The sequence below is a fragment of the Mixophyes fleayi genome, chromosome 1, assembly GCF_038048845.1.
Source record: "Mixophyes fleayi isolate aMixFle1 chromosome 1, aMixFle1.hap1, whole genome shotgun sequence".
Taxonomy (NCBI): domain Eukaryota; kingdom Metazoa; phylum Chordata; class Amphibia; order Anura; family Limnodynastidae; genus Mixophyes; species Mixophyes fleayi.
The window spans coordinates 196,706,809-196,778,897 of NC_134402.1; the positions used below are offsets into that span (position 1 = coordinate 196,706,809).

The following is a 72,089-nucleotide window of genomic DNA, read 5'->3' on the forward strand; positions in this document are numbered from 1 at the left end:
CTGCCTGTGACCTTTTGACCCGGACCGTTTGATCACCCCTATTTGGATTCGCCCTTTGCACTGCGCTACCTGAACGTTATCGACCCGGCTTGTCTCACCATTCTTCTGGATATGCTTGTGTACCTCTTACTACCAGAACGTTACCGACCCGGCCTGTCTGACACCTCTTGTATCTCGCTGTTGACTTGTGGAAGGACCGCGACCTGCGTGTCCCTGCAGCGGAGTCCATACTTCTTTGCGGGGGTTCCTGGTGAATACCAGGGGCACGTTAGATTCCGCACCTTCCTCTGAGTTGCGCCAACAATAGCAGGTACGCAATATAGTTGTGACAGCAACAGCAGGTGAATTACTGGTACAGCGGCAGTTTAGTAGAAATGATTACATTGAAGAACTTAGCTGATACGTTGGATGGTAACTCAGAGCAACAGCAGGTGAATTACTGGTACAGCGACAGTTCAGTAGAAACGATAACAATGAAGAACTTAGCTGATCCGTTAGATGGTAACTCAGAGCAGCAGGTGTAGAGAGTTTCTAATGAGGCTGGAGATCCGGCAAAGAAGCGCTGAAGTCAGGGCAGTTAGGCCGAACAAGAAGCACAGAACACAGCTGCAGTGGACAGGTATAGTTGAAGTACCAGGGGAGAAACCACAGCTGACTTGGAACAGCATGCACAGCAGATAAAGGTAAGTCACAGGCAGGAAGCCGAATCCTGATGAGAGTGAGTAACTCGAAGAACAGGCATCAGACAGCAGGAACTGGAAGGTTTAAATAGCGCTCCAAAGTGCCAGGACCAATAGGAACGGATAGGAGGTCATAAGAGAGAGTGTGTCACTCACCGGAGTGTGAGTGCCTCCACTCTGGTACGTGGTTCTCCATCTTTCCCGCTCATACCTGTGTGGAACCGCGGCTGTCCGCCATCCTGGGCATGCGCAGGTCCCTTTAACAACTACACCTGACCACTAATGTGATTGATGGATCAATCACCCCTCCCTACTTAAGGCACCTGCAGCCTTAGGTAGTGGCCTGATCTTGAAGTCTCACTCCCAGTGAACTTCTATAGGTGTGTGCAGTTTCCAAACTGCTTCCAGCTCTACTCCTGTGTGCAGTTTTCAAACTGCTTCAAGCTCTACTCCTGTGTGCAGTTTCCAAGCTGCTTCCAGCTCTACTCGTGCTTCAGCTTCCACGCTGCTCCCTGCTCAACTCAGCGGCGGTTCCCATACCGCTACAACGCTTCACTTCTCAGCCGAGTCCGGATCTACACAACTGGGTATGCACTACTGACTATTGACTTGCCTATTGTTCGCATACCAGTTGTATCCATTGTTGTTTGCTGCACAGAGTACAAGTACCCATATAGACTGTGTTACTGCATTGCTTCATTTAGGACAAGCTTTCACTCAAGCTACGATATCTCCTCACGCTACTACTTAGCGTTATTGTGCATATCTGCTGTGACCAGCTTCTCCTCACTGCAAGGCATCTACTCCATACAGACTATTCATTGTGCCTTCCATCTCTGCCTCACAAGACATTGCTCTACTCGCGCTGTTTCCATACAGCCACAGTTTGCCTTTCAACTTCACTCTCCTGCACCTGGACAAGTCCTCATTCCTTCTCACAGCAGTGGTACAACTTGCTGCACGCAGACCACTGACTTCCCTGCTACCTACCCGCACCTGGAAAAGTCCTCCTATCACAGCGGTGGTACAACTTGCTATACGCAGACCACTGACTCTCCTATTACCTACCTACACCTGGACCAGACTCCTCACCATAGCGGTGGTACAACTTGCTGAACGCAGACCACCGACTACCCTGCTACATACCTGCACCAGTACTATTCTTCCCATCACTACAGTGGTACAACTTGCTGTACGCAGACCACTGACTCCTCCTCTACCTACCATCACCTATCCACGTCCACTCCTCGTGTCTACATTATCTTCAGCCTCCAGTTTACTGCTCCAAGTCGCTGACTTTCCTCTAACCATAGCTGCAAGTCGCTGACTTCCTCAGACTATCTCTACTCTCCTGCTGTTGTGTCGCTCCAATCATTCATCTGCCTGCTTTGAGGTGCGTGCCATAACCCCGCCTCTCTAGCAGAGTTCCATCTGGTGAAACTCGGGTAAGCAACTCCTAGTGCCCGTGATAGAGTGATGGTTGACACATGCACAGGCTGACTAACCAGATAGATACTGGAATGTAAAACACTGAGTTCAAGATACCATGGTCACCGATTATGAGATAGAGGTAACAAAGCCGGAACCTGTCCATGGGGCCGGTGTGTGACAAATCCACATATGAAAGCTAAAAAAACCTAAGTGTCGAAAAAAAAAAACCAAAAAGACAATCAATTTGAAGTCCAATTATTATTATTAGAATATTTACTATTATTAGTATACATTACTGAATTTCCATATCCAACAAATTTTAACTGTGCATGTACTAATGCTTTCTGTCTAGAATATTTCAAAGTATTGACATTAATTAAAATTAAAAAAGGAAAAAAACTTGTTAGGAGAGAAGTTGCTGCTCAGCTTTTCATTCTAGTTCATTCACATATTGTTTTCACCACTTGCATATTGGCATTAGACAATCCACCTTGCAACAGTGGAAACCTGAGTTTGAATCCTTACAAATGCTCTTGTCTCTATGGGATCAATAATATCCTTCCCATATTTGTGTTGATGTCCACAGTGTTCCTGATGTAAGACTATGCTTGGTTTAAGTTTGCACAAATTATCCGTTAAATTTTCATAACTTTTTTTTTTACATTATTACTAGCGTATTGTAAGATGTTTTGTTACAAACACTAACAACGAAATATTGACACATCAGCCACTTTACATTGCAATTTATTACAATTGTGATTGTAATTAAAAAAAGGTTGCTTGGGGCGTGGCCTGTCAGCCATAACGGACGGTCGTGCTGTCTCTGAGCTCCGTGGAGCCTACTTTCACTAAGTCTCCAAGTTGCTCCCCATCAATCAGGACCCTGCCTATACAGCTCCTGCGACTTACCGGAGGTCATTGCTGTGCTCCGAACCGCTCCCGGGGTAGCCACCACGCTCCTGGACCACCCTTCAGTAGTGAGGCCTAGCCCGCGCCGAAAAGCCGCGGCCTCGATTTTGCGACCCCGCGGACGCCATCTTGCCGCGAGAGCGCTTTTTCCAATAGGGCCCCGGGACTGAGTTGCTGGGTCCAGCTCCCCGCCATTTGGTCTCTCTCCTCCTGGATCCAAGACCCCCTTGGAGTCTGCTGGGTGACCTGGACGCCCATATCCTTCCTAGGAGCTGTCTCTGAGCTGCTGGCACTGAATTGGGCTGCTTCTATCTTCAAGCGGTGAGTCATAGTACCCCTCTCCTGCCTGGATCACACACAGAGTAGCACACTTCCATAGTGTGCAGGAAGACCCACTCACCAGCTTAAACCCACTTCATAGAGGTGCAAATCTCCCCCCCTGTAATTATACATGTAATCCTCTTTTCTTTTTGAGGCTGGCTGCCCCACAAATCTGTAAGACCCCCTGCTGGGAATAGGAGCTCGGAGGAACATAAATCTTCATTGTTACTAACCCACTTGGGTCAACCAGATCTATACATTGAAATTGCTTGTTCCTATCTGCACTTCACAAGACCAGTGCTGCCACCCAGTGGATAATACCGGACACTGCGCTCTATAGCTTCCTAAGAAATAATACCTCATCATCATCATCACCATTTATTTATATAGCGCCACTGATTCCGCAGCACTGTACAGAGAACTCATTCACATCAGTCCCTGCTCCATTGGAGCTTACAGTCTAAATTCCCTAATGTACACACACATACAGACAGAGAGAGAGACAGACTAGGGTCAATTTTGACAGCAGCCAATTAACCTCTTAGTATGTTTTTGGAGTGTGGGAGGAAACCGGAGCACCCGGAGGAAACCCACGCAGACACAGGGAGAACATACAAACTCCACACAGATATGGTCATGGATGGGAATTGAACTCATGACCTCAGCGCTGTGAGGCAGGAGTGCTAACCACTAAGCCACCGTGCTGCCCTGGCCGACAAATTCCTTACAATGTGGGGGCTCCCACGCTTCCCTTCAATTTTTCCACCAGACGAACGACAGATGCTTAGATGCTAATCATACATCTCTATCCCCCTCGGCCCTGAACCATTCATAGCGAAGCAACCGAACCTCCTCCCCCACTATTTCCTGAATGGGTTTTCTCCCCATTCTACCACGATGCCTAGAGGAGGAAAGAAACCCCCAGGAGGAGATCTTCCTTATCTCTCCAAACAGAAAACTCCGGTCAGATCCAGTGATCATTCTGACTCGGATCCTGAAAATGAAGACTGCTCTCCTTTGACTCGCCGAGACTTTCTATCTCTCCTCAAAGAACTGAAGGAGGTCAAAACATCGGCCCAAGCCCTCCACTCACTCAAAGCAGACAATGCTGAAATAGGCAATAGAACCGATCATCTGGAACACAGAGTGGAAGAAGTGGTAACTTATCAACAGTCATACGGTACGGACCTTCACCAAATTAGCCAAGACATTACCCAGCTACAAGAAGGGCAAGAGGACCAAGACAATCGAGCACGACGCAACAATCTGAGAATCCGTGGCATACCGGAAGAGATCGAACCAGCTCACTAGGACCTTTACCTCAAGAAACTCTTCTCTCAGCTCTCCCCTTCTACTCTTGAGGAATACCTTCTCCTGGACAGAGCCCATCGGGCGCTGAGACCCCGCTCCCAGGACCCGTCCCAACCCAGGGACGTTATACTTAGAATGCACTACTTCACAGCGAAGGAAGAAATCATGAGGGAAGTCCGCAGTCTTCAATCTATCACCTTCGACAATGTTACCCATCAAATCTTCCAGGATCTTTTCCTAATCACTCTAGCCAAAAGGAGAGACTTTAAGCCTATCACCACACTTCTTCGACAGCGGCAAATTTAATACCGTTGGGGAATCCCCTTCCGCATCCTGATTTGGCATCAGGGCTCAATGCTTATGGCCAGAACTCTCTCTGAAGCCCACTCCCTACTGCCGAAACTCGGAATTACTACCGGTCTTCCAACCTGTCAGGCGCCGTTCCGCACGGCCGCCTGTCTGCTGACAGCGCGTCTGGTTGCATAGCAACCAGACGCATCACTTCCGGATCCCCCTGCCGTCCGACCTCTGGGTGTGATGACGCGCCCCGTTGCTAGGCAACGGGACGCTATGAAGGATTCCCGGCGGCAGGTATGACAGCGCTGCAGCGCTCATTCTGATTGGGTTACCACAGTATTTAAACCTCTTCCTGCTCTCTCACCAGTGCCAGAGTATCAGGTCTTCCTGCCTCCAGCGTTTGTGTATACCAGTTGCTGTATTCGTTCCTGACTATCCTCGTGCTGCTTGTGACCTTTTGACCCGGACCGTTTGACCACCCCTATTTGGATTCTGCCTTTGTACTGTTCTCCCTGAAAGTTACCGACCCGGCTTGCCTCACCATTCTTCGGGATTTCCCTTTGTACCTCTTCTACCTGAACGTTGCTGACCCGGCCTGTCTGACACCTCCTTGTATCTTGCTGTGGACTCTAGGAAGGACCGCGACCTGCGTGTCCCTGCAGCGGAGTCCATACTTCCTTGCGGGGGTTCCTGGTGAATACCAGGGGCACGTTAGACTCCGCGCCTTCCTCTGAGTTGCGCCAACAACAGCAGGTACCCACTATCAGTCGTGACAGTATACTCTGGCCATGACAACGGAGGGGTCTGGTGAACCGTCTGCTCGTGACCTACTCCTGCATTTGGCTCAACGAGTGGAGCAACAAGAAGCAGCCCAAGCGCATCTCCTACAATGTGTCCAAGGGATTGCTACCCGCTTCGATACATTTCAGAATGCTTCACCCGCTACACCAGCCATAACCTCTTCTGCATCCACAGCATCCAGTGTGGTTACGGTCTCTACAGCGGCCTCCGGTTTACGCATCCCGACACCCGAAAAGTTTGACGGTGATCCCAAGAAGTGCAGGGGCTTTCTGAACCAATGTGCCATTCAATTTGAGTGCAACCCAGGGGCCTTTTCTTCAGAACGCACCAAAGTAGCCTTTCTCATCTCCCTCCTCAGTGGTCAAGCCCTTGCCTGGGCCTCACCTTTATGGGAACAAGGGGGTCCACTTCTTAATAGCTCCAACTCCTTCATTAAAGCTTTCAGAAAAGTCTTCGATGATCCCGGAAGAGTTGCTTCTGCAGCTACTAGCTTGTTAAACCTCCGCCAAGGTGACCTGTCCGTGGGACAATACGCAGTTCAATTTCGGACCCTGGCTTCCGAGTTAAAATGGAATAACGAAGCACTGGTGGCAACCTTTTGGCAAGGTCTGGTTGACCGGATTAAGGATGAGCTAATTTCCAGAGAACTCCCGGCCGAGTTAGATTCTCTCATCTCCATGTGCATAAAGGTGGATTTGCGCTACCAAGAGCGCACGCAGGAACGCTCTCCTGGCAAACGGTTCATACCATGGCTAGCACCCCAGTTCCAAAATCCCATCCTGCCAGTGGACGAACCAATGCAAGTAGGACGCTCTAAATTATCCCTTGAAGAGAGGGAGAGACGCTTCAAACAATGCCTGTGTCTGTATTGTGGAGATCCGGGACACCTGCTAAGAGTTTGTCCCAAGAAACCGGGAAACTCTTCCTCCTAAACGGTGGCGGGGAGGCCGTTTTAGGAGAATCCACAGTTGCTCCCTATTCTAAAGAAAATTCCCCAGAATTTCAGATGGCTGTCATCCTGAGCACCCCCAAGGGTACCTTTTCCACCACGGCCTTTGTGGACTCCGGCTCCTCCGGGAACTTCATTTCGGTGGATCTAGCTTCACAGCTCCAAATACCTTTAAACCCATTGCCTCAACCGTTATCTCTGACGGCAGTCGACGGTAGTCGTGTCACTCACGGCTCCATCTCCTCCGTGACTTCTCCTGTTCGGTTGATGGTAGGAGTACTTCATAGCGAGATGATCCAACTTTTGGTGTTGCCGAGGTCCATTAATCCCCTCATCTTGGGGCTACCGTGGCTGAGAAAGCATTCTCCTCAGATGGATTGGGACCACGCTCAAGTTATGTCGTGGGGTTCAGGATGTCGCTTTGAATGTCTGTCTAGAGTCTTGCCTTCAAAATGTCAAGTAATGGCTCATTCCGAGCTAACCCATCTTCCTGAGGCCTATATGGAATTCCAAGATGTATTCAGTAAGGTGGAAGCGGAGATCTTGCCTCCTCATCGTCCCTGGGATTGCGCTATTGTTTTATCTCCAGACCAACCCATCCCCAAAGGGCGGACCTACCCTTTATCTCGTCCAAAGACGTCAGCCATGTCTCAATATATTTCAGAAAACCTGAAACGGGGATTTATCCGCAAATCCACTTCCCCAGCGGGTGCAGGGTTTTTTTTCGTTAAGAAGAAGGATGGGTCTCTTCGGCCTTGTATTGATTATCGTCCTCTCAACCGCATCACTGTCAAAAATCGATATCCACTACCTCTCATCTCCGACCTCTTTGACAAACTCAGTGGATCTCAAATTTTTTCCAAATTAGATCTCCGTGGGGCCTATAATTTGATTCGCATCAAGAAGGGGGACGAATGGAAAACGGCCTTTAACACCAGAGATGGACATTTCGAGTACCTGGTGATGCCCTTCGGCCTCTGCAACGCCCCAGCCATCTTCCAAACCTTTGTTAACGATATCTTTCATGACCTGTTATACACTTCTGTGGTAGTGTATTTAGACGATATATTAATATTTTCTAAAGATCTGAAAACTCATCGGGAACAAGTAAAGGAGGTCTTACGTAGACTCCGGAAACATCACCTCTACTGCAAGCTGGAGAAATGTGTGTTTGAGATTAGCCAGGTACCTTTTCTTGGTTTCATTGTGTCGGGTCAAGGTCTTTGTATGGATCCCACCAAGGTGTCAGCTATTCTGGACTGGCCTCAGCCACAAGGCCTTAAAGCGATTCAAAGGTTCATTGGCTTTGCAAACTATTATCGCCAATTTATTCAGGGATTCTCCACCATTATAGCCCCCATTACAGCTTTAACCAGGAAGACTGCCAACCCCAGGGTTTGGTCCTCGGAAGCCATGTCTGCCTTCATAACGTTAAAGAAAGCATTTTCTTCAGCTCCAGTTCTGTCCCAGCCAGATCAAGAACGACCTTTCTTCTTAGAGGTAGATGCATCCTCTGTAGGCATTGGGGCGGTGCTTTTTCAAGAGTCTCCTGCTGGCTCACACAACCCGTGTGGGTTTTTCTCCAGACGATTTCTTCCAAGTGAATGTAATTATGGAATAGGGGACAAGGAGTTACTGGCCATCAAGGCGGCTCTGGAGGAATGGCGACATCTGTTGGAGGGGGCTATATTTCCTGTTACTGTGTTTACCGACCATCGGAACCTAGTGTTCATTCAAGAGGCTCGTTGCCTTAATCCTCGGCAAGCCCGCTGGGCATCCTTCTTTGCTCGATTTAACATGAAGCTCACATTCTGCCCTGGAGCCAAGAACGGACGTGCCGATGCATTATCTCGCTCATTTGACGATTCCGATCGTTTAAGACCGTTGGTTCCTCAGCATATTATTGATCCTTCTAATATTGTAGCCCTCACTAGGACCAAAACGTCCTCTCCTCCTCCAGGCCGGTCATTCGTGGAACCTCATCTCCGGCTCAAGACCCTGCAGTGGGCTCATTCATCCCGCATTGCCGGCCATGCTGGAATAAAGAAGACAACATCGCTGCTTTGCCGACGCTTCTGGTGGCCTACTGTACGTGCCGATATTTGTAAATTTATTGCTTCCTGCACTACTTGTGCTCAACACAAGACTTGTAGAAGAGTCCCGGCAGGCCTTCTTCGTCCACTCCCTATCCCCGATGCTCCTTGGGAAAGTGTGGCCATGGATTTTATCACAGACCTACCCCACAGTGCAGGGTTTACCACTATCTGGGTGGTTATTGATCGATTTTCGAAGATGGCACATTTTATTCCTCTAACTGGACGGCCCACGGCCAGTCGTCTGGCAGATATCTTTATCAAGGAGATATTCAGATTACATGGTTGCCCGAAGGAGATCATTTTGGACCGTGGAGTCCAATTCACATCCCATTTTTGGAGAACCTTTTGTAAGAGATTGAACATAGAATTGAAATTCTCTTCGGGATATCATCCTCAAACCAATGGACAGACGGAGCGAATCAATCAGGATCTCGAGACATTTCTTCGCTGTTTTACCTCTGACAATCAGAATAAATGGTCTCAATTCCTTCCTTGGGCGGAGTTCTCCCATAACCAACACATTCATGAGTCTACCGGATTCTCCCCATTCTTTATTGTATATGGAAGTCATCCTGTGTTTCCGGATCCTTTTCCAGTGTCCTCTTCACCGGTTCCAGCCGTAGATACTCTTTATCGGGAGTTTTCTCTCATTTGGGCTAAGACTAAGGTGGCTTTACTCAAGGCTACTCAGCATCACAAAATCTTTGCAGATCGTCATCGGAGGGCCACTCCTCTCTTAAAAGTGGGAGACCAAGTATGGCTATCCACCCGGGACCTAAGACTAAAAGTTCCTTCTATGAAGATGGCTCCTCGATTTATTGGCCCGTACACCATCATGCAAGTAATTAATCCTGTATGCTTTAAATTGAAACTTCCTCCTTCTCTGAGATGTCATAATACTTTTCATGTCTCATTACTACGACCAGTGGTACTCAATAAATTCTATCGACCTCCCTGTCGTCCCCCACCAATACAAACCTCTTCTGGAACAGAATTCGAAGTCAATCGGATCTTGGCCTCTCGCATTCTTCGTGGCAAACAGCAATTTCTTGTCCATTGGAAAGGATTTGGCCCAGAGGAGAGATCATGGGTGGACAAGCAGGACCTTCACGCTCCTAGAATTCTTAAAAGGTTCCTTCAAACAGGAGGAAGAAGAGGAGGGTATACTGTCAGGCGCCGTTCCGCACGGCCGCCTGTCTGCTGACAGCGCGTCTGGTTGCATAGCAACCAGACGCATCACTTCCGGATCCCCCTGCCGTCCGACCTCTGGGTGTGATGACGCGCCCCGTTGCTAGGCAACAGGACGCTATGAAGGATTCCCGGCGGCAGGTATGACAGCGCTGCAGCGCTGATTCTGATTGGGTTACCACAGTATTTAAACCTCTTCCTGCCCTCTCACCAGTGCCAGAGTATCAGGTCTTCCTGCCTCCAGCGTTTGTGTATACCAGTTGCTGTATTCGTTCCTGACTATCCTCGTGCTGCTTGTGACCTTTTGACCCGGACCGTTTGACCACCCCTATTTGGATTCTGCCTTTGTACTGTTCTCCCTGAAAGTTACCGACCCGGCTTGCCTCACCATTCTTCGGGATTTCCCTTTGTACCTCTTCTACCTGAACGTTGCTGACCCGGCCTGTCTGACACCTCCTTGTATCTTGCTGTGGACTCTAGGAAGGACCGCGACCTGCGTGTCCCTGCAGCGGAGTCCATACTTCCTTGCGGGGGTTCCTGGTGAATACCAGGGGCACGTTAGACTCCGCGCCTTCCTCTGAGTTGCGCCAACAACAGCAGGTACCCACTATCAGTCGTGACACAACCCCTTCTGAGTCATCCGCCTTCCCTCAGAGAACAGCAAGACCTTTGTCACGTGAAGCTCCCAGTATTGAATGGTCCACCGAGTCGACATCATCGCCACCACCTGATGAAGCTTCCGGGACTTGAGTACCATTATCAGGTTTTGTTTTCTCTGTAATTGGTGTTCTTCTTTTCTCTCTCCTCCTCGCTATTCATTTTTTATTTATTTTTTTCTCTGAGCTCCAATCCAGGTGCTGCACTATGGAGAGAGCCTATGTATGTCATTTGGTCCTCACCCCAGTGAGGTCTCCCCTCATTTTGAGGGGTTCACATAGGAACACTACTTTATTCTGTAATGTCTCACATGTTAAAATCCCTGTATGTTTTGTATGTTACGTACTATATTATCATTTGGTTATGTTAGTTTTATCTAAGGTTGTCCGGGGGGCATAGCTCCCATCGGCTCTTTTTCTTTTACTCCTGTACTGTACTGCATTATGTTCGTTAGTAGTACTGTTTCTTAGCATCTTTGCGGGATGCTCTTGTGTCGCAGACCCTCAGCACATGTGCCTCCCTGATGGCCCACGTTGTCATCTATCTAATCTTCCTGCATTATTTACCCACCTAACCTGTCTTGAATGGGGGCTGTCGCATGAGACCACCCGATCACTTATTAATCTTTGTTTTACAGCATTAGCAATTGTTACCTATTTACCATGAGTAATTGTAAAACCTATGGTTATATGGTTCCAGTATTTCACTACAATAAGGCAGCATGGTGGCTAAGTGGTTAGCACTTCTGCCTCACAACGCTGGGGTCATGAGTTCAATTCCCAACCATGACCTTATATGTGTGGAGTTTGTATGTTCTCCCCATGCTTGCGTAGGTTTCCTCCGGGTGCTCCGGTTTCCTCCCACACTCGTGTTTTTGAAACTTCCTTTCATGAATCATAAATGACACTGGGAAAATTGGATTATTTTAAAAAATGGGGTTTCTTATAACAAAGCTAGAAACATAGAAATCACCAAGGTTGAAGGCTGTGACATATGAAAGTGTCTGCTTGATTGTTTTCTGCCATGCTTAGAAGATACTTTGCTAGGTCTAAAATTTATTTTTTCCATGCAAAAACAACAAGATCTGTAAACACATTTATAATTCTAATAAATTCTATTTGGTCTGCAAGCTGTATTGTTGCAAACAAATCATCTTTATTTCTCTTGTTAAGGTCTTCAGAGTACTTTATATTTTGAACCTATTTCAAATCTCTGGCGCCGCTTACTGCAATTCTTGCATTATCTCCTTCTGCAGAAGCTTTGCTGTGCATCTCTGAATATATTTTTTGGGGTGCATTATGATTATGGCACTCTAACCTGCCTTCCACAAATAATGAAGGTGTTTATGGTATAAAAGGTCAGGCAGATTTGGCATTACCATGTGGAGTCAGGCGATAAATTGAATGATCTCCAATATAATGAATTATTATGATGCAGATATATTCATAGTAGAATGGCTGCAAAGCCAGTGATGGCTGCTTAGTTAGTGTGTATAGCTCTAAGTGTGTATAGATACAAGTGTGAAACAAAAAAATTTTAACAGCATTATTCGGAGTTATACCGGACATCAGGCTATGAGAAGTGTCTAATCTCTGCTTCCTCTCTTTCATCAACAGGTAATTACTACTACAGCCTTATTGCCTTATTGCAAACAGTCTGATCCGAATTAAGAAAATGCAGTTTTATTTCTAATGGTAATTACTACTACAGCCTTATTGCCTTATTGCAAACAGTCTGATCCGAATTAAGAAAATGCAGTTTTATTTCTAATGGTAATTACTACTACAGCCTTATTGCCTTATTGCAAACAGTCTGATCCGAATTAAGAAAATGCAGTTTTATTTCTAATGGTAATTACTACTACAGCCTTATTGCCTTATTGCAAACAGTCTGATCCGAATTAAGAAAATGCAGTTTTATTTCTAATGGTAATTACTACTACAGCCTTATTGCCTTATTGCAAACAGTCTGATCCGAATTAAGAAAATGCAGTTTTATTTCTAATGGTAATTACTACTACAGCCTTATTGCCTTATTGCAAACAGTCTGATCCGAATTAAGAAAATGCAGTTTTATTTCTAATGGTAATTACTACTACAGCCTTATTGCCTTATTGCAAACAGTCTGATCCGAATTAAGAAAATGCAGTTTTATTTCTAATGGTAATTACTACTACAGCCTTATTGCCTTATTGCAAACAGTCTGATCTGAATTAAGAAAATGCAGTTTTATTTCTAATGGTAATTACTACTACAGCCTTATTGCCTTATTGCAAACAGTCTGATCCGAATTAAGAAAATGCAGTTTTATTTCTAATGGTAATTACTACAGCCTTATTGCAAGTTGTCCTTTCACTGTTTGTTTGTTAAAACATTTTACTGCTAAGGTTTGTTGGGGGGGGGGGGGGTTATTGAGGGCTTGATAGAAGTACTCTGATCACATGTGTCTGTTAAGCAGATATATTCATAGTAGAATGGCTGCAAAGCCAGTGATGGCTGCTTAGTTAGTGTGTATAGCTCTAAGTGTGTATAGATACAAGTGTGAAACAAAAAAATTTGAACAGCATAATTCGGAGTTATACCGGAGGAAACAGGAAAACAACATTCTGCCTATTAACTCAGCTACACAAGGACAACAGTCAGTATTCACCTGAAATTCCATATTCTACCTCTGATGTTTTCAACTCACCCTGGCTACAAGCTACATGCAACATGAGGACTGTTTTGGACTATGATCTCATTTTCCTCTCATCTCATGAAAGTTTGTTATATTTGTCAGTTTGTTTTCAATGCAAAATCCACTCTGTTTAATCAGAATGCTGTACTACTTGCTCAACCACTCCCTACCCATGCTACAGTTATTTCTGTCCCCTATCTCACCACTGTACTTCAATTCTATTTAAGCTTTGTCTCCCTCTACAAGTAGGAAGAAATTATACTGTCTTTCAACCAATCTCCTCTCTCATGAGTCTGCAAAATCTCAGCTACTCAATTACCTGCTCTTTATTACTCTCCATTCAACACTTCCACCCACTCCCCCACATGGCTCCCCACATCATTACTTTATACTATCCAGACATCCAGGAATACACTACATTTGCTGCAGCCTAGCTCTACACTACTTATCTGATTACACTGGACATTGCAATTAGGCAATTCCTTTAATTCCTCATTTTTGCTATTTCACTACTAGTCCGTATGCTTGCCAAAATATTTTTCTTTCTCTCTTTTCATGGCATTATCTTTAGGACTATATCATCCCTCACCCATCCTGCAACACACACCTCTGTCCACATTGCCCCTTCATTACTTCACTCACCTCTAGTGAACACTCATGAACTCTTTTGCTATTTAAATTCAATAACTTTAACTGCCTCACCCTGCCGCCAGAAACTAATCATCTTTCCTACCTTTCTTCCTCCCTGCTTCTATTAGCTGGTGATATATCACCTAATCCAGGTCCCCCTCACTTCTCCCACACACATATATCTGAACACTACAGAAATCTGGCAAACCTCAAACACATCACCTGTCTCCCCTCTCTTCCAAAGTCCTTTAGATGTGCCCTTTGGAATGCACGCTCTGTTTGTAACAAACTTACCTCCGTACATGATCTCTTCCTCTCATACAACCTCAACCTTCTAGCAATAACAGAAACATGGCTCACGCATTCAGACACTGCCTCACCTGCAGCCCTTTCACATGGTGATCTCCATTTCACCCACACCCCCAGACCAGGAGGCAGACAAGGAGGGGGGGTTGGACTACTTCTCTCCCCACAGTGCACATTCACAGTTCTACCAAGTATCCCTTCACTCACATTCACATCTTTTGAAGTACATGCTGTTAGGATTTTTAACCCATTCTCTATGCGTGTTGCTGTCATCTATCGCCCCCCTGGTCCACACCAACAATTTCTTGAACACTTCTCTGCATGGCTCCCTCACTTCTTATCTACTGATATCCCCACGATCATCATGGGTGATTTCAACATCCCTATTTCTAATCCACGTTCCAATGCTGCTTCTAAACTACTCTCTCTAACCTCCTCACTTGACCTCTCCCAGTGGATTGAATCTGCTACTCATCAGGATGGCTACTGTCTTGATCTTGTTTTCCCTAGACTATGCTCAGTTTCTAATTTCCATAACACTCCTTTCCCCCTCTCGGATCATCACCTTATTAGCTACGCGCTCACCCCCAGTTCTTTACCCTCCCTAGTGTCAAACTCTTCCAAGCCTCCTCGTACCCGCAGGAATATCAACGCTATTGATTTTCAACAGTTTTCCACCTCTCTCCAACACCGTCTCTCCCCAATTTCTACATTCTCCTCCCCTGATCGGGCAGTACCCCATTTTCATCAAACCCTAGCAACTGCCTTGGATCAAGTGGCTCCAGCGACACAACATAGGTCTTGAAGGCACTGTCCTATCCTGGTTCTCATCCTACCTATCTAATCGCTCTTTTAGTGTTAATTTCTCTGGATCCACCTCTGCTCCGCTTCCTTTATCAGTTGGAGTTCCACAAGGCTCAGTCCTAGGTCCTCTGCTATTCTCTATCTACCCCACTTCTCTTGGAAAACTAATAAGCTCCTTTGGATTTCAGTATCATCTCTATGCGGATGATACACAAATTTATCTATCCTCTCCTGATCTTTCACCATCTGTGTTGTCTCGCGTTACTGACTGTCTTTCTGCCATTTGATCTTGGATGTCTTCTCGCCAACTCAAACTCAATCTTTCAAAAACTGAATTAATAATATTCCCACCCAAGAACAGAAGCTTCCTGCCTGACATTTCTATTTCTGTCAATAACATGACCATAAATCCCACCCCGCAAGCTCGTTGCCCAGGTGTAATCCTTGATTCACAACTGTCGTTTATTCCCCACATCAACTCTATATCTAAATCATGTTACATACACCTAAAGAACATTTCCAGAATACGCACATATCTGACACAAGACACCGCAAAAACATTAATTCATGCTCTCATCATCTCCCGCATCGACTATTGCAATTCCCTCCTTACTGGTCTTCCCAAAGTCAGACTTGAACCCCTACAATCTATTTTGCATGCAGCAGCTAGACTGATTTTCCTTACAAACCGTTATTCCTCTGCTGAGCCACTCTGCACAGTAAGACTTTCCTCTAGTCTTCAAACCTTCAAGTGTTCACTGAAAACCCACCTCTTCAGACAAAGTTATGATATTCCTCAACCATCATCTTAATTTCCCTAGATTACCGTATTGCCATCCTCTACACTGCTAACGCAAGACAACAACAACCTTCTGACCAACATTGCAACACACACAGCCCACTCAGTACTTTTACCTTTGCAGTCTGGCTGGTCCATTGTGCAATATGATGTAGCACATGCCCTTGTGTTTCTAACTCCCATTGTCCTATAGATTGTAAGCTTTCGAGCAGGGTTCTCTTACCTCTCTGTCTGTATGTATTACCCAGTATTGTCTTATTAATGTTTGATCCCAATTGTAAAGCACTACGGAATTTGCTGGCGCTATATAAATAAATGTTGATGATGATGTTGATGATGTATTTCTTTGGTCCTGTAGTGTAATTCCAAACCTGCCCTTGAAACTCGAAACACAGTTTACATTTACCATCAGGATCCTTCAATGCATAATACCTGTGAAGCAAATGTAAACAATAAGGTTTAATTTAAAACCATACTGCCCTAATAAGTATCAACACAAAAATATAATTCTAATATTATTATTACCCTATCCCTTACCCCTTCATTATTTTCTGAATCCCCAATGCTAATTTTTATAAAATCAATAAGTTAAAAAAAAGTAAATGAGAAATACAAGTGTACCCAAAATGTATTAGGTGTATTTTACACTTATTTTCACAAAAAAAGTGTGAGACACAATTAGATCAATACTTTATATTCATATGCAATAGTTTAACATATAGGGCCTAATTCATTAATGAAAATAAAGTAAAAAAAAAATTAGTAAATTTTTTCCTGTACAAACCAGGTTACAATGCAAGGGGTGCAAATTAGTTTTTTATTTTGCACATAAGTAAAATAATGGCTGATTTTTCATGTAGTACACAAATACCTGATAGCTTCATTTTTACAGTAAAGTTTAAAGATGATCTAGGGCATCCTACACCAATTATAAATCTGTCCTCACATTTTAACCTCCCCCTCCAATGCAACATGGTTTTGCCAAGGTGCAAATTTACTCCTTTTTTTGCTTTACTTTCCTTAATGAATTAGAACCAATACAATTTGTATGTATTATATTTATAACATAATTACAAAAGATTCACCAAGTTTACTTACATGTTGCATTTCGCAAAATCACCTTCGATACTTGTTGTTTCCTCTGGAAATCCATCTGTACTGATCCCTTGAATAGTCAATCTTGTGTACACTGTCCAGAGCCACAAAAATATAGACTTCTCCTTTTGGAGCCACAAGTGTGTGATACATTACATGTTCTCCAGAAATATCATTTTTAAATATTATTTCAATTATATCAGAAATGTATTCATGTGTGAGCTGTTCTTGCATACATTGTAAAAATGGGTTGTTGGTCATTTTACAAAATTCCAAGATCTCACAGGTCCCCTAAAAAGGAATTACCCCAAGATCACACAGGGTATTATGCTTCTAATGAAATATACTAAGATGATACTTCTTTTTTACCTCAAAAAACTATAGGAAGATGTGAGTATATGGTTGCATATGAATATAGGGACATGGAGACAAAAAACAGGTCAGAGCCCTAAAACACTTGACATGATCAAAAGGTAAATAAAGATAATAATGAAGAGGGACAGAGAAAGTCCCATTCATGGCTTGGTAGATAAAATTTGCATATAGGAGACAGCTCAAAAAGTATTATACAGAAAAACTGTAACAATTATAAACAAAAAAAATCACATGCCCTCATTGAAAATGAATGTTATATATTACAATATTATACAGTAATTTTATTAATGATTGCTTGTGTTTTTCAACAACTGTAAACAAATCTATGCTTTTCATGCTGTAATTCCATGAGTTAAAAAACAAACAAAACATAGGTATCTTCCCACTGGAAACGCATAGAAAACACTCCACAGTGTACATATGTGCTTAAAATGTGATCATCCTATATAAATAAAAAAGATATAGCCATCTTTCCACCGGAAACTCATAGAAAACAGTCTCAGGTGTTCATATCTATGCTTAAAACGTGATCATCCCATGTAACTATAAAAGATATGGCCATCTACCCACTGGAAACTAGGGATGAGCGGGCTCGGATTTTAGAAATCAGAACACCCCCGATCAGTGCCGATCTGAGCCTAATCCGAGCACTGTTTGGGTATTCCCGCTGATCGCAAAACTCAAAACGAGGCAAAACATCATAATCCCGCCGTCGAATCTCACGAGATCCGGATTCATATTAGTCCCCGCTAGCCGCCACCATCTTCACTCGGGCATTGATCAGGGAAGAGGGATGGTGTGTTAGTGGTGTCCTCTGTCCTGCTCATTCCAGTGGTGCTGTCCTGTGCTCTGTCCTGCTCAGTTCAGTGGTGGTGTCCTGTGCTCTGTCCTGCTCAGTCCAGTGGTGCTGTCCTGTGCTCTGTCCTGCTCAGTCCAGTGGTGGTGCTGCCATAATTCCAGTGGTGCTGTCCTGTTTCCAGTCCAGTGGTACTGCTATATAAGTTCACTGATCCTGCAGTATAAGTCCAGTGTTACTGCTATATAACTAAGTTCACTGATCCTGCAGTATAAGTCCAGTGGTACTGCTATATAACTAAGTTCACTGATCCTGCAGTATAAGTCCAGTGGTACTGCTATATAACTAAGTTCACTGATCCTGCAGTATAAGTCCAGTGGTACTGCTATATAACTAAGTTCACTGATCCTGCAGTATAAGTCCAGTGGTACTGCTATATAACTAAGTTCACTGATCCTGCAGTATAAGTCCAGTGGTACTGCTATATAACTAAGTTCACTGATCCTGCAGTATAAGTCCAGTGGTACTGCTATATAACTAAGTTCACTGATCCTGCAGTATATGTCCAGTGGTACTGCTATATAACTAAGTTCACTGATCCTGCAGTATAAGTCCAGTGGTACTGCTATATAACTAAGTTCACTGATCCTGCAGTATAAGTCCAGTGGTACTGCTATATAACTAAGTTCACTGATCCTGCAGTATGAGTCTAGTGGTACTGCTATATAACTAAGTTCACTGATCCTGCAGTATAAGTCCAGTGGTACTGCTATATAACTAAGTTCACTGATCCTGCAGTATAAGTCCAGTGGTCAGAGCTGGATTAAGGCTCTGGGGGGCCCGGGGCACTTTAGACAGGGGGGCCCCTATGATGTAACATGGTTATCATTTTATACAAATGCACAGACAATACAGTGTGCACTACTATTAGGTGCACACAACTCTGCCTTCACAAGCAGTACAGTGTGAAGGAGGACATACCTCCCAACTGTCCTTATAGTCAGACCCAATCCTGACTACACGAGACAGTCACCCAAATTCAGGACTGCCCGACCAGATTCAGGACAGTTGGCAGACTGTCCTGCTCTCTTACCTGTTCTTATCACTGACCCCACCTGTGGCTGCGGTGTCTTTAGCTCAGTTGCTGCTTGTCTGGATTCTGGAATGTTGGAGGCCCTATATGGAAAAAAAAATACATGAAATTTTAGAAAATTCCAACCAGCCCTAGCATTAAAACAATGGTATTCCCTTTTAATATATAAACATATTTTCCTCCCTCCAAACAGTCCCAGCAATAAATTATATGGCGTTTAAAAAATATAATCATTTCCCACATCCACGGCATTAAATAATTCATATTCACATTTAATAAAAAGACCTAATTTTCTCCAAAACAGCCCCACATTCCTTTATGAACTTCCAAACCACCCTAGCATTAAATTTTAAGGTCCAATCACCTCATCTTAAATTGATAGACCCCACTATTAAATTAAATTGTCCCACCATCACCCCACAATAAAATAGCACCCATTAAATAATTAGCATCCACCTGCAATCCACCATTAAATTAATAACCTACCTCCCACATTATATTAAGAACCCCGCCTCTCTCACACATTTTATTAACATGCTACCCCCTCACACACACATTATATTAACATACTACCCCCACCTGTCCTGTGGTGCACGTCCCATGTGACACCAATAGCAGGAGACACATAGGGGAAGGGGGGAACGGATCGTAAGGATCCGCGGCCAATGATAAAAGGTGGCTGGTCTCGGAGGAGGGGCCAGCCACCAAGTAATAGAGACTTGGGCCAGTGCTGGGACCGGCCCAAAATAGTCTTTTTTTTCTGTCCGGCCCAGCGGGCATATGCCACCCAGCTCCCCGTCCCAATCTAATACTGTTTAATAAACTAGCATTGATACTGCACATTAAAAAAAAAGAAACACTGATAAAATGACATCAGTTTTGACTATATATATATATATATATATATATATATATATATATATATATGATTAGATGATTATGACCCAGACCCACTCCTGACACCCAGTCACACTCAGGCCCACTCCTGTCACCTTCAAACAGCCAGTCCCACTGCTGTCACCTACAAACTGCCAGACCCACTCCTGTCACCTACAAACAGCCAGACCCACTCCTGTCACCCACAGACACCCAGACCCACTCCTGTCACCCACAGACACCCAGTCCCACTCCTGTCACCCACAGACACCCAGTCCCTCTCCTGTCACCCACAGACACCCAGTCCCTCTCCTGTCACCCACAGATACCCAGTCCCTCTCCTGTCACCCACAGATACCCAGTCCCTCTCCTGTCACTCACAGACACCCAGTCCCTCTCCTGTCACCCACAGACACCCATAACCACTCCTGTCACCTACAAACAGCCAGTCCCTCTCCTGTCACCCACAGACACCCAGTCCCACTCCTGTCACCCACAGACACCCAGTCCCTCTCCTGTCACCCACAGATACCCAGTCCCTCTCCTGTCACCCACAGATACCCAGTCCCTCTCCTGTCACTCACAGACACCCATAACCACTCCTGTCACCTACAAACAGCCAGTCCCTCTCCTGTCACCCACAGACACCCAGTCCCTCTCCTGTCACCCACAGACACCCAGTCCCTCTCCTGTCACCCACAGATACCCAGTCCCTCTCCTGTCACCCACAGATACCCAGTCCCTCTCCTGTCACTCACAGACACCCAGTCCCTCTCCTGTCACCCACAGACACCCATAACCACTCCTGTCACCTACAAACAGCCAGTCCCTCTCCTGTCACCCACAGACACCCAGTCCCACTCCTGTCACCCACAGACACCCAGTCCCTCTCCTGTCAACACAGACCCTCCCCCCGTGTTCAGTCACTTTTGGTCAGGCCTCTGGCTGGCAGGTTTAGCTGGACACTCTTCATTGCCGCTTTGATCAGCCCCTGGGGCACCGCTGGCTCTCTGGTCTAGGAAGCTGTCCCGGGATTAGGAGCTGCTGCGGCTGCACATGCGCAGCAGCTCCGTTACAGCCTCCTAGAATGTACAGCAGCCGCGGTGCTGCTGTACATTAAGCAAGCTGTCACATTTTGTGAGGGGGGAGGGGGGGGGGGGTGTGCGCCTGCGCCAGGGGGCCCCACAGCCGCAAAAGAATCGGATCACCAATTGACAGGTGATCCGACCAGCCGGCGGCGGGGGGCCCTCAGAGAGAGGGGGGCCCGGGGAACGTGCCCCCTGTGCCCCCCCCTTAATCCGGCCATGCCAGTGGTACTGCTATATAACTAAGTTCACTGATCCTGCAGTATAAGTCCAGTGGTACTGCTATATAACTAAGTTCACTGATCCTGCAGTATATGTCCAGTGGTACTGCTATATAACTAAGTTCACTGATCCTGCAGTATAAGTCCAGTGGTACTGCTATATAACTAAGTTCACTGATCCTGCAGTATAAGTCCAGTGGTACTGCTATATAACTAAGTTCACTGATCCTGCAGTATAAGTCCAGTGGTACTGCTATATAACTAAGTTCACTGATCCTGCAGTATAAGTCCAGTGGTACTGCTATATAACTAAGTTCACTGATCCTGCAGTATAAGTCCAGTGGTACTGCTATATAACTAAGTTTACTGATCCTGCAGTCCAGTGGTACTGCTATATAACTCCAGTCCAGTGGTACTGTCCTGTGCCGCATATAATTTTTAAAGCCTTTGCCGGGTGTGTGTGGTTTAGGGGTACGCTCTCTTGTGCTGCATATAATGGAGTACAAAAATTTGGAGGATAAAGTAGGGAAAGATCAAGAACCACTTCCTCCTAATGCTGAAGCTGCTGCCACTAGTCATGACATAGACATTTTGTGGGGGTCCAAATGAACCAATCATTGCAGCCACAGTTTTGTAGGCCCTTTCGCTGAAATGATTGGTTTGTTAAAGTGCGCATGTAATATTTCACCAACATAAGGGTGGGTGGGAGGGCCCAAGGACAATTCCATCTTGCACCTCTTTTTTGGGCATTATGTGCTCTTTGGGGCCTAGTTTTTCAAACTGCCATCCTGTCTGCCACTGCAGTGCCACTCCTAGATGGGCCACGTGTTTGTGCCGCCCACTTGTGTCGCTTAGCTTAGTCATCCAGCTATCTCGGTGCAACCTTTTGGCCTAAAAACAATATTGTGAGGTGTGAGGTGTTCAGAATAGACTGGAAATGAGTGAAAATGAATGTTATTGAGGTTAATAATAGCGTAGGAGTGAAAGCAAACAAAAAAACAGGATTTTAGTAGTTTTTATGCTTTTTAAAAAAAAATCAGAACCCAAAACCTTGAGGGGGGTGTTTTGGCAAAACCCATTAGAACCCAAAACCTTAAGGTAATCAGAACCCAAAACCTAAAACATGAAAAGTGGCCGGTGCACATCCCTACTGGAAACGCATAGAAAACACTCCACAATGTACATATCTGTGCTTAAAATGTGATCATCCCATATAAATAAAAAAGATATAGCCATCTTTCCACTTTAAACTCATAGAAAACAGTCTCAGGTGTTCATATCTATGCTTAAAACGTGATCATCCCATGTAACTATAAAAGATATGGCCATCTACCCACTGGAAACGCATAGAAAACACTCCACAGTGTACATATCTGTGCTTAAAACATGATCATACCACGTAAATAAAAAAAGATATAGCCATCTTTCCACTGGAAACGCGTAGAAAACAGTCCTAAGTGTGCATATCTATTAGAGATGCTTACTGACCCCCGTGTTTTGGTTTTGGATCTGGATTACCTTCATGTTTTGGTTTTGGGCTTTGCCAAAACTGCCCTTGCGTGTTTTGGTTTGCAAATTGTTAAAAATTTAATTTTTGGGGGCTAAAATAACATAATTTAGAGCTCCACCTGTTTCTTGGATAAGTGAGGTAATTCTACAGCTAATAAATGCCAATGAGCGCTGACCCCTCCAGGATGTGTGCTTTTATCAGACACACACCGATCCATGTTGGCAATTTTTTTTTTCTCGGCAGTTAACTTTTCATCAGTTAGAACTCATTTTCTCTTCAACACGGTAAAAGGTTTTTGTTTGTGTGTTTTTTTCCCTGACTTAAAAAGACTATGTACTTTTACATAGGCTTTATCAGATGACAAACAGGGAAGACTACCATCAGGACTGGTGACAGCAGCTGCTTGCTGATCCTGCTCATATGTGGACTGCTGTGAATCCATTTTAATGAGACCCAAAACACTTGTAGTACAATTTCAGAAAATATAGGGTGCAGGTATATAATAATTTCAACACCAGAAAATTGCTTTTTTTCAAAGAGGGGGATATCTGACACCCCAAGCACTTGTATTGCAAATTCAGAAATATATAGTGCTGGTATATAATAATTTCAACACCAGAAAATAGATTTTTTAGAACAGGGGAATATGTCACACCCCAAACACTTGTAGTGCAAATTCAGAAGGATATAGTGCTGTAATATAATTATTTCAACACCGGAAAATAGCTTTTTTTAGAACGGGGTGTCAAAGTCATATAATTGGATGAACGAAAGTATATTGGTTTAATATTGTTTTGCCGTGCGATTGCGATCCGTACGCCACGTAACACGTGGCGTGGTGCGATCGCACGGTAAAATACGCACGCACACACTCGCATTACAATATTTCGTTTTTATATAATTCATATTCATATTGGTTTCGTTACACTGTAATTTATGAGCAGATAATATTTGGTTTATTAGTAGTATATATATATATATAAATATATATATATATAATGATTATACGTACACTTCAGTGATATATATATGGTTCAGGTTGTGGGAAAGGTGGCATGTCTGGTATCATACTGAAACCCTATTCATCAGCAGCTGTCCGGTGCAGTCGGCGAAGAGATCGCATGTTGCATACTTTAGTTATTGATATTAGGGAATAAACCTTTTGTATGATGCTGGCTATGAAAGGAGCAGACCCCCTGGAGAGACGACCCCCACCTTTGGATTCCTTAGATTGAATCAGCCTATGACCTGTTTACCCTGGACCAACCCAATGTCTGGACCCCCCCGGCATCACGTGTCGGCTGCATCACATTTATATTACTTCCGGGGGGGGGGGGGGGGGGGGCGGCCGGCCCTAACAGTCGTGATTGTGAGCGGCCCGGCCCCCCTGCTCCACACATGCGCTGTCCAGCTCTGCTCGTCTGAGCAGAGCTGACAGCACTGAGATTTCTCATTTATGATAATGTACGCTTCAGCTGGCGTACATTATCAAGACAAGTTCCCGAAAAAATCTATTTTTCGGAACTTGTTAGATTGCAAGAGGGAGCAGTCACCATACTATTGAATGGTGACTACTCCCCAAAACGAAGCAGAATGCAAAGCAGCAGATATCCACGATATCTGCTGCGATGCATCTTTAATAAATATGCGGGGGACACATCGGGGCATGGATTCTATGTTAAGTGCACGTTAGTTCACCATCACAGTTTGTTAAATATACCCCACAGCCATCTTCCTACTGGAAACACATAGAAAACACTCCCAGGTGTTCATATCTATGCTTAAAAGGCCTTCATTTCACATAAACAAAAATGATAGAACTATTTTGCTAGAATAAATCAATGCATGTAAATTTATTTGTAATTACATTTTATTTCATTTTATTTGTATAAACAGGAATGTGCATTAAAGTGGATTTCATACTTTATTAAATCAATGTATCAATTTACAATCTATCACGGTGCAGTAGAGTTGCTTTTTCTCTATTGAAAGCATTGAGTGAAAGAAAAAGTTATTGCCAACTATTGGCAGACATTGTAACTGCAGGCAATCATCCCGATCATCCTTTTCTGTGATCATCCGTTTAGTACATCCCCACAGTTTGCTATCTTGCAAATTGGAATTACATGCTCTAAGGGAAAGTAATGGCGTAGGTCGTTAGGGAGACCAATTGTTGCGATTTTATTTTAGCCATGTGACCTAATCAGAGGACGGGGCGGGAACTAAATAAAGTGGCCTCCATTTTCAGCCCAGGCCTCGTTACTTTAATCATCCAATCAGCATACGGTCTTTTACATCTTTAATATTCAAGGTTACTAGTCCCGCCTTTAGCAACCGTTGTTTACTCTCTCAAATGTCTACTCTTTCCTCGCCCCTTTCGGTTACTGTATTGATTGGGGTGTCCTTGCCTCATGCGCCGTTGCTGCCCGGTACTATTTGTAAACAGCGCCGGGGAACCTCCACCCCCGTCCGCCTCATCCTCCTCCCGCCCACCGGAGCCTCCCCCATCCAAGATGGCGGCTGGTGGGAGCGGCGGCCTGTCGTTCCCCGGGGTAGTGAGCAACAGCGCCCCCAGCAACCGCAGTGGATCGTCCGCCACGTCCTACAACTATAGTGGCGGAGCTGCGGCCTCCTCCCCTGGGAACCAGGCAGCGTCCGTGGTCTCCTCGACCGGGGTCTCGCCCCCAGCGGCCCCGCCTCCGCCCCCCCCTGCCGGCGCTGGCCTCCTGCACCGGGAGCCTGTGTACAACTGGCAGGCCACTAAGACCACGGTGCGGGAGCGTTTCACCTTCCTCTTCAACAACGAAGTGCTGAGCGACGTGCACTTCCTGGTCGGGAAGGGACTGGGCAGCCAGCGGATCCCCGCACACAGGTACTCGGCGCTGCAGGTGCAGTTACTACATCATGTGCACAACACAGCACATTGTTACACAACATGTGATGTCACACCCACCCCGCCAGCTGAGGGCACACTGACACATTGCAGTACACCGCAGTATAACAGACCTGTACGAGCCCCCTATGTATACAACAAACTGCAGCAAAGCTCATCTAATCTTGGTTCGTTTCCTCTTGTGGACTGACATGGTGAGTGTTAAAGTAGCGCATATATCTTGAAGCCCATTATCAAACCTACAGTCATTTGGGCGTTATTGATATATACGGATACAGTCTGTGTACTGCTTACTCAGTTTCTCTACGTTTAGAAACTGTAATCTTAAACGGATTTTTCTTTTCCTAGATTTAATGTATTTGAAAGTTGAACGATAGGGCTAATTAGATTATTCTCATTCCCCAATTGATGATGTGAGAAGTAGAATAAAAGTGTGAATCTAGGTTTTCTAACATTTTTCTCGAGGGACCCATAATTAGGGCCCGTATAAATGGGTGTTGAAAAACTGTTGGGTAAGTATAGACAAAATATTGCGCTCATTGTGTTATAAATGGACTCATTAGCTCGCCTGAAAGCTTCCCCTTAGTATAATGTAGTGTGTACTTAATGAGCATTGCTATATAACTCATATTGTTCTTAATTGATCATTAATATTTTTGAACCATTCTCATCAGAGCTGACACCAACTTGTCAGTGTCTGGGTATGTTTGCTTGCATATTTTTTTTTCGTCAGCGTTTTAATAGCAATTAAGAAAAATAATATTACAAGCTTAAAATTAACACCTATATGTACAGGGCCAAAGTTTTTGACTTGACTTCATTGTTCAGATTTCCAAAAGTAATGGGTTTCTTTTTAACCACATCATTATTGGATTGCTAACCCCAATTTTACTGTACGGATACAAGAAAACAACAATATAAGTATGTTGTAAGGTTGTTTTTCTTATCAGTAAAGAGAGGAGGGTGTCCAGTTGAATGCATTGCTGTTGAGCAAGGTAGTGTCATCTGTTGACAAGTGATAACGTGGTAAAAATAAGAAACTTGGTTAAATAGTTTTCAGACTTCAAAAAAATTATTGTTAAATACCTTCCCTTACCAATAATAGTTTTTTCAAAGACTGTACCTTGAGATTCCTATCTTTAGCTGTATTTCAGAGCTGCTTGTCTTTCCATGCTAGGGCATCTGACACCTAGTAGAAAGTGGTAGTGCAGGGATTCTCTTCCCCAAGCTGTCGGCTGCTGCATACAGCTTTTTTTCTGGGGGCAAATCAATGTTCTTCATCACATTTAAATGGCAGTGGAAGGATTTATAAGCTGGATGACCAGTCTTAAGTTGCAATGTTTTGTCCCTGGGTTCCCCCGCTACCCATTTTTCAGCAGGGGCTGTAAGAGACAACGGCTGCACAGAGCAGCGCCAGGGGTTGGTGGTAGTGCAGCTTAAGTATTTTATATAATAGTTTTTATACAAGGGTTTATTCTCAAGTGTAGTAATCACTTATTTTTTATATAAATGTGATGCAAGTATAATACTGTCCCAATGCTGTGAAATGTAAACTCTCCAGGCGTACGGGAATGCATAGCACAGAAGGGCCACCAGCATATGATGTGGATAGCATTTTCATGTGGTCCTTCCCATGCCGCGTGTTTCATTACTGTCCATGTAAACAGCATGTGCGACATATGGATCAATAAATCCATTGAATGGCAGCGTACTTGGTTTGCTTTCTGCACAGAGCACAGCATGAGTATTCAGCTTGTGTGGATAAACTCCAAATACACTGAAATGTATGTATGTAATCTTCAGTTTTACAGTTTTGATTTGTAAATGTTAGATATTTAATGTAGGAATAGTTTTGTTTTCTAAATAACGTTTTCTAAAGTGTTGTTTTCATTATACATTATACTCCAATGGTGTACACCTTTAAGGCACCCATTGTAGTGAAACCCTTTTCTTTTGTTTAATTTGCTGTGAATGCCAATGCTAAAGGGCTCACCTACAGCCACAGGTCGCATAAGTACATAAAACAACCAATGTAAATACATTTTACACAAGTTTTATCAAATTTTTTTTTAAGCTTGCGTTATAAAAATAGCTCCTAAAAAGAGGACTGCATACCACAAGTACCATAAATATATGGATATATACTGTTGACATGTTCATTATGTCGACATGAAATGGAAATACACACTGCCAGCCTAGGCTGGTACTAGCAAAATCGGGACAAAAACTGTAGTTGGTGGATGTGGGGTAATAAAGATTTCATTGTAAAAACACCATTTTGTTCCTGGTGCACTACAGGTCCCAGCAATCCCAGGTTGCCATTAACAGTTTGTGTGTGCTTGCAATACTACAAGCACCAGCATACCCATGGCTGCCTGGGCATGTTGGCACACAGTGCCTGCTAGGACATGTAGTGTATCAAGATGAAATGTAAATAAACCATGCACCCCCTGTTTTAAAACAAACTTTATTTTAAATAAACTAAAATTAGCAGTACTCTCCTACATCCAGGGTATTCATCTGTAATCCAAGTATCCCTGCTTTTCTACAGATACAGGGGAACTTGGGACAGAAATACTATAATTCTCTTACAGTGTTCTGAGTCTCCCTGTGTCTATCCTGCTTCTTGCAGTCCGTATTTTGTGCTTCAGTGTATTTGACAAATTATATATTGATATTGCTATCCATCTGAGCTTCTGAAACTTTTGCCTTTGTTACTCATTTGTTTCTAAAATCATTAGCGTTCAATAAATTTGACATACATATTCAGCAATATGTAAGTTTCATGACAATTTTTGAATATGCAAGTTTGTGTTACTTTTATCTCAACGGAATTTAATGTGTCTTAATATGCTTGTTTGTGTTTGTTAGGTTTGTTTTGGCAGTTGGGAGCGCAGTCTTTGATGCCATGTTTAATGGTGGCATGGCCACAACATCCACAGAAATTGAATTGCCAGATGTTGAACCCGCTGCTTTTCTTGCTTTGCTGAAGTAAGTTGTGCATTTTGTAAAAGCCATTTTATTTATATCGCACATTGTATGTGGCTATAATTATCGCTTTTCCAATTTTTTAAAAAAGTGCAGCATCTGTCTACATTGTCTACATTGTATTATGTGCAAAAGCATTTTTGCTTCTGAATTAGTAATTTTTTTTTCCCCTCAAATGACATTAGCTTGTGTTTATTTCTGTATAGAAATCCTTCCCCCTGTATAATACTACTTATAAGTGTGAGTGAGCAATATCATAATTTGGAGACTTGTAACACAGTGAATGGGGGAAGGTTTTTTTCACAGAATGGGCATGGCGTTTTCATGTCAAGTAAAGGGGCCTATTGCAGCAAATCTAATAATAGTTGGATTAGAAAGTCTATAAAGTATATAGAATATGAGCAGAAGTTGAATTGCGTTTAGGAAATGTTATGACTATTTGTACGTGTTCGTAATTGTAAAACATAGACTACACAAATATTTAAAACAAAATCACACTAAGGGTTAGGCATTGCAAAAATTGTAGAACAGTGCAGATTTCCACACATAGCGAGTAACAGATGTTGCAAATTACCTCCAGTGATCATATCAAAAGTGCAGCTTGTTTGTTTTTATTATCTTTTAATATATAAACACTATGTGATACTGGATAGTGTCAAGACAGCTGCAGTATATAATATACAATACATAATGTGTTTAACAATTCACATTCCTTTGTAGATGTACCAGTCTTAAGTTCTTGGAAGAGCTATATGCATAGTATTGGTGCTCGTACACACTGGGTCCAAAAAGCAGCTTTGCGTCTGCAGCCACTCCCCCAATGTTCAGACAGAGTGCCCGAGTGTACAGAGTTATTGTTTGCCCATGTGTTCAATGAACCCTAATTTTCTGGGTTTCCACAGCTGTCTGAAAGAATCTTCAGCCTGATAAACCAAAGACACCTTAGTGTGACACCTGTGTAGGAGATTTTAATGTCACTCTTCATTCTCTGCAGTAATGGGAACATGTTTCCAACCAAAACTATGAATGTCCATGGTGTAGGCATCACAGTTTATGAAAGGATTAGAGTATGCAGGAAGCTAGCAGGCCGAGCTAATCATGTTTTTTCTTTGACCTGCATACTGTTAGTGTCTCCCTTAATCTTCCAAACTAGATAACAAATTTTGCTAAATATTTTAACCGGGCAAGAAGTCTCAAGCTTGTCTTTTACTTTTGCTGCCTTGCCGACTTTGCTTTTTCAATATGGATGCCTGTCAACTTGGCTAAAATGCCTTCTCTACTGGTCCTTTTTTCAGCCATGCACATTATAAGGCTTTTCATTGGTGGAGGTACAAGAGGCAGAACAATAAGCATTTATTGAATGAAAAGCTTTCAATGTGTTTAACCAATCCAACCTATTCATTTATTACTAGCTATCAGAAATACCATCAATTTTTCCCATCCCTAAAGCTGGGGACATGTCAATTTGCCAGGAAATTTGTCCAAAAAGTGAAATACTGTTGGCTGTTAGCAGCTGTTACTATGCATGTGGGGCCATCGAGTGACCACACTTGGGCTGATACAATTCAAAAAGTGATGTGCCACCGGACATCACTGCTATGTCCGGCTGCACGCATTTCAGGGGCACTACTTGGCACATTGAATTGGCCCTACAGAGGCCATGTGGGATCAGGACTTCTAATGGCCTAACTGAGTACACAACTGTAGTGCAATATTGATTTGTCTATATTGCGTATTAAACTGCTACATGTGTCAGAAGTGCAGATTACCACTTGGACTATCTCTCCCTTATCTACATCTATATATTTCATTTTTTTTATGCTTACAACTAATTTGAATTAATGCTGTTTGAGGTTCCTGTATTCTGATGAGGTGCAGATTGGACCAGAGACTGTCATGACTACTCTGTACACCGCTAAGAAATATGCAGTGCCAGCACTGGAGGCACACTGTGTGGAGTTTCTGAAAAAGAACCTACGGGCTGACAATGCCTTCATGTTACTTACTCAGGTATGTGGAATGATGTTGAATGATTAATGAACAATGGTCATTGTGAATCCATGTGTGCCTTTTTTCAAGGATTTCCTCAATTACACCCTGCACCCTTCCAGTGTAATGCAGAGATCCTCCAGCCACTTCTGTCAGGAGGTTGTTCTGAAATGTAGCGGTTTGTTTATTATGTGGTGCAAAATTTTAGGTAAATGCTCACTCTGGCTTGTATATGCATTTCAGGTTTTTTATTTTAATCTTAAAATAATCTTATTTGTCTCTTCTTCCCTTTATCCAGGCTCGCCTTTTTGATGAACCTCAGCTTGCCAGTCTCTGTTTGGAAAATATAGATAAAAACACTTCCGATGCCCTAAATGCAGAAGGATTTACTGACATTGATTTAGGTAATCTGCTCAGAGTTTACCATTTTAACACACTTTCCATTTGTGTTTTGTGATTGATTAAACTTCAGTTGAAATTTGTAATAGTGTTAATTTCCCTTTGTTCTTTGGCAAAACCCATTAAAATAATATTGGTTTTTTTTTCTCTTCTAATAATATATAACTTAATATGCGCTTTATCAGCTATACAGGCTCAGTTGTTTCATGTACATTAGAGAATGCATTTAATGGCTTTTTTTCCTTCTGTTTGAAAAAGGTTTCCATAGAAAGCAAAATGAACTACAGGAGTACAGTAGCTGTGTCAATCTACCAGTGAACACTGGATTCACTTAGTAGAAAATACTTTTCTTAGGGGCATATTCACTTAGCTTTTCGGTCCGCGATTACACTTGGCTGCGCCTGTAAAGTGACAATACAGTACCGCCACATTGCAGATTTCCCTTCACAACCCTATGGGGTGCGCGTGGAAATCCGCAATGTTGCAGTATCAGGATCTGTGCAGCTGCGCGTAATCGCGGACTGAAAAGCTAATTGAATATGCCCCTTTTGTGTGATAAAATGTTGAGTGACATCAGGTGAATGAGGTGGATAGTTGAAGGCTTCATATATTTGAAGCGGTGTGGGAGTATGAGTCCTCCGGGGATCAAGAGCTGGCTTGGGGGGGTGGGGACAGGAAGGACAGGCCTTTTAATGAACAGAAGAGACTGAGATATGTATAGTCCTTATACTAGTGGCATCAGGCTAGATATGATTGCTCTACATATGGGGCTTCTCCCCTAAAGACTTAGCCGTTTGTAGCCCTTTTATAAAGACTTACGAGAAAATGTTTAAATTTAAGATATTTTCAGTGATATGCTGAAAACATTTTTTTCCATTTACAATATTTTATATGGCAGTAATCTCATATTTTACTTTTGCAGTCTAGTTATCTTTAATTAAAACAAAAAATTCAAGCTGCTCAATTATAACCAGAGAATGGTGCAGCCTAGGGGAGGGATAATCCACTTCAATTGTGCAAAGTTCCCCTTGCACTTGACAGCAGACGAAACAAACAAACCCAAAAACTACTTTGGTTGTATACATTTTACGTGGCATGTAAATTATACTGCACTTTGTTTTGATTTGTTCTTTTTAATGCCTTCAGCACTGTCTCCTGCATTGCTTACAGATACCTTGGTTGCAGTGTTGGAACGGGACACGCTGGGGATCCGTGAGATTCGACTGTTTAATGCAGTGGTACGCTGGTCTGAGGCAGAGTGCCAGAGGCAGCAGCAACCAATAACCCAAGAAAACAAACGGAAAGCACTTGGCAAGGCATTGTCTCTTATCCGTTTCCCACTTATGACTATTGAAGAGTTTGCTGCAGGTATCCTTAAAGGAATCTGTGTTTTTTACTACAAAATTGATACTTAAGATCTTTTAGCATAAGTTGTTTGAGACAGTATAATGTCAGTTGGTTAATTGCTAGTTTGAAGATTGTATATTTGAGTATGGTCTACTATAAATCTGTTTTGCTTGCTTTTGTATGCTTCTCCCCAGGCCCAGCTCAGTCAGGCATTCTTACTGACCGGGAGGTGGTGAGCCTATTTCTGCACTTTACAGTGAACCCCAAACCTCGAGTGGAGTTTATAGATAGACCAAGGTGTTGCCTGCGGGGAAAAGAGTGTAATATTAACCGGTTCCAGCAGGTGGAAAGCCGTTGGGGTTACAGTGGGACCAGTGACCGAATAAGGTATTATGTGTACTTTCTTTATTTGGTGCTTATCTGTAGAAAATAATCCATATAACATAAAAGTATGACTTGTTTAATACAGGCTACTGAATAGTAAAATATAACATAAGCAAGATGAGATGTTTTTCACATCAAAAACAAAGGCATAAACCAGAAAAAAATGCACATTCTGCATTTCTTGCTCTATTTTGAAGTCATAACTTTTTTTGTATGTGTGAAAATATATATATATATATATAATTTTTCACACACATGGATGTGCAAGCTGTTTGATATCTGCCTCCATGTGACTGGTTTTCTAATTTCTGTCTTGTCTATTTCAGGTTTTCAGTTAATAGAAGAATATTTGTTGTGGGCTTTGCACTGTATGGGTCAATACATGGTCCCACAGATTATCAAGTAAACATACAGGTATGGATTTTGTATTTGTACATATTTGAACATACGTGTATGTATGACATTTGATACTGATAGGGTAAATCCACTTGGATGCCTAATAAATTACTAATACTGGTCTAACACAGTGTTACTGAAATACACAGTTGAGTACTCAGGCACACACTATTGCTGCTATTTGATAGATCTTAAAAACTTACATAATGTAGCAACATCTGAACCATAGAAACAAACTGGACCACACTGAATTTGTCATACAGAGAAAGATTGGAAAAAGGTTGAACTTTTAAGATTGAGACAGTTGGCAAAAGACTTGACTGAAAAATCGGCCATAAAGCTTGGCATAAGTGAAGCTTTCTGCTGGACTATGCCTTTGAAAACGGAGTTTCTGACTATTACTAGTTTTGTAATCCTAATGGTTACTGTCAAAATGCAAGTCCATGATGACCGCAAACCATTGGAAGATATTGTCATGTTTTTTTATGTTTACCTAACAATTGTACGTCCAAATCTAGTTACGGTTAGGGCCAACCCTTGTATCTTTTAATTACCTTTTTAAGCAACTTAGGGGAAGGCTCAGCATGGCACCAGGCTGTTTGAGGTTTGGACACAGCTTTCCAGTACCACCGCTCTGCCGCTACCCAGAAGCTCTGGCCAGTGTGATATGCCAGTTGGATCCATCCACAGCACCCTGATCCATAGTAAGCGGTCAGGGGTACCAGCCCAAGTGTACCAGCACGGGAGTACACTAGCAGCAACATTTACCAAGAAGGAACATGTTTCTGGACTCAAAGGAGTCCAGTGGTGGCAGGAGTGACGTATTCGGAATTACGAAAGGGGATGGTGGCAAAATAAGCCCAGCCGCTTCCCAGCAACAATAGACAGGGTTACGTAGGCGGTCCATCCTGTCACAGTACTGCTTTTAGAAAATACTAAAGTGGACAGTACATCGCTAATATATGGAGTATTTCTAATGGGACCAAAAAAGTCTAAATGCAATTAATATGAATATTTGTTCAAATATAGAAATTTTAATTGTCTACATTGATGCAAATTGTCCTGCACTTATAATGAATACATTTTAAGCAATAGTTTAAGTAAATGTATTACTTTCACAACATCAGTCTCATGTTCTGTTAATGTAATTTCTCTCCACTACGTCCATCTGTCTCTCTTTCTCCTAGATTATTCATACGGACAGCAATACTGTGCTAGGCCAGAATGACACAGGCTTTAGCTGTGATGGTTCTTCTAGCACATTTAGGGTGATGTTTAAAGAACCAGTGGAAATACTTCCCAATGTCAACTACACTGCCTGTGCTACACTAAAGGTATGACCCACTTCAACTGTCTCAAGGAATATGGTAATTTAAATGTAGTATGAGCCTAATCGCTTATCAAGCAATCATTACATAGTACAGTTAAAATATAGACTTGACCGTGACATGCAATGAAATCCCTTTTGTAATTCAGATTCACAAAAAAATGTCCAGCAATTGAAATGGAAAGAAAAGGGCAACTAAATTATTAGAGTAAGGAAGGTCTGTTATGAGGCAACTGTGTTTGAGCTAGATTTATTTACTCTAAAGAGACGATTAAGAGGGTACAATCACTATGTACAAATACATTAAACTGAACAGGTTAACAGAAATGTTTGCACTAGTCATTAAAGTACCTACAAAGAAGTGCTGGAAAAAAAATTGTGTACAAATCAAAGGGTTCTTTACTGTAAGAGCTGTGAAACTCCCACATACTACATTATTGCCAAATACTGTAGATACAAAATTGGATTGCCCAATACAAATGGGGTTACTAGCATTAACATATTAGTGTGTTTTTTTTATTTTTATGAAGAATATGACTTTATGCAGGGGTGGAATCGTTAAAGAATTAACACCCCACTCCTCTTAAGACAATTGGTGTGTAATTATTTTTTTTGTGTGCATAAAATATTAAATACACATTAGTTTGAGTTCTAGTGAAAGTACTTCCTTCTGTATTTTAGGGCCCAGATTCCCATTATGGTACAAAAGGACTGCGGAAAGTTATCCATGAATCTCCAACTACTGGCGCCAAGACTTGCTTCACATTTTGTTACGCAGCAGGCAATAACAACGGGACCTCAGTTGAAGATGGACAGATTCCTGAGATCATCTTCTATACATAGGCTGCATAGAAGCTCTCACTCAAATGATAGAAGGCCTGCTGTCCTTCCCTTTTGAATACAGCAAAGGGAACCGATTTGGATTGTTTCCGGAGGACTGTTCATGTGCCTAGCATAGGGCGTCTTTTCAGTGGGATTGGGGAGTACTGGCATAACGTTTTTATTGGGTATTGTGCCCCTGTAGTGCTGCCATCTGTCCCATATTTAGCAGGTCATCAGCTTTTTGGCATGGCTAACAAATCTCACAATTTGCCTGATCGTCATCTCAGCCAGAGACTTGTTCATAGCCAAAAATTGAGCTTAAGCCTTCTGTGCCACCTGAATAAACAATGCTCCATGTAAGTAGTGATACTGCATCATCCTGTACTGGTGGTGGCTAACTTTTTTTTAAATATTAGGAGGGGAGGAAGAGAAATAAACAATTTGTCTTCAAAATTAATGTTTATTTGGCGAAAAAGTATAAAATATCAACACAAAATATAAATATAGAATATTTTTCTGTCTCTAGTTTAATGTGGTGTAGTGGTTTGTTTGGGCTGTTTGTCTTGTTGACATTGCTCCTCATGCTCTATACAATCTGACAAGGACTTTGCATAACATGGATAAACCCCAAGTTAGCTGTGTGGGTTTTTTCTTTATCACACTGTTCCAATGTCTTGCCTTACCTTGTCTGCCATATCACATGACCGGATAGGGTCCTGCTCTCCCTGGAATATATAAGCCATTTTTTTTAATTGGGATAATCTATAAATTTTAAAAATGGTGTGCCAAGAGCAGCAAGGTTCTCAGTATATAGCACTTAGATGTCATTCTCTTTCAGAAGGGACTACTGACTTTAGATTTAGCTTGTGGTCATAGTTACTGCTGCTACTTCTATCATTCACTTCCATCAGCCAATTAGTTTCTTCTACACTCATGTCCTCACTCTTTCTTCTTTACTAAGTGTCCATATTATTTTTATTTTCTTATGTCTATCTTCTCCCCCCCCCCCCCCCCCCCCCCCTGGTGGCACACATCAATGCATTTGTGAAGGACATATTCTTATATTGTCAGTAACATTTCATCTACTCTTGAATGAGCACTTTCATATTTTTGTCTTTTAAACTCCTCCGCTTTGCCTTCATATCTATGCATCTTTCTCTGATGCCCTTTTCTGCAAGGTAGAACAATACCTTTAATGTTGCAATCTGCTTCTTCCTTATGGGCCAAATACTCGTGCACTAAATGGTTCGCTTCTAAAGCTGCACATTATTTCAGGCTCTCCATTTGGACCGTTATATTGCATTGTAAAATATGAAACCAAACTATTTGTGTGAAATCTATTAATTGATTTGGCACCGGTATTACAGTATATCTCCCATAGCATAAACCGGTGTGACCTTTTGGAACTAAATGTACTTGTGGCGATGTTCCATACCTCCCCCCTCCACCCCATCACCCAGTTACAATGAGTACTCTTGAATACCACCCGAATCTCGAATTTGACAGAACATTGTATTATGAGGCTGTTGGGTTATGATTAAATGCATGATTAAAGTGAGTGAAATGGCAACCCAGCTAGCTGTCAGCTGCTAGAAATGGAGGACCTCACAGTAAGTACATTTATTTCTTACACATGTTTTCTCACACACCCCCCCTGTTCAATTTAGCAGTTAATCCATGAACAATGTATTGGCAATAGACATGTGGACTACATTGGTGATTCACCAGTTAGCCTGAATGCAAGACCCCAGTTAAATAACATTTTGTGACTGAGTAGTATTTCAGCTATTCCACCCAAAATTGATTTTTCAGTTTTGTGTTGCATTATACTTTGAAGAGATAGGTTGAATGAAAGAATGACTCTTCATATTACATTGCAAGAACAACAGAAACATTTGGCCAATTGCTCACATTAATATGTACAGCTAGCAGTATACAGCTTGTTCTATAACATGTCGGCTAGCATATGAATAAATTACTGTCCATCAGTGGCTTTTCTTTGTTCTTGTTTTGGTAACTGGACATGACTTTATTGCATATAGAGGAGCACTTGTGTGAAACTGTCGTGAGTGATTTAGAATCTCTACTATACCACTTCAAAGTATGAGATTTCATTTAAATTAGGTTCTGTTAAATAATCTTCATGCCAAAATACTTTCCATTTTTTTTAGATTATAGAGCTTCTAGTATTTTCTCACATTTATCATCATACATTCTTGAATATAAAGTTCGAACTGCCTCCCCCCCCCCCCCCTTTTTTTTTATTTTTTTATGTAACCTTTTTTTTTCACTGACTTATTACAAACACTTTTTTAGTACAAAGCTCTATATTCTGCATCTTGAATGTATTAAGAGGTGTTCCTAGACCACACTATCTACACTCCTAGCCCACTCTGCTTCTCAATTTGTAAATAGAAAGTGAATAAAGACCTTTAATAAACTGAATAAAGTGTTATGTTTTAATTTGCAAATACTAGAGGTCTGACTAAATGTATTACAAGTGGTTCAATTATTCCCATGTTTGTTCCCCTACCTACTCTAATGGTGGTGTAGCGCCTGAAATTTACTGTGCTGTATTGAAGGTCGGATTTTATTTGTCTCTTTAACTTCTGTTACAGGCAGTGTTTTTTTTCTGTGGTGCAGGGGCTTACTTTCCCTTTGGTCCCAGCAATGCACTTTCCACTGGTATAAGCAGAGAGTTCGGTTTGCTACCTGGCAAACAAGTGTTCAACAAGGAGCAGTTCTGGCATAGGAATTTTTGCTCCGTTTTTCTGACGCCTGCACATGCACGCACAGTGTCATAGATCCCAGGGCCCGAGATGGAAACCTGCTAGTATAAGTCTTGGAACTGCTGTAAAGTGTTTCTAACATTTGGGAAGTGTCATTCCACATCAAATTAATACAGGGTTTGAAACTGACAGTTTCAATTTGTAATGAAATTTGGTGTAATGCTGCCATAGGTCTAAAGAAAACCCCTTAATCTTAGGCTGATGGGTACACTGTTTTGAAATTTGTATGTTTGTTTTTTTAAAGCTGCAATTTTTTTAACCAAAAATTTGCTTTTGCAATTTTTTTTTTCAAATTGCATTTCTAGCTCCCCTAATTGAGCTTAGAGAGTTAGGCAAGGTCTCATTTTAAACCTTTTATGGACTTTCATATAATATATAACATCCGTATGGTTCCCCAAAAATTTACATCTAAAATTTTCAAAATCAAAACTTTTTTTTCTCAGACATATTTTTTTAAAAACATCTCATTATTTGTTAATCCCAAAATAAAACTTTGAGGATTTATTATGATGGGATCATCTGCTACAAGAGCTTCTCATTTTCAGGGGGGTTTCAATTGTTCCTCCGGGTGCCGCCGGAACGAGCGCGTTAAAACTATTATTGTTTATACGGTAATATTGCGCGTAATTACCATTCATACGGTAATTTACTCGCTCAATTTCAGCTCGCTGCTCAGGGAGCTGCGAGCTGAAATTGAGCAAGTAATTACCGTATAAATGTTAATAGTTTTAACGCGCTCGTTCCGGAGGAACAATTGAATACCCCCCTCAGTGTTTTAACAAACAGTCCAAAATGAAAACTATCTTGGCTTGTTCGTTAATTTTAATTTAAATCTTCAAACAACTCATTTGATGTATATTATGTACAATGACACAGTATGTTAATACTAAAATATTTTTTGGGGGGGTTGGCATAATAGCAGTTATTCCAATACAGAGATTGGATAAACTAACAAGGCATTTAAAACAATTTCTGTACATTTAATATACTTCGGCATAAAATATAAATAGGTGAATGTGCAGAACAGTGCTATCCTTGGACCCAGACAGAGAAGCCTGTGAATATACTAGTTAGGAGGCACATAAACTTCCCCGTCTCCACTGGCATTTCTAACCTTGTACATGTAGCGTTCATGGCCCATAGCATCATTTACTAGAGTTTGCCGTTTTTGGAAGTCATGGGAAATTCTGAAATATTTAAAACCTTTGTGATTTTATTTCTCATTTTAAGAAAGCTTACTACTGATTATTACCATTGCTCTAGATGGCTGGTGCTACTTGATGGGTTGGAACTGGCTGAAGTCTTTTGTTTTTAGTATTTCCATTTCAGAAAGGGTATACATTTGGCCTGTGGTGTTAACTGATTCACCTTACACAGAACATCTGTCGTAGTAATCCATAAAACACCTGGCTTCCTTGGGTATGCAAAAGATGGTGATGGAGGAATGTCACTTTCACTTCATCAATGTTTTCAGTTTTTATTTTTTTTTCATTCCCAAGCTTTTCTTGGGATCTTGTCACTGTTCCAATGAACTTTGTGAGAAGGAGAATGTCTTCACAAACACTTTTGTTGTGGATGCTGCATGTATGAAAGCATGGGTTCAAGAATTGTTACTGTGTTTTTGAAGTGATCTAGAAATATTGCTGTCTCAATGTGTTTGTGTTGAACAAGTAAAATGCATTCCAATGTTTTTCTCTGCCCACCCAAAAAGTTGTGGTGTAAATATGATTCTCCTATGGATGTTGCAGGCTTGCTCAGGTTGCTAACCTCTTCATTGCTACCTACACAATTGCAAGGACTTTTGCCACGTGCAGGTGCTGGAAAATACCACTATGCTTCTATACCAATCATCTTAATGAGAGCATAAGTTGGCAATGTTTTTTTTTTTTCCTTAAATTGTGCTCCTCACCCATGACAGAGGTAGAAAATCTTTTTTGGTGGTTTTTCAAATTTTGTCTTCCAAGTTTGTTTCATTTGAAAGCAGTAGACACGCCAATGTCTTGTGTACCCTTTCTGCAAGTTGCTGTTCCTTCCTTCCGAGCACTTATTCTCCCAGTCTGTAATTAAACACTACTCAAATGTGACACAAAAGGTGCGGGGTTGGGTGGGCTTAAACTAGTGACCTAAGTGTTTTTCTTCACTAATTAAAGTCAACCAAAACCTAACCTGTCGCTGTAAAAGGCATAGAGTATCTTTCCACTTTTGCATTTCATAGAGCAAAATGTTTTGTGTAATCTCCAGGAAGGGCGGTAGTGGAAAAACTCAGCCTGTGCAAAGGTGGCAGCAGGTTCTGTTTTGTAGAATTTTTTTCCCCAAACACACCTGAAGAGGAACATGCATTCCTCTAATAAAGTGAACTGGGGAAAAAAATATTATTCTCTGTATGTAGTGCCACAAAAAAATAATTTTCTTGCACTGCTCAGATAATGCCAAAATAAAACTTTGGGAATTTATTAACAATGCTAATAAACAATTTTTAAGATGTATTTTAAAAATGACTTTGAGAATCAATTTTGAAAACTATAATTTTACTGCTGTTATGATATGAAAGTCCATAAAAAGAGGTTCAAAATGAGACCTCGCTCAACTCTAGCTCAATTAGGTGAGCTACAAATGCAATTTTTTCGCTAAATTGCAGCTTTAAAGGTATATAATATCAAAGCTAGTGTTCATTTCAGCCAAAGATTTGGGGGCTTTCTTTACATTTATGGCATGATTTATTATACCAAGTTTAAATGAAACTAGAGAATGTAAGGTAGATTTTTTTTTTATTTTTTTTATTTTTTTTTAAATTGTGTTTTGATGTGGAATGAACCGGAAATGGTTTGTTTGTTTTCTTAGTAGCTCTGTGCATCACCACTGAAGCTGGCAGCACATTGGAACCTCAGTTAGTGGTTTACCTAGGTTGGCTGTCTGGAGGCTTAGATAGGGGTACTTGAATTCAATGTGATTTCGCTGTAAGTTTGTAATGTCATATCTTCTAAGTATAAAGTAGACCCTGTGGAGAAGGACAGCAAGTTACAGCATAAAGTTTGTGGGGCCTATGCTAAGCCTTTAATGATTGAGTCTGAAGTGCTTTTTTTTAATTTTTTTTTCTGCATAATATGCAGTTGTCAGCCCAAGGGAAAAACTGTACCCCCTGAGCAGTATAAAGAACATAGCTTGGGTGGCTAAATCTATTTTGAAGATCTATGTAGCATATAATGGTTAGAGGGAGCAAGGTCTCATACAAGCATAGATTTAGAGGAAATTGCAATAGAAAGGATAGAGCATTCCCTGTACATCTGGTGGTGAAAGAACTGATTTACAAACTTGAAGAGATTGGAACGTATGTATCCATTCCATGATGAAGAGCCTCAGAAGTGGAATTTGGTCCTAGAAGTAGAAAGATACTTATGACAGATGCCAGTATCAGGCTGGGGAGCTCACTTTTGGGGCAACTGGCACAAAACACATGACCACAAAATGAGAAATGTGTAAAAGCAATTGTTTTTCTCTTGTTCACTTTCCCCGTGGTAGTCTCTCACTCGTGTGTAGGCAGCCATCTCAAAAGCTCCTGGTTTTCCCCTTTTCTATCCTGTATACTGTAAGGTAAAGGGTTGGGGGGTGGTGTGTCTAGCCTTTGTATTTTTTATCACTAAAGAGCTTTTGGCTGTATTGCAGGCTCACTATCTCTTGTAGTTTGTGTGCTGCTTGTTATCTGTATTGGGTGTATTTCACTGTACTGTTTTGTCCCATCTTTGAACATGTCTGAGAGGGAAAAATCTACACGTGGCAGGGCTGGTGCTACTATGCTAAGTTTCACCTGTGCTGTATGTCATGTTAAGTTACCGTCTGGGCAGCCAAGAACACAAGCTCTGTGTGTTTCCTGTCTGCCCACGGAGACTACTCCGGGTGAAACAGTTGTTGTCTGTTCAAACACGGAGGAGCCTGCTTGGGCTCGGTCTCTATTTAATACAGTGGAACTGCTTGCTCAGAAGGTACAGTCTCAGGCTGCTCAATCTTCTGATTCTGCTTCCTTAGTTCAAGTTTTGCCTGTTACTGCTCCAGTGCAGTCTGTAGAACGAGCCTGGGTGCAGGGTCTTGCATCCTCAGTACAGGGTCTGGTAGCGGTCTCTTCCTCCTTGGAGAGGATGATGCAGTCGGCCGCACCGTCTTTCTCACGTAAGCGGAGGCAGGTGGCGGCATCTCTTCTGGGACATGATTCTGATTGTGGTTCCCAGGAAGAGGGTGAGTTACCGCTGGGCTCTGACATAGATGCTGCTTCTCTGGTGGAGGAGGTTCCACCAGATGGTCAGAGTGTGGAGGAGTTAATTCAGGCTGTGCGTCAGGTACTTGATATTCCTGAGGAACAAGTCCCTGAGGCTTCTGGATCTTCTTTTTTTGAAAGACGCAAAAAGAGGGAAATTGTTTTTCCGGGCTCTCCCCATTTGGAAGAGTTGCTGTTGAAATCTTGGCCTTCCCCAGACAGGAAGTTTCAGGTGACTAAGCGACTGCAGTCATGTTATCCATTTCCCCCTGAAGCTCTCGCTAAGTGGGAGACGCTTCCTCAGGTGGATGCAGCTGTGGCGAGGTTGGCAAAGCTAACTACTATTCCTCTGCTTAACCAGGCCACTCTTAAGGATGGTACAGACCAGAAGGTTGAGACCGTTCTTAAGTCCATTTTTGTGGCAGTGGGTTCTTCTTTGAGGCCTGCTTTGGCATCAGTATGGGTCAACAAAGTTGTTCGGAACAATTGTCAGAAGGTTTGTTGGCAGGCAGGCCATCCTCTGAATCTGCTCCACTAAAGGAAGCAGTTCAGAGGGCAACGGATTATTTAGGAGAAGCTGCTATGGAAGCGGGGACGATTGGAGCGCGCATTTCTGCCTTGGCAGTTGCAGCGCGTTGGACTCTTTGGCTAAAGTCCTGGGAGGCTGATGTAGAATCCAAAAAGGCTCTTGAGTCCATTACTTTTTCTGGAGGTGTTCTGTTTGGACCTCAGCTTGATTCCTTTATTAGTCAGGCAACAGGAGGTAAGAGCACTTTCCTCCCGGTCAGTGTTCCCAAGCAGAGGATGTCCAGATTTCGGGCCTTTTGTTCCGCAGGTAGGTCTCAAGGTCAATATACCTCAGGACAATCTAGAGGTCATCCATTCACCGCTAGAGGTGGTTTGCAGCGGGGACGTCAGGCCTGGTCTGCGCGACGTGCAGCTACAAAGCCGGCAGACAAACAGTATGCATGACGGGGTTTTGCTCCTCCACTGTCGTCGGTGGTGGGAGCCCGTCTTCTGCGGTTCAGGGATCGGTGGTGTTGGTCCACTACCGATGTCTGGATTCGGGGAGTGATGAACCAGGGTTACAAGATCAATCTGCTCGGTCTTCCTCCCAGACGGTTCTTCACCACAGGGCTTCCGTCATGTCCAAAAAAGCAATTGGCTTTAACAGAGGCGATTCAATCCATTCTGTCTTCCGGAGTGATTATTCCGGTTCCTCATTCTCAAAGAGGTTTGGGGTTTTATTCCAATCTTTTTCTTGTGACAAAACCAGACGGCTCGTTCAGACCGATTCTCAATCTAAAGGCTTTGAACACTCAGATAAGAATGCCCAGCTTCAAGATGGAATCTTTACGCTCGGTCATTCTCGGCATGGAACAGGGAGAATTTATGGTGGCTCTAGACATTAAAGATGCATATCTCCATGTGCCTATTTGGAGGGGTCATCAGTCCATGCTGAGGTTTGCGGTTCTGTCAGAGCACTTCCAATTTCGGGCTCTCCCATTCGGTCTCGCCACAGCTCCACGAATCTTTACCAAGATCATGGCATTAATGACTGCTTTGCTAAGGGCCAAGGGGATTACAGTCATCCCTTACCTGGACGATCTGCTTCTAAAGGCAGATTCTTCTCAGAAGCTTCTGTTGCATATTCAGGTAGTAATCCAGATCCTGGAGTCGCACGGTTGGATTATCAACATCAAAAAATCCAAGTTGATCCCATCCCAGCGGATGGTGTTTCTGGGTCTCCTATTCGATACCCGTCTGAGGCAGGTATTCTTTCCTCAGGACAAGATTCTAGCTTTACAGAGGATGGTGAAATCCCTGTTGGTGGCAAGGAGACCTTCCATTCATTTTGCAATGAGGCTTCTGGGCAAGATGGTATCGTCATTCAAAGTGATCCAGTTTGCTCAGTTACATGCAAGACCGTTTCAGTTGGAACTTCTGTTGCAATGGAACAAATCTCATCGCAATCTGGAGAGTCAGGTTTTTTACCTGTCTCCGCAGACGCGTCAGTCGCTGATCTGGTGGCTGCACAGGCAGAATCTCACCAGGGACAGCTTGTTCTCAATTTGGAATTGGATTCTGATAGCAACAGATGCCAGCCTTCGGGGTTGGGGGGGCTGTATGTCTTCAGGCTCAGTTTCAGGGGCTTTGGACTCGCAAAGAGTTCAAGCTTCCAATAAATGTCTTGGAACTGCGCACAGTGTTTCACGCTCTAAGAAGTGCACATCACTTGCTGCAGGGATAGCCAGTAAAGATCCAATCGGACAATGTCACAGCAGTGGCATATCTCAACCATCAGGGCGGCACCAGGAGTCCTTTGGCCATGAGGGAGACTCTCAGGATATTTCTGTGGGCCGAAGCTCACATTTCGGCACTCAGTGCCGTCTTCATTCCTGGAATAGAAAATTGGGAAGCAGACTTCCTAAGCAGGCAGACTCTGCATCCAGGGGAATGGTCTCTCCATCCAGAGGTGTTTCAACAGTTGGTGAAATGGGGTCAACCGGATGTCGACAGGATGGCATCTCGGTTGAATCACAAGGTTCCCCGCTACTGTTCCAGTGCAAGAGATCCCGGGGCAGTCGCGGTAGACGCTATGGCCATCCCTTGGAAGTACCGCTTAGTGTACCTTTTTCCTCCGATAGCCATGCATCCACGAGTACTGAAAAAGGTTGAGAGAGGGTGTTCCAGTGCTTCTAGTAACGCCGGATTGGCCTCGCAGGCAATAGTACAAGTACACCGACATACTCTTCATGGCAGGAGGTCGGTCGTGGCAGTTGCCAATACGCCCAGATCTTACTCACCCAGGGTCCCTTTTGTCATCAAGGTTTGCATCGTCTTGCTTTAACGGCGTAGCTGTTGAAGCCAGGATCTTAAGAGCTAAGGGTTTTTCAAGTCGGGTGGTTCAGACCATGCTCCGTGCTCGAAAGCTGGCTTCAGCCAAAATATATCATCGAGTCTGGAGGACATATTTTGGTCGGTGCGAAAAGAAGGGATATCCTACATCTTCTTTTCGTCTAGCCAGGTTAATCAAGTTCTTGCAGGATGGCTTGGACGCAGGTTTGTGTCTCAGTTCTCTTAAGGGTCAGGTGTCGGCTCTTTTCAATTTTCTTTCAAAGAAAACTTGCTGTTCTACCTGATGTGCAAACTTTCATTCAGGGTGTTCTCCATGTTCAACCTCCATATATTCCTCAGGTTCCGCCATGGGATTTGAATTTGTTGTTGAGGGCTTTACAGCATCCACTGTTTGAGCCTTTAAATACAGTAGATTTCAAATTTCTTTCTTTGAAAATGGTTTTTCTTTTAGCCATTTCTACGGCACGCAGAGTTTCAGAGCTTGCGGCTTTGTCTTGCAAGCCTCCTCTGCTAGTTTTTCATGAGGATAGGGCAGTTCTTCGAACTAAGCCTTCCTTCCTAAAGTTGTATCTAAGTTTCATTTGAATCAGGATATTGTCATTTCGGCTCTAACTGATTCCTCGTCTTCCAATAACGATGACTCCATTCGTTATCTTGATGTTCGTGCCTTGCGAATTTATGTTAAAAGATCTCAGAAATTAAGTAAAACTGAGGATCTTTTGATTCTTTACGATGCCCACAAAAGAGGCTGGCCAGCTTCTAAGGTGACCTTTGCTAGGTGTATTACGGCTGTTATCCGCCAGGCTTACAGTGGGTCTGGGGAGCCTGTTCCAGATAATCTACGGGCGCATTCTACAAGATCTGTAAGTGCTTCCTGGGTGGGTCACCACGGTGCCTCCAGTGAACAATTTTGTAAAGTGGCCACGTGGTCTTCTGTACACACTTTCACAAAGTTTTACAGATTTAATGTGTTTGCCTCTAGGGATGCAAGTTTTGGGAGAAAGGTGCTTCGGGCCGTTTCTTCTGATTGTTCCCTCCCGTGAAACAGCTTTGGGATGTCCCAAGGTCCCGTTGTCCCCCCAAGGGATGTTGGAGAAAATGGGTTTTTTATACTTACGTAAAATCTGTTTCTCTTAATCCGTTGGGGGATACTGCGCGCCCACCCTTAACGCTCTGGTTTTTCCTTCTGTTTGACATGTTTGATTGTTAAGAGAATGTTGTGTTAAGTTTATTCTCTTTTCTTTGGTTCTCTCTCTCCCTTTCTGCGGGCTTGGTTAAACATAGACTGGCCTCTAGCAGGAGGTGGGGTATAGAGGGGGTGGAGCCAGAGCTCTTGTTTTAACTGAAAGTTAAAGTGCCAGTGTTTCGCCTGTCCTACTCTATACCCCAAGGTCCCGGTGTCCCCCAACGGATTAAGAGAAACAGATTTTACGTAAGTATAAAAATCCCATTTTTAGCCAACTCCTGCTACTCGTCTGTACCTTATCTCCTGGAAACCTACCTGATGTCTGTCTCATGCCTGGACACACTACTAACTTATAGATCCTGAGAACTCCTGTCTGTTGCTGTGATCTGGTTTCAGATAAGTTTCCTGCTATATTTTCATTATCATTTACCTGCTGTTTTGCTATACCTGGAAGTCCATTGATTTATCAAGCCTGAACTGCTTTCTCTTTATTTTGCTTCACCTGTTTTCATTGTAATAAACCGTTTAAAGTTTGTATCATTTATGGCTCTGTGGCTATAATTATAAGGAATTTAGTTTTTGAACAGAATACTAAAAGACTGCGATAAGAATAGCAATAATTATGTGGGCAGAGAAACCTGAAGTCACTCTCTCAGCGGTGCATTCAGCACAGAAGTAGAATGTAATGGCAGATTGCCTCTGTCGAGAGCACATTTGTCCAGGAGAATGATCTCTTCATTATGAATTGTTCCAACTAACTATATATATATATATATATATATATATATATATATATATATATTATACACGAACTTCTTCAAGTGAACAGTGTGGTGACTCGCAGAAATGTCAAAATTCCCAGGTTCTTCTCTCTCACAAATTTCCAGAGCCAAATAGATGCCCTGACTGTTTAATGGATATTTCACCTGAGATATGCTTGTCTTGCTTTTCCACTCTTCACTTGCATTCTAACAAAGGATCTGAAAAGAGAGTGCAGACATGATAGAAATCCTTCCATTTTGGTCTCGTTGTCCGTGTCTTCCTGTAGACTGGAAGATGCTTCTGGGACACCATTGGCCTCTACATCTTTGGCTAGATTTACACAAAGACTAAATTTTACATCCATAAATAGACTATCTTTAATGGTATGGAGATTGAGCTGGTACTTCTGAGGAAAAAGGCAGTCTGAGAACAACTCTCCTCTTCATGGAGGGCAGCTGAAATCAAAGCAGGCTTGGGCAACTAAACGTCCAGCTCCCAAACAGTCTCTATGATGAACAGGCTACCCACCCAGCTACTTCCGTTGCGGGTGCCAGTCTGATTTTCTGCAGGGACCGGTGATTTGACCTTAGATGACTGGTTGAGGGGAATCATAATATCGAAGTCAGCAAATTGGATAAAGTCATTTCTATTAATATCAAGCAAACTTGGTTGTCTTTGTCTGAAAATATGCGTAGAGCACGCTACGCTGTGGAAGGACGTATCCAGCCGCAACACGTGGCAATAAAGTTTATACGCTTTTACATGCATTTGCACAAACATATACATTTGTAAATAATACACATTAATCGTAGTTGCAACACAGTCATTTATGTCGAAATATAGTAGTATTCATGTTTAATATTATAAATTATATGCATATTAGTAAAACCCATGGTTCAGGTTAAAGGAAATGTGTAATGTCTGATATCATTTTACTCCCCTATTCATCAGCAGCTGTCCGGTTCATTCAGCAAAGAGATCGCACATTGCATACTCTAGTTATTGATGTTAGGGAATAAACCTTTAATGTGATGCTGACTATAGAATGCTAACGGACTAGTTGAAACTGGAGTCTTGGCGGGAAGAACGGAGCACATCCCCTGGAGAGATGACCCCCACCTTTTAGATTCTTTAGTTTGAACTAGCCTATGATCTGCAACCCCCTGGACTTCCTGAAGCCTGGACCAATAGAAGCAAGCCACACCATCTGCATTGTTTTACTGTATTTCTGTTTGCATATAAGCAGGAGCTTTTCATCTAGTGTTCAGTCATCTTGACCACAGACTTCAGACCTGAATGACTCTTCACTGGATCTAGAACGCCTGCGATAAGTAACGGCTGTACTTATTATTATTTCGCTTGAATTATTATGCTACTTTTTGAGAATAAATATTTGTGCGTTGGAAACACAAATCGAGATTCGACAATCGTTATTGGATAGCGCCTAAATGTGCATAACAATTATTTAGGGATACACCATAAATCTCCTGCAGTCCCCACCCAGACAGTTTTCCACTACCGACCTTCCTGGAAATTAAACAAAACATTTTACTCTGGTATGCCATTTAATCCTTATTCATTTCAGTTCAGTAGTCATTTCAGTCCTGGAAGGGCAGAAGTGTTTTTTTTAGTTTATACTAGTCTGCTTTCATTTTGACCAATTCTGAGCTTGAAGTCCCTGAACATCTAGCTTTGGATTGACAGGTTCCAGATAGTCATTGAGGTCTGTCATAACAGCATGGAACATCAAGGATACATACTTGCATGGTGTGATCTGGGAGGGACACAGGTACCTTCTCAGATATGCCATTCAGTCCCATCATTTTTGGCGCCAAGAATGTTCACAAAGATCATGAAAGTGATGGCTGCCCTTCTGTGGTCCAGAGGGGTTACGGTCCTTCCCTACCTAGATGACCTACTCATCAAGGCAGGATCCATGACCTTGATTCTGGCCCATATGCAAAGACAAACTGTAGACATTAGAATCCCTTGGTTGGTTCATAAGCTACAAGAAATCCAATTTACCACCTTCCCAGTGAATCCTCTTTCTGGGGCTGCTGTTAGACACCGGTTAGCAGAAGATGCTCTTGCCAGAGTACAAGATTCTTTACTTAAAGGTACTTGTAAAGTCCTTTATAGCTTGCACACTGGCATCGGTTCATTTTTATTATTTTTTTTTGCATGAAAGTCATAAGGAAGACCTTTGTGGTTATGGCAATTAGCACAATTTCACTCAAGGGAGTTCCAGATTGAAGTCATTTAAAAAACGGAACAAGTCATTCTTCATCTGACCAACCAGATCATCAGACTGTCCGTGTCTCGTCTGGTGGCTGAGGGGCGGCAACAGCCTCACCAGGAGTCTCCCCTTCACCATTTGGGATTGGACAGGTGTAAAGACAGAATCCAGCCTTCAGAACTGGGTTCATCAATGTTCTTTTTCTTGGTCTTTGGAATCCAGAAGTGTCAAAGCTCCTGATAAATGTGCTGGGACAGAGTGTGGTGTTCAATACTTTAATCAGAGGATGCCAGTTTTTGTGATGATGGGATAAAAAGACCCAGTCTGAGAATGCCACTAGTGTGACATGCCTGGATCCATAAGGGAAGAGCTTCCTTGACATGAAAGAAACCAGCAGAATCACACAATGCGAAATGTTCCAGCTATCACGACTGTGTTCATTTTAGGAGTGGAATACTGGGAAACAGATTTACTCAGCAGGCATGACCTACACCCCAGAGAATGGTTCCTTCACCTGGAAAGTCATTCAATAGATTTTGGAATGATGGGGTCAACCAGATGTTGACATGGCAGCTCTGTTTAAACCCAAGTGGAGTGCTTCTGCTCAAGGACAAGAAATCTGAGTATTGTTGGTCGACAGCCACGTATGTCCCATGGAACTTTCATCTTATTTACTTGTTCCCTCCAGTAGCAATGCTTCTGTGGGTCTTAAAGAAGGTGAAAAAAGATGGTTTTCGGGTGCTTCTGGTAGCACCGTAAGGGTGTTTGTATACAGGAATTAGCAACAAGGTTGGCTCTTCTGGGATCTGCTTCTAAGACAACACCTTTTTAAGTCATGGAATTTCATCACCAGAATTTAGCTCAACTGGCTTTAGCAATGGCTGTTGATCTCGCAGACCCGCTCATTCAGGCCATGCCTAAGACTAGAAAGCCAGTTTCAGCCAGGAATTACACAGGTTTCATAACTCTTATTTTCAATTGGCCTGTCTACTGCTGTTCTTGCAGGAGGGGGGACCCTTCTGCTCCATGGGAGGTTTCTGTTCTCTCTGAGCTCACCTTAGACTTGGTTCTGTAAAGGTTCATGTTTTGGCCCCCTGGATTTTATTTCAAAGGAAGATCATACTTTAACTGGAAGTGCAGACTTTCTTGTGATATATGTGCTTGCATCTTATCTTGCCCAATAGCTCCTTGGGATCTCACCCTAGTGTTGACTAACTTAAAGCATCCTCTTTTCTAGTCTTTCGATTTGGTGGAGTTAGTCAGGACATTGTGATTCTGCCCTTAGACAGTGGTTAGTCTCTGGGTTTCCTAGGAAGTGTAACACCTGTTCTATGATCCACATGTTCACCAACTTTTGCAAAGTCAATAGTTTTGCATCCTGTTTTGGATCAAAGGTGCTGAGCACCGTAACTTCTGAGCATGCCCTCCTTTGGAGCATACCCACACCATTTAGGGACACTGAACTGTTTAAAATAGTTTAGTTTAATAGCTTTTGGAGAGCTTTGTTCTTTACTCTCTCCTGTTCAATTGTTCTTTTGTTCTGTCCTTGGAGTTATGTTTAAAAATAAAATAAAAAAAAATGCACTTTTAGTTACCTTAGCTATGCTCATGACACTACCCTGTACTTGTTGTTGTTGTTGTTTTTTAAATTGCCATTGCTGTCAAATAGTATTCGGTCTTTCTTTTGTAAACCATGCAAGTTTTACAATATTCTTGTAGAGAGCTAGACAATAAATATAATGATAAACCTACAATTCAAATGGGACTTTTGAAATATGAGCTAGTCTTCTACTAAACAGTTTATTTTTCTTTCTTTTGGTGATTATAACCATGTAAACAAACTCAAAAGTTGCCCTCCAACCTTCATCCATTGTACTCCTTCCGCCCCACTTTGAGTGAGGAAGTCCATTCTTTACTTCTATATTCTCCCCCTTCCACCTGTTCACTTGATCCCATCCCCTCCCACCTCCTCATATCCCTCTCGCCTATTGCTTGCTTTCAGTTAGCCCACCTTTTCAATTTATCCCTCTCATCTGGAATTTTCCCCTCATCCATCAAAGATACTATAGTCTCACTGATTCTTAAAAAAACGAATCTTGATTCCACCACTCTGTCCAATTACAGCCCTATCTCTTTTCTCCCCTTCGCCTCTAAACTACTTAAATGGCTAGTCTACAGCTGTCTCACTAACCACCTCTGTCAACTCCCTCCTCGTCCTCTCCAATTTGGATTTGGCCCCCTCCACTCCACAAAAACCGTCCTAACTAAAGTCACTAATGACCTTTTATGTGCCAAATCGAAAGGTCACTACTCACTTTTCTTCCTCTTTGGACCTCTCTGTAGCATTCGATACAGTCGATCACCCTCTCCTGCTTGATACCCTTTGCTCCTTTGGCCCTTCTGATACTGTCTTCTCCTGTTTCACTTCCTATCTCTCTATTTGATCCTTCTCTGTCTCTTCCTCTGGTTCCTCTGGTTCCTCTTCCTCCCCTTCTCCACTTCCCGTAAGAGTCCCTCAGGGCTCTGTCCTTGGCCATCTGCTCTTTTCTTTGTACCCCTCTTCACTGAGTGATCTTATCAGCTCATTCGGCCTCCAGTACCACATCTATGCTGATTACACTCAAATGTACCTCTCTTCTCTTGTCCTCTCCACTTCCCATCCTCTATAACAGTGTTGGCTAACCTGTGACACTCCAGGTGTTGTGAAACTACAAGTCCCAGCATACCCTTTCAGCAATAAGCTGCTATATATTGGCAAAGCATGCTGGGACTTGTAGTTTCACAACACCTGGAGTGTCACAGGTTAGCCTACACTGCTCTATAAGGGTCCTTGCTTCCTCTTTGCCATTTTTTCCTTGATTTCCCAACATTTCCTCAAACTCAATATGGCCAAATCTGAACTCATAATACACCCCCCCCTCTACAGACTCCTCCCCTCCCGCACTCTCCATGTCCATTGGTTCTAACATCTCTACCCCAAGTTCGTTGCCTGGGGGTCACCCTTGACTCCTCCCTCTCCTTCACTCCCTCACATACAATTTTTTGCCCAATCCTGCCACTTCCGTCTCCGCAGTATAGCCTGGATCAGACCCTACCTCTCTTCCTGATGCCACCAAAACTCTCATCCAGTCTCTTATCTCTCGTCTGGATTACTGCAACCTACTTACTTGCTTCCCCTACAACCGTCAAGCGCCACTTACGTTTGAACGCTGAAGCCTTACTTATCTTCCTCTCCTGCTGGTCATCTGTCTCCCCTCTCTGGGGAGGGGAGCTCTACACTGGTTCCCCCTTCAGAATCCTCTTCAAACTTCTCAACCTCACCTACGAAGCCCTCTCTAACTCCACTGCTCCTTATCTCTCCAACCTCATCTCCACTCATACGCCTTCTTGTGTCCTACAGTATTCCAACGACTACCTCTCACACCTGCATTCAAGATTTCTCCTGTACTACCCCCCCTTCTCTGGAATGTTCCATCAGGCCTAGCTTGCCTATCTGTTCAGATTAGCCTCTTTCCTCCATCTAACCCTACCCTCTTCTAACCCTCTTCACTATTCTTCTACACTCCCGATACTTTACCCCCCCCTCACCCATCCTCCGCTCCTTCTTACTCCGTGAGACCGTGAGTACTTTTGTCCTATGCTCTCTGTATGGTGCTGTGGACCCTTTGTGGAGCCTCATAAATAAACAATATGTTCATAACTAAAAATAATCAGATTAAGAAAAATCTATTTTTCACTCATGACAGTTTAGGTTTTAATCTTATGATTACCATAAGCATGCTGTAATCACCTACAGTGGTTATGGATGAAAATTTACCATCTCCTCCAATCAGATATCAATTTTGCTATCTACATTTGGTTGCCACGTGTCAATTCTAGTACCATTTCACTAATTATCAAATTGAATCGATTGTAGTCTGGTTTAATTTGCTCTTTCCTACCATTGAGGGACACTGCGAGACATTGAAGTATAGTAGGTGGACAATGAGTTTAGGCACTTATACGGGCAGCAACCTCAGTTTTTTCTAATTGCCTAGGTAGTAAAGCATAGGTGTATGGGCTCCTGTTTGTACATGTTTTAATGTTTAATTTCTAAATCTTGGGTGTCAGTGCAGGGACCACTCTTGAAGACCCAGCGAGCGAATAGCTTTTTGGCTTCCTTCACTCTGGGTTATTGCGCAGGGGTGAGCAGCCGTGAGCTTCACTCACTCCTCACACCAATGCTGCCAGCAGAAGAGGAATGCTTCAGCAGACTACCCCCACAGGAAATCTGTTCTAACAATCATGTGGGAGTGAAGCATTGCAGCCTCTCCTTCCGACCCTATGCACGCTGTCAAGCACAGACTCCCACCTAGTCAACCAGCATTGATGTGGGGAACGGGAGAGCGAGCACGCGATTATGCTAGGAAAAGGCAATCGCTGACCGGCACCAGAGTCAGCTGCCCAGACATTTTAGTTCAGGGTCCTCTTCTCTGCAATTACTTAAATCTGCTGCCTTTGATGGTGTGGCTGTTGAGACCCTGATCCTCATGGTGTGGTGAAAGGCGGTTCTCTTTGGTCATTTATCATCCAATCTGGAAGAAATACATCTTCTGGTGCTAGTCTCAGGGTTTTCACACTTCAAGTTAGTCTCTCCAGTTTACTTGCCATTTTTCAGGCAGGCTTGGATCAGGGACTACGTCTTGGTTCCCTCAAAGTGCAGGTCTCTGTATGCTCCATATTTTTTTCAGGGTTGGCTGGCATTTTTATGATCATTCAGTGGGTTTTACATGTTGGCCCCCCCCCCCCACCCCCCCTTGTCTTGACAGTGGAACCATGGGATCCTAATCTTGTGCTGAGGGCTCTCACTAGAGATCCCTTTAAACTGTTTCTGTGGATTTCCTTTATGTTACTTGGAAGGCGATGTTTATCTTAACAAATGCCTCTGCTCACCAAGTATCTGAGCTGGGAGCGCTGTGCTGCAATCCTTTCTTGTTGTTCCATGAAAAGGGGGTGGTGCTCTGCACTAAGCCCTCCTTTTGTCCTCAAGGTAGTTTCTCTGTTCTATTTGAATCAAGAAATTGGTTTGCCATCGTTCCGCCCTTCTACATCTTCGGATGAGACTTTACCTCTGTTGAACGTATAAAAATGCAAGGTGAACAAGGATTGGTGCTAATGTATTGAATAAGCAGCCCTAGTAATATAACGAGGGGACCACCAATCCCCCAAAAAACAGAAATGAAAACAAGCAATGTACCTGAAAGAGGCTAATTCGTCCCAAACTGAAAGTGGAATTTTCATATAGATGTATATAAAGTTGTTGCGTGTAGGGCTAAATAGCTCAAAAACATACATAAAAACAAAAGCATATATAGGGTAATAAGGTCACAATAAGTGAAAGATATAGATAAAAGGACAGTCCCCCATAGGGAGAGATCCTTAATCCTAGTGCATAAGAAGGAAAGTGGAATCAGGGAGCTGCGAGCTGAAATTCAGCTAACTATTACAGTGGCGGGGATATTCAACAATTGAATATGCCCCAATGTGTGGTATGGTAACAAGTGTATGAGATCCAATACAATACATCAACTGGATGTTCTAGAAACAGAACTTGGCCATAAACCTTATTAGCAGGCGCACAAGAATAATGAAAGGCACACACATGTAATTGCTGGTCATTGTTTTGAGCAAGTACCAATGTGCATGTATATTACACCTCCTCCTTAAAATGGTGAACAATGCAAATTATGCTTAGTTAATAAATTTTCCTAGAAATACTCCATGGCAGCCAGACAGAGTTTAGATAGAGACAGGTTATAAAACACATCCTGGATGGTATATAAGGTATCCCTTCCTTTTTTTCTTAGGTCTTTGGGTGACTTTCCAATCCAAACTAGGCTGCCATGGAGTATTTCAAAGAAAATAATTAGCATTTTCCAAGCATCATTTGCAGTTTTCCTCTCTAGTCCTCTATGGTAGCCATTGGAATGGGATGTACCAAATCCATACAGTAGGGAAGGCCACACAAAAAAACCCCAAAAAAAAACATCCACATATGCTGCAAAATCAAGAATTTAGTGGCTGAATGGAGAGCATGTCTCCCAAACTGAGAATCAACAGCCAAGATATGGCGATTATAATGAATAGCGAAAGTATGAATAGATGTCCATCCAACTGCTTTGCAAAGCGCCACTGCAGAAGTCTGAGTTTTGCTTGTCCAAGATGTTGCCACTGCTTATGTTGAATGGATATTCAGGATTTTATACCCATTACTCTTGTACACCTGTATAATAACTTCTCTGATCCATCTGAAAGTGGATTGTTTAGAAGGGACATATCCATTCCGAGGCCCAGTCGGAACCATGAAGAGTAGTAGTCCTGCACAGATATATGCAAATTGCTGTCACCAAATCTGTGGACAGAAAGTTGGCAGTACAACCTCTAAAGTTGAACAAAAACACTATCCTAGCCAGAAATTCTGGATGGGAATGAAGCATTTCTTTATCTGCTTTGATATTGAGAAATGAACCACAGTGCCTGCAATTCTCCAACTCTGCAAGCAGATGTTATTGCTGCCCGAAAAATTATTTTCAGTGTCATAGACTCTATTAAGACTTCTCAGGTATCCAAGGGTTCAGAAATAAATTGAGGTCCCATGGAGCCAGAAAGGAGTTGTTCCTCCATCAGATCCTATATACTGCTTGAAAGAAGTGAATAATCTTCTGAGACTAACTTGATATCTTGGAACAGATTACTTGAGTACAGCAAGACTTTTGCTGAAACCATTCAGGAGGATCATTGGGATAGTTGCTGCTATTTGACTGAATTTAGAGTCCTACCATGTGATAAATCTCTTTAATATCATGAAATAGATATATGAAGAATTTTTATTTTTTTCAGTATGTTAATTACCTTATCTGAGACCCCTTTTTTTATGAGTAACTCTCGCTGAATCTCCATTCCATCAAAGCTAGCCACTCTGGATTTGGATGAAGAACTGGGCCTTAGTGCAGTAGATCAGACCAAAGAGGTAGAGGATAGGGTTGCTCTTTCAGCATCTCCCAGGCTACAGGAAATCACAGATGGCAAGGCCGAAGTGCTAGAATTGCTCCCACTTTTGCCTTTTTTTTATTTGGATTTTTTTTTTTTTAGCATAAATGGAAATGGTGGGAAGATATATCTTAGGTGGAATGTCCATGAAACTTGTAAAAAAAACAAACAAGAAAAGGATGTTCTGTATTGGACACTCAGTGATTAGGATACTTATACAAATAAAACTTGAACCATTAATGGTACTCTTTGTTACGGCTACCGGTCTTAACATAAACCCATAGAACCTGATGGAGAGGTCTTCACCTATAGCAGCCGCCGTTCCAGTAGAGCTCGTTCTGCTCACAGGTACTCGGATGCCCCCTGGTCTTATACTCAAGGTAGTACCTCCTTGTATATATTTTCCTTGGCCTCTGGTGACACCCGATAAGCGGTTGCTTAACTGGCTTATGCTCACCAGTGTCCACATGGTGCATCGCCAAGGAAGTCTGACCAGGTTTCCTACTGAAGTGAGTCTCTAAGGGCCACAGCACTGCCTCAACCTGCTCCCTTTTGCGGGCACTCAACTGCTCACCCCAGCCCACTTCCTCTACACCACCTTCACCTCTGGCATCCGCGAGGAGGTCAGATAGTGGGTCACTTCCTAGTTTCTCAGTTGGTAAGCAGCAAATCGCTGCTACCGACTCCACATGCTCATAGTATGCCTTCAACATATTTACGTGGTAAGTCCACTGCCGCATACCGTCGCTATCAAATGACACTACGTAAGTGATGTCACTCAGGCGTTTTGAGACCATATACGGTCCAGCCCAGGCAGCCTGGAGCTTGTTCTGGCACGTGGGCATCAGAACAAGGACCTTCTGCCCTACCTCAAAGAGTCTGGCACGCGCGCCCTGATCATACCAAGTCTTCTGTTTCGCCTGCGCTTCCGCTAGGTTAGCCTGCGCTAGCCCCATCATATTCTCTAACTGATCTCTGAGCTTCAACACATACTCCACCACAGAGACATTCTGGGTGGGTAGCTCCCCTTCCCAAGACTCCCGGAACAGGTCAAGATGCCCATGGACTCTGCGGCCATATAGTAGTTCAAAGGGGGATTAACTGGTGGACTCCGCGGTACTCCCGGTATGCAAACAGCAGGTGCGGCAGGTAGCGTTCCCAGTCCCCCACCTCCGAAGTTACACATGTCCATAGCATGGCTTTCAGAGTGCCATTGAACCGCTCGCACAGTCCGTTAGTCTTGGTATGGTAGGGGGCAGTACGGAGTTGCCGCATTCCGCACTTTGCACTGAGACACTGGACCAGTTCACTCATGAACTGTGTCCCTTGATCGGTTAGGATCTCACTAGGGAATCATACTCTGCTAAATACTTCTAGCAGCGTGTCCGATACCTTTTCCGCAGTTATGGAGGATAGAGCTACAGCCTCTGGATACCGGGTAGCATAGTCCACCACGGTGAAGATGTACCTCTTCCGCGATCTACTGTGCGCAGGCAGGGGACCTACTATGTCCACAGCCACTCACTGAAAAGGTTCCCCGATTATTGTCAAGGACCTGAGGGGAGTACGAGCACTGCGGTGCCCGAGATGCTGACACACATCATAGGACTTACAGTAGTCCTGGACGTCATCTGACATTCCAGGCCAGAAAAAGTTCTGTGTCAGGCGCTTCATTGTTCGGTCTCTTCCCTGGTGTCCCGCCATAGGGATTTCATGGGCAACTGACATTAGCTGTGCGCAAACGCCCCGGGGTACCACCAGTTGAACTTGTTCCCGGACTGGTCTATCCCCTTCTACCTTCCTAGCTACACGGTACAACAACCCTTTACGCCAGGTCACATTCCCCACCTCCATCGCTGGAAGGCTGCCGCCCGCCTGGCGCCTCATGCCTTCCAGTGAGGGATCAGAGAGCTGCCCTGAACTCTTCCCTGCGGCCCTCACTATCGTCTAAGTCAGGATACGCTGCAGGGGGGTCTATGTTGGGGTGGCTGGGTCAGTCAAATTGGGGTCACTGTGGTCTACTATACTCACCACTGGAACTGACATACTGCTAGGGATAGGAGCATCACTGGGCACCCGCACAAGATCAGGTTGGCAAGAGACAACATCCTTCTGTATTGCTAGGGGACGTAGTCTTTCCAGAGGCAAAGGGCTGCCTGTTTCCTGAAGATATAGCAGCTGTGGTCTTTTCCTCTGGGCTGGGTTGTGCAGGTGTAGATCCTGAAGACTGTAATTTAGCAGTTTGGCTCCGGGTAATAGAGTTGAGAAATGCGGTCACAATTCCACCCCCTAAGATCATGTCAGTTGGGAGGCCATAACGGCAACATCTCGCAACTCCTGGCCACCTCCCTAGTCCAGATACACCTTTGCAAGAGGCACTTCCTTCTCCAGTCCATCTGCCACAGTAACTTTGGCAGTGCGACCCTGCAAAACTGCAGCAGGATCAATAAGATGGAGACTCACAACAGTAATTGAGGCCCCTGAGTCTCTCAGTCCTTCACCCTGCAGGGGTCCCACTTGGACCGGCTGCAGGTTCCTCCACATGTTTTTGGGGAGTCTTTTGGACACACAGGTGACTCTCTCCGCTGAGTCACCTTCTATCACGCTACACTCTGTTGGGCTGGCAGGGGTAGCAACAGTCTCTACTGGCTCACCTTCGCCAGGTCTCTGGTGGTGTCTGATAACTCCCAGGGACAGGACGGGGCGGTGGCTGGCAAATGGTAACCGAAGGGTTAGGTACTTGCTTTTGGGGGTGAGTAGGAGAGGTGTGTCCCCCAGATTGTACAGTCCTTTGGGGTTGGTTGTTAACTTGGCGCTTCTGCCAGTGGGGCGTCGCTGCCACATACTGATCCGCTTTTTCCAGGGTTGCTGGGCTACGGTCCAATACACACTCCTTCACCTCCGACACACACAGGCGGTGAAATTGCTCTCTGCAAATTAAGTCCACTAATTCTTCCCAGGACTTGGAGTCAGATCCAGTAATCCATCTCATTGCCAACTGACGCAACTGGTTGGCATATTCCTCATGGCTGATATGGGTGCTTTTAACCAAATCCTGAAATTTCTGCTGGTAGGTCTTCGCGGTAATAACATAGTGCTTAAGGAGGGCCTGTTTTACCACGTCAGAGTCCACATAGTCCTTTGGGGCCACTCCGCGATAAGCTTCCACTGCACGACCTTGTAGCGTGGAAACCAGATACTTTACCCACTCCTGTTCGGGCAAGTCATGGAGGCTACAAGACATTTTAAACACCTGCAAATATCCATCAATATCTCCAACAGTGTCATCAAATTTGGTAAAGTGGAGACAGCCCAATCTGGGCTCAGCAGATGACTGTTCACAGGCCGCTGCAGGAGGCGGTGGCCACCGGTTGCCCCACAACTTGATGATAAGAAACCGCTCCACCGTTGTTTTGTCTCCCAGGGACTCCAGCTGCTGCATTAATACAGAAAAATTACCCTTATCACGCTGTTGAACTTGCATCACTGGTTCATTCTGCGGGAGGGGTCTGTTGTCGGAAACTGGTGCTGTGTTCTGGGATGTTACTGCAGGTACCTCTAGGTTTGGAGTTAACAACACCTCCTGGTCACTGTCGCAGTCAGCTTCCTCATCTGCTGATCCGTACTGCACATCCCAGGCTCTCTGCGCCTTTTTCATTTCTTTTCTTGTCGCTGTGTAAGGAATTGCTTGGCACAGTATCTCAAGGTCCGCCTTGGACATTTTACTGTACTACGACATCCTGTGCTTTCACCTGGCTGCAGTTATTCCTCTCCTGAATAACTCGGCTCTCCTGACTGGTGCACAAAAAGCCGCCTGGGGTTATCCTGCCGCTTGCCACCAGAAATCTGTGACAGGATGGACTGCCTATGCCACCCTGTCTGTTGTTTCTGGGAACTGGCTGGGCTTACTTTGTCACCGTTCTCTTTCGTTATCCCAAATGCGCCCTCTCACCACAGTAGGTGGGTCTTACAAATGCAACCACTGCTTTACCAGCATCCAGAACTGGGTTTCTTCTGGATAACCGACGCTGCGAATGTACCCCATTACTGGAGTACCTGGGCTGGTACTCCTGCCCTCTTCCTATGGATCAGGGTTGCCGTGGATGGATCCCGCCTGGCCTATCACACTGGCCAGAGCTGCTGGTTAGCAGACAGAGCGGTGATACTGGATTCTGAATCCAAACCTCAGAAACAGCTGGGAACGGATTAGATATTGAGTCTAATCTGTAAGTCACAGGGCTAGAGAAGTTTCCAAGCAGGTCTTTGAAGCAAGTGATGTTTATTTGCTCACACTGGTTGAAGGTATCGGGGAGCAGGTCAGATGGAACATGTATTGAAAATTGTTCTTCAAGACAGTGCTTTTTATACAGATTTGAACACAGCCTCACAGGGTAAGCAAGCCCACTGAGTTCTGCAATGCTGAGTGACTTCAGTTTTCTATTTGCCAAAGCCATAAACATTGCTACTTCCACCATCAAGGTCCAACTTTTGGTACCTCCCTGATGATTTATAAAGGCTACCACCTTACTGTTTGAGAATAATCTGAGATGCCTCCCTAGATGAAGATGAAAGTGCTTAATTGCTTTCCGCACTGCTTCAATTTCCTAAACATTCGCGTGAACACTTTTCTTGCTTTGTGACCATGGGCTTCTCAGCTTGTTATATTATTGTTGTTTGTTTTAAATATAATCCACTCTGGCTTCAAAAGCGACACACCTTTTTTTCTCTGCAGCACCTGAGAGACTGGTGGCTTTTGACAGGGTGATGGCATGATTCAGAGAAGTCCATATGTGAACCCAGTTTCTTAAAAATTCCCACTGGAGATCTTACATGTGCCATCTTGCCACACAGGATAATCCCTATGTTGAAGAAAATCATCCCCAACAACTGAAGTCTATTTCTTTCTTTATTTGACACCTTACAATAAGTCTGTAGCTAGCAGGCAATGGACTGGGTCGTGATACACCTCTCTTGTGACAGTGTTAAGCCAGGATCCAGAATCTAATTAATTTCCAGTGATGAATTGGGATATAAAAATAACCAATCTAAAGGTTTATGATTGTGAGAAAATCCCCTTTTCAGATGGCTGGGAGAATAGAATTCACAGCTTTCATGTGGAAATGTCTGGTACTAATATATCTGTTGAGCCTCTTCAAACCTAGAATCATGCAAAAAGACCCTGATGACTTCTGACAAGGCACAGTCTGAAATATATGCATCTGCCTTCTTGAACTGCAGAAATAATAGAGGTTACATGAGCCTTTATTAATGATTACAGACACTTTTGCAAGGCTATCAATTTTGCCCCAGTTGACTGAGTACTGGACTGAACAAAGAAGTTCCCTTTGGGATACTTATCTTGTACCCATTTCTTACAATGTCAAACACCCACTGACCTGTGATGGAGTGAGCCTATAGCTCTGCATTCTGTGTGATTCTGCCCCATACTAATGTTTATGGTGGATATTCCTTACAAAAGTAATTGTGGAGTCTTTTGACTTGACCTTCCTCCTTTGGACCTAAAAGCCCAAAAGGGTATGTAGTAGGCATACAAAGTCTGCCATATATTCTCCCTGGCTTATAAATTATCATGTCTCTGAAGTGCTGATGAGTTGCGAAAGAGGAAGAATACTTAGGCCTCCTATTTTGAGGCAAGCGGCTAAATTTACCCCTAGAGGACCTGTATAACATTGTCAACTCCTTCCTTAAAGCAGGAATCCTTTAAATGGGAGATTGTCTAGACTATTATTTGACATAGTCTCTGCCCTCCAAGGGTGTCACCAGAGGGTTCTCCTAGCCAGCGCTGCTTATGCCTGTCAGAATTACTCTGTGGAATTGATGATACCTGCCAGCAGTTGGCGCTACTGATTACTGAGGCGTGGAGTCTAACACGCCCCTGGTTTTCACCAGGAACCCCCGCAAGGAGGTATGGACTTTGCTGCAAGGAACACGCAGGTCGCGGCCCTCAGTATCAGTCAGCTGGCGAGGTAACAATTGAGGCAGCGGTGACAGCCCACCAGGATGCAGGATGGAAGAGTAGTCAACAAGCCGGGTCACAACCAGAGGAACGGATATAGCCAAATCAGAAGCAGGAGAATGGTCAGGAAGCCGGGTCAATACCAAATATCAGTCTAAGCCAGAATCAGGAACCGAAGGAGAAGTCAGGAACAAGCCGGGTCAGAATCCAAGTAACTGCAACACAGGAACAAAGGCTGGAGCAAGGTTGAAGACCTAATACTCTGGCACTAAACATGTGTCAGAGGCTGCTTTATATACCCTAAGGTGCCTCCTGATAGGGTTAGGGAGATTTTGGCGGTAACACATGCTGGCTGCAGACAGGTGAGCAGAGATAGCGTCCTGCTGCTAGGCAACAGGACGTGGTTGCTTGGAAGGTGCAGGCGTCAGTCTCCTGCACCAAGTGTCAGTGCGGAGACGGCGCCTGACAATGCCATTGTTCTTGCTGAAAATGCAGTGGTATCCAAGGATGCTTCATTCAAAAACTCTATGCCTTTCTACATAACTTTGATGCTTTTCAACAAGTAAAGTTTGCTAGCTTTCTCTTGAACATCTGTATAAAATGTATTTCCCTATAATCTAAGTGCACTTGTTACTGAATCCATAGCAACCCCAGATTTTAAAGTAGTTTCTGATGAAATGAAGTTTTTTTCAAACATCCCTTTATATTTCTGAACATGGAATCTCTCTGAGGGGATACCCATCTTCAATAGGAATAGTAATTCTGGATGACAAACTAGCCACAGATGCATCTATGTTTAGGACCATGCCCCATTTCTGAGCGTCTTCATCACTGAATGGATACATACACTCTAACCTGTTTAAGGTAGGGTGACGATTGTCCACCTGTGCCCATTCCTTATTAATCATATTATTGACTACCTGATGTACAGGGACCCTTTTATTGCGGTTTTAAAAAAGGGATTTACGAGTCTCTATTGATGCCTGTTAATGATCCAACCCTCTAAATTTGTAAGTATGCTTAAGCAGAATTTCTACATTGTCTGTTGTCTATATTAAACATCCTGGGTGGCTCTTTAATGTCTCTAGAATCACCACTGGAGAAATCATCCAAATCAGCTGGGGAATCGCATTCTGATTGAAAATGTGTCCTTCAAGTCTATGCTTGTCTGTGTCACGGGCACTAGGAGTCTTTGCCCAGGAAATCACCAGATGTTGGCTTACCAGAGTAATATAGATGGTAATAGGTACTCTGGTAGCAGGGTGACAACGGAACTGGAGGAACAGCAGATGGTGAGAGAATGCTCGAGGAAAGTCTATGACTAGCAGCACTGGTAATGAGTATATAATTGAACACGAGGAACTGGATGGACAAGGAAACGTGAAGGTAGTCAGTGGTCTGCGTATAGCAAGTTGTACCACTGCTATAGTGAGGAGGAATGTCCAGAGGTAACGAGGAGGTAGTGAGAGTCAGCGGTCTGCGTATAGCAAGTTGTACCGCTGTCTAGGTAAAGGAATGGAATCCAGGTGAAGGTAGATAACAGGGAAGTCAGTGGTCTGCATATAGCAAGTTGTACCACTGCTATGTGAGAGGATACTTGAAACTGGTGACACAGGGAACTGGAATCAGTGGTCTGCATATAGCAAGTTGTACCACTGCAATATATATGTGAGGAGGGCACGAGGAGATGAATGCTATGCAGAGTATACACGGGCACACTGAACTTGATCCCACGATGATATCACAATACAATGATAACAGAGCAGCACTGCTAAAGTATACAAAGTCACAATAACAATCCAGGCAAATAGGAGACAAAGTCAATGATAGCAATAGTCTCAGTGGATAGAGGACTCCGGAGGAGAACACAACACAGTCCAGCTAGATATGCAATACACCAGCAAAGTCAATGAGAAGTATGCATACCGCGGTTCAGGAGAGCAGGCTGTGAGAGAGACGTGCAGGGATACCTGAACGGCTGAAGGCTGGCAGGAGGAGAGATCACTGGAAGGTGGAAGCGGTAATCAAGTTGGTGAAGCGCACGGCAGGTAAACCATCATGAACGAGGCAATACTCTGGAAGCAGTAGTAAATGGAACTGGAACTTGAAGAACACGGGAGAGTTGAGGCGGTCTGAACTCCAGTAGCAGAGATGGAAGCAGCGGAGCGCTGACCCGATGAACACAGGAGAGTTGAGATGAGCTGGAACTCTGTAGAAGCAACGGAGGCAGCGGATAGGAATCAGCTGGCTGCAGACATGATGAACACCGGGGAGTTGAGGTGAGCAGGAACTCTGTAGAAGCAACAGAGGCAGCGGATAGGAATCAGCTGGTGCAGACACGATGAGCACAGGAGAGTTTGAAGTGAGCAGGAACTCTGTAGAAACAACGGAGGCAGCGGATAGGAATCAGCTGGTGTAGACACAATGAACACAGGAGAGTTGAAGTGAGTAGGAACTCTGTAGAAACAACGGAGGCAGCGGATAGGAATCAGCTGGTGAAGACACGATGAACACAGGAGAGTTGAAGTGAGTAGGAACTCTGTAGAAACAACGGAGGCAGCGGATAGGAATCAGCTGGTGAAGACACGATGAACACAGGAGAGTTGAAGTGGTCTGGAAACCACAATAGAAATAACAGGAATCAGCAGGAGCTGAATACACGAGGAAACACAGGAACACCTTCAGAGGCTCATGGGAATGAGACACCAAGATCAGGCAACGAGGTATTGACCACAGGTGCTTTAAATAGGGAGTGTTGCCTGATCAGCCAATTAATGAAAAGTAACAGATACTGAAGGCTTGAAAGGGCTGCACATGCGCAGACCCTCAGGATGGCGGACGGCCACGGTTCCTAAACACACGAGGAGTAGCACTCACAGTCCGGTGAGTGACAGTACCCCCCCTTTTAAAGGTGGGCACAGAACACCTGGAACCGGGTTTGTCCGTAAACTTGGAGTAGAACTTCTTAAGAAGAGTTGGAGCGTTGAGATCTTCTGCTTTGATCCATGAACACTCCTCAGGACCAAAGCCCTTCCAATGAACGAGGAAACGAAGAACTCATCGCAAAATTTTTGCATCTAATATGTGAGTAATCTCAAAGTCCTCCTCTTGATGAATTTGAACTGGCCGAGGTGCTGAAGGAGGGACCGAGAAACGGTTGATGATAAGAGGTTTGAGCAAAGACACATGGAAGGCATTGGAAATACGAAGGTTCTTAGGAAGTAGAAGTTTGAAACAAACTGGATTTATCACTTGAATGATCCTATATGGACCAATAAAACGAGGAGCGAACTTCATAGATGGGACCTTCAAATGAATATTTTTGGTTGATAACCAAACACGATCTCCGATCTTCAGTGGTGGAATAGCCCGTCTTTTTTTATCTGCAAAAGACTTATATCTGGCAGAAGTCTTCTTTAAACAGGTTTTGACCTGCGACCAAATATTTTTGAAGGTTTGGCAAATAGTCTCTACAGCAGGAACTTGGGTGGGAGGGAGGGCAGGAAATTCCGGAAAAGACGGATGGTGACCGTAAACCACAAAGAATGGAGTTTTAGAAGATGACTCATGGTACATGTTGTTATGAGCGAATTCAGCCCATGGAAGCAATTCTACCCAGTTGTCTTGGTTGGCTGAAGAGAACATCCTTATAAAAGTCTCAAGATCTTGATTGACCCTTTCGGTTTGTCCGTTTGATTGAGGATGGTAGGAGGATGAGAGTGATAATCGTATGCCCAAGGTCTTACAGAGGGACCGCCAGAATCTGAAAACGAATTGTACTCCTCTATCTGAAACAATCTCGGACGGACATCCATGAATACGGAAGATTTCTTTGATGAAATACTCAGCCAGAGTAGAAGAAGAAGGCAAACCAGTCAAGGGAACGAAATGCGCCATCTTCGAAAATCTGTCCACCACTATCCAAATAGTATTGCAGTTTTTACTAGGAGGAAGATCAGTAACAAAGTCCATACTAATATGGGTCCAAGGCTTGGACGGAATGGGTAGTGGTTGAAGCAAACCCGCTGGAGTTCTGCGGGGAGTCTTGAACTGGGAACATAATTCACATGCAGCCACAAAATCTTTGACATCTCTCCTCATAGAAGGCCACCAGTAACTTCGAGAAAGAATTTCAAAGATCTTGCGTTCACCAGAGTGTCCAGAAAAACGAGAAGAGTGAAACCACGAAAGGATTTTCTTCGGAAGAGCAGAAGGCACGAGGGTTTTCCCAAATGGTAGCACTTTAGTGGAAGAAGCAGCCAGAGAAACACATTTGGGATCTAATATAGAGTGGTTGGGACCATCTTCAACGTCTGAGGACGTCACAAAAGCTCGAGATAGAGCGTCTGCTTTTTTATTCTTTGCAGCTGGTTTGAAGGTTATGATTAGTTCAAAACGAGAAAAGAAAAGAGACCATCTTGCTTGACGAGGATTCAAACATTGAGCAGACTGTAAATATGACAAATTCTTATGATCAGTAAAAATTGTCACAGGATGACGAGCTCCCTCCAACAAGTATCTCCACTCCTCTAATGCTACTTTAATAGCCAGCAACTCCTTGTCCCCGATGGTGTAATTCTTCTCCGCAGGCAGAAGACCCCGAGAGTAAAAGGCACAAGGATGGAATTTTTGTTGCTCTGATCTTTGGGAGAGAATGGCTCCTAAACCAACATTAGAGGCATCTACCTCTAGGAAGAAGGGAAGCGTCACATCAGGCTGTTGAAGAATAGGAGCAGAGGAGAAGGACTCTTTAAGAAACTGGAAGGCTTGAAGGGCCTCGGAGGACCATTGCTTAGTATTAGCCCCTTTACGAGTTAGGGCCACAATAGGAGATGCAATTGAGGAGAAATCTTGAATGAAGCGTCTATAGTAATTGGCAAAACCTAAAAAACGCTGAATTGCACGAAGAGTAGTTGGCTGAGGCCAATGTAACACAGCATTCACCTTTTCTGGATCCATCTGAAGACCAACTCCAGAGACAATATATCCCAGAAATGGAATCTGGGGCAACTCGAATGAACACTTTTCTAACTTGCAGAATAATGAATTTTTCCGGAGTCTGGAAAGGACCTCTGCCACATGTTGATGATGGGAAGGCAGGTCCTGCGAAAAGATCAATATGTCGTCCAGATAGACGACGACACAAACATATAACAAGTCCCGGAAGATCTCATTAATGAAACCCTGGAAAACAGCGGGGGCATTACATAACCCGAAGGGCATTACTAAGTATTCATACTGCCCATCTCTGGTGTTGAAAGCTGTTTTCCATTCGTCACCGGACCTGATTCTAATTAAATTGTAGGCACCACGAAGATCCAACTTGGTAAAGATCCGAGCTCCCTTAATACAATCAAATAACTCCGTAATAAGTGGAATGGGATACCGATTTTTGATAGTTATAGCATTAAGTCCACGGAAATCAATACAGGGGCATAATGATCCATCCTTCTTTTTAACAAAGAAAAACCCGGCTCCAGCGGGAGAGGTAGAAGGTCGAATAAATCCTCGCTGGAGATTCTCTTGAATGTATTCAGATGTAGCTTGAGTTTCAGGTAACGAAAGTGGATACACACGACCCCTGGGAGGAGTCTTGCCAGGTTGAAGATCAATCGGACAATCCCACGAACGATGAGGAGGAAGACGTTCAGACTGGGTTTTATCAAATACATCGGCAAACGAAGCATACTGAGGAGGAAGTCCCAGTGAGGAAGGTGAAATGGAGGATTGCTGTATTTTAAGAGGAACGACTTGAGAGAGACAACGATGATGACATTCAGTTCCCCAAGACGTAACTTGAGGAGTGTGCCAGTCAATCTGGGGAGAGTGACGTTGAAGCCATGGAAGGCCTAATACAATCGGACTTGTAGTAACGGGAAGAATTAAAAATGAAATTTCTTCTTGGTGTAATACACCAATTTGAAGGGTTACTGGAGACGTACTCTGAGTGATGAGATTATAATAATGCGTGATCCATCGATAGCAGTCACAGTAATGGGTGTCTTCAAAGTAATCACTGGTAGAGACCATTGATTCACGAGGGATTTCGAAATAAAGTTTCCCGCAGCTCCAGAGTCAATAAGTGCTTGGGACTTAAAGGATTTGGTAGCAAAGGAAACTATAACGTCAAAAGCACAAACTTTTAATTTCGTAGAACATGGAGAGGACTCCAGGGACCCTAACTTCACCTCTCCAGAACTGGTTAGGGCCTGGCATTTCCCGATTTTTTAGGGCATGAATTGAGCATATGTGTGGACTCAGCACAATAGATACAAAGTCTATTTTTTACTCTTCGGTCCCTCTCCTCTGAAGTTAATTTGGAGCGACCTATCTCCATGGGTATCGCCGGAGATGAAGCTGGGCGAAGTTGAGGACTTGAGCGAAGAGGTGCTTTAACTGAAGTTGTTTTTTCAGACTCTCTTTCACGAAATCTCATGTCTACACGGTGGCAAAGAGAAATCAAATCTTCTAAAGAAGTAGGTAATTCTTGAGTAGTCAGTGCATCTTTAATTTTATCAGAAAGCCCCTGCCAGAAGGTGGCAATTAACGCTTCAGTGTTCCACTGAAGTTCAGAGGCTAATATCCTGAATTGAATGACGTACTGGCCTACTGTACGAGAACCCTGACGTAGACGGAGGATGCTGGATGCAGCGGAAATAACATGACCTGGTTCATCAAATACACTTCGGAACGTGGAAATAAATTTGGCACTATCCAGTAATAATGGATCATTTCTTTCCCACAGAGGGGAAGCCCATGCGAGAGCTTGTCCGGAAAACAAGGAAATGAGAAAGGCCACTCTGGAACGATGAGTAGAGAAATTTTGAGGTTGGAGCTCAAAATGAACTGAGCATTGATTTAGAAAATCCCTGCATGTTTTGGGGTCTCCATCATATTTTGACGGAGTAGGCAGGTGAAGCGTGGAAGCCGTATACACCTGGGATGGCACTGCTGAAACGGAGGAAAGCACAGGAGCATCAATAGTAGCTGTGATATTTTGCACAGACGTTCCTTGGGAGGCTAACGCCTGGTAACATTGAAGCAACAGTTGTTAGCGAGCATCCTGTTGTTCCATACAGGTAACCAGATGCTGCAGCATCTCTTTAGCTGTAGGTTCCGCATCTGGGTCTGTCATGGCCTGATCTTACTGTCACGGGCACTAGGAGTCTTTGCCCAGGAAATCACCAGATGTTGGCTTACCAGAGTAATATAGATGGTAATAGGTACTCTGGTAGCAGGGTGACAACGGAACTGGAGGAACAGCAGATGGTGAGAGAATGCTCGAGTAAAGTCTATGACTAGCAGCACTAGTAGTGAGTATATAATTGAACACGAGGAACTGGATGGACAAGGAAACGTGAAGGTAGTCAGTGGTCTGCATATAGCAAGTTGTACCACTGCTATAGTGAGGAGGAATGTCCAGAGGTAACGAGGAGGTAGTGAGAGTCAGCGGTCTGCGTATAGCAAGTTGTACAACGGTCTAGGTAAAGGAATGGAATCCAGGTGAAGGTAGATAACAGGGAAGTCAGTGGTCTGCATATAGCAAGTTGTACCACTGCTATGTGAGAGGATACTTGAAACTGGTGACACAGGGAATTGGAATCAGTGGTCTGCATATAGCAAGTTGTACCACTGCAATATATATGTGAGGAGGGCACGAGGAGATGAATGCTATGCAGAGTATACACGGGCACACAGAACTTGATCCCACAATGATATCACAATACAATGATAACAGAGCAGCACTGCTAAAGTATACAAAGTCACAATAACAATCCAGGCAAATAGGAGACAAAGTCAATGATAGCAATAGTCTCAGTGGATAGAGGACTCCGGAGGAGAACACAACACAGTCCAGCTAGATATGCAATACACCAGCAAAGTCAATGAGAAGTATGCATACCGCGGTTCAGGAGAGCAGGCTGTCAGAGAGACGTGCAGGGATACCTGAACGGCTGAAGGCCGGCAGGAGGAGAGATCACTGGAAGGTGGAAGCGGTAATCAAGTTGGTGCAGTGCACGGCAGGTAAACCATCATGAACGAGGCAATACTCTGGAAGCAGTAGTAAATGGAACTGGAACTTGAAGAACACGGGAGAGTTGAGGCGGTCTGAACTCCAGTAGCAGAGATGGAAGCAGCGGAGCGCTGACCCGATGAACACAGGAGAGTTGAGATGAGCTGGAACTCTGTAGAAGCAACGGAGGCAGCGGATAGGAATCAGCTGGTGCAGACACGATGAACACAGGAGAGTTTGAAGTGAGCAGGAACTCTGTAGAAACAACGGAGGCAGCGGATAGGAATCAGCTGGTGTAGACACGATGAACACAGGAGAGTTGAAGTGAGTAGGAACTCTGTAGAAACAACGGAGGCAGCGGATAGGAATCAGCTGGTGAAGACACGATGAACACAGGAGAGTTGAAGTGAGTAGGAACTCTGTAGAAACAAAGGAGGCAGCGGATAGGAATCAGCTGGTGAAGACACGATGAACACAGGAGAGTTAAAGTGGTCTGGAAACCACAATAGAAATAACAGGAATCAGCAGAAGCTGAATACACGAGGAAACACAGGAACACCTTCAGAGGCTCATGGGAATGAGACTCCAAGATCAGGCAACGAGGTATTGACCACAGGTGCTTTAAATAGGGAGTGTTGCCTGATCAGCCAATTAATGAAAAGTAACAGATACTGAAGGCTTGAAAGGGCTGCACATGCGCAGACCCTCAGGATGGCGGACGGCCACGGTTCCTAAACACACAAGGAGTAGCACTCACAGTCCGGTGAGTGACAGTCTGAGAGCTTGCTCTCTTTAACCCCCGTATGGCACACAGTATGTGTATGGAAACTAGAGATGGGCGGGTCCGGTTCCCCGAGAACCGAACCCACCCGAACTTTGGGTATCCGAGTACCAAGCTGAGTAGCTCGGTACTCTCCCGCCGCTCCGAATCTAAATCGAGGCCGAACGTCATCGTGACGTCGTCGGGGCTCGGTTCTCGCGATACTTCAAGATTATAAATACCCGCCTCCACAGCAATCCATCGCCATTTGACAGAGGGAGAGAGCAGGGTGTAGTCACAGGCTGATTAGAGCAGGGACAGAGAATCCAATATTCTGATTCCAATTGTTGTAACAAAAATCGCTAGAGAAGAGATGAGGATAGAGGTTTTTTTTCTTTTTTCAATATTTGGCACTCCCCAGTGCTTTTGGGGTGTCCCTCATAATTGTGCATAAATATTTCTGGCTGTCAAAATTACTATCTGTCAGCAGTATCTACCAAATAATTTTTAGCACTCCCCAGTGCTTTTGGGGTGTCCCTCATAATTGTGCATAAATCTTTCTGGCTGTCAAAAGTCATATTTGTCAGCAGTATCTTACCAAATAATTTTTACCACTACACGTGCTTTGCGCTCAGAATGGATTCAAAGCAGTCCACATATGGTCAGAATGAGCAACCAGGTTCTGTCACCAGTCCTGATGTTAGTGTTCCCAGTGGGTCATCTGGGCAAGGTGATGTCAAACTACACAGTGTTTCGAAATCAGTCCAAAAAACAAAA

General features: G+C 43.6%; 1 protein-coding gene across 2 annotated transcripts; it reads left to right on the forward strand.

Moving 5' to 3' along the window:
* The first annotated feature begins 25,172 nt into the window (after nt 1-25,172).
* Nucleotides 25,173-35,976, forward strand: LOC142147631 (BTB/POZ domain-containing protein 2-like). 2 transcript variants are annotated; one of them, XM_075204732.1, is made up of 9 exons: nt 25,173-25,778; nt 28,671-28,790; nt 30,641-30,797; nt 31,075-31,180; nt 32,346-32,543; nt 32,705-32,909; nt 33,233-33,320; nt 34,490-34,636; nt 35,311-35,976. In XM_075204732.1, the coding sequence occupies exons 1-9, from the start codon at nt 25,318-25,320 to the stop codon at nt 35,470-35,472; spliced, it is 1,644 nt and encodes a 547-aa protein (XP_075060833.1). In that variant the 5' UTR covers nt 25,173-25,317; the 3' UTR covers nt 35,473-35,976. The 2 variants fall into 2 exon arrangements, with proteins under 2 accessions (XP_075060833.1, XP_075060834.1); XM_075204733.1 differs by having other exon boundaries at nt 32,717-32,909.
* Nucleotides 35,977-72,089: the final 36,113 nt, after the last annotated feature.

What these genes read in the sequence shown, in the direction of transcription:
- LOC142147631 (XM_075204732.1), top strand. Translation starts at nt 25,318, where the DNA reads ATGCGCCGTTGCTGCCCGGTACTATTTGTAAACAGCGCCGGGGAACCT. An exon ending in ATTTACTGACATTGATTTAG is followed by an intron (nt 31,181 to 32,345) that starts GTAATCTGCTCA and finishes CATTGCTTACAG; the next exon opens with ATACCTTGGTTGCAGTGTTG. An exon ending in TATTGAAGAGTTTGCTGCAG is followed by an intron (nt 32,544 to 32,704) that starts GTATCCTTAAAG and finishes TTGCTTTTGTAT; the next exon opens with GCTTCTCCCCAGGCCCAGCT.